This window comes from Lynx rufus, unplaced genomic scaffold (genome assembly GCF_022079265.1).
Source record: "Lynx rufus isolate CCGP_SWC_20201006 ecotype Redwood Valley unplaced genomic scaffold, mLynRuf1.p SCAF_2, whole genome shotgun sequence".
NCBI classification, from domain to species: domain Eukaryota; kingdom Metazoa; phylum Chordata; class Mammalia; order Carnivora; family Felidae; genus Lynx; species Lynx rufus.
Window position 1 is genome coordinate 98203573 of NW_025814834.1, and position 72089 is coordinate 98275661.

General features: G+C 36.8%; 1 protein-coding gene across 2 annotated transcripts; it reads right to left on the reverse strand.

The window, feature by feature from the left end:
* Positions 1-4376: 4376 nt before the first annotated feature.
* On the reverse strand, positions 4377-42232 carry SLC35F5 (solute carrier family 35 member F5). 2 transcript variants are annotated; one of them, XM_047084717.1, is made up of 16 exons: positions 41962-42232; positions 40998-41088; positions 40710-40851; positions 36444-36587; positions 33574-33636; positions 31420-31501; positions 30453-30643; positions 24942-25023; positions 24251-24338; positions 22459-22523; positions 20423-20527; positions 17108-17267; positions 12613-12703; positions 8406-8560; positions 7562-7655; positions 4377-5346 (listed from the first exon to the last, which is right to left on the reverse strand). In XM_047084717.1, the coding sequence occupies exons 1-15, from the start codon at positions 41999-42001 to the stop codon at positions 7580-7582; spliced, it is 1575 nt and encodes a 524-aa protein (XP_046940673.1). In that variant the 5' UTR covers positions 42002-42232; the 3' UTR covers positions 4377-5346; positions 7562-7579. The 2 variants fall into 2 exon arrangements, 1 of the variants encoding a protein (XP_046940673.1); XR_006962871.1 differs by lacking the exons at positions 4377-5346; positions 7562-7655; positions 17108-17267 and having other exon boundaries at positions 8470-8560.
* Between the last annotated feature and the right edge of the window lie 29857 nt (positions 42233-72089).

The following is a 72089-nucleotide window of genomic DNA, read 5'->3' on the forward strand; positions in this document are numbered from 1 at the left end:
TAAGCGTCCGACTTCAGCCAGGTCACGATCTCGCGGTCCGTGAGTTCGAGCCCCGCGTCAGGCTCTGGGCTGATGGCTCAGAGCCTGGAGCCTGTTTCCGATTCTGTGTCTCCCTCTCTCTCTGCCCCTCCCCCATTCATGCTCTGTCTCTCTCTGTCCCAAAAATAAATAAACGTTGAAAAAAAAAAAAAATTATTGAAGGGGCGCCTGGGTGGCGCAGTCGGTTAAGCGTCCGACTTCAGCCAGGTCACGATCTCGCGGTCTGTGAGTTCGAGCCCCGCGTCGGGCTCTGGGCTGATGGCTCAGAGCCTGGAGCCTGTTTCCGATTCTGTGTCTCCCTCTCTCTCTGCCCCTCCCCCATTCATGCTCTGTCTCTCTCTGTCCCAAAAATAAATAAATGTTGAAAAAAAATTTAAAAAAAAAAGTAAGACTCTTGAAACAAATCTGCCTGCCTTTCAAGGACCCGCTGAAATTAATAAGTACTCTTGCCTGACTGATCTTCTTTAATTACTTGCTCTCATTAAAACTAATTATAGAAAAGCCAAGTAAAGGGGTGCCTGGATGGCTCAGTTGGTTAAGTGTCCAACTCTTGATCTTGGTTCAGGTCAGGATCTCAGAATTTGTGAGATCGAGCCCCCATCGGGCTCTGTACTGACAGTGTGGAGCCTGCTTGGGATTCTCTCTCTTCCTCTGTCTCTCTCTCTCTCTCTCTCTGCCACTTCCCTGCTAGTGTACTCTCTCTCTCTCTCTCAAAATAAATAAACACTTAAAAAAAATAAGAGAGAGAGAGAGAGAAAAACCAAGAAATACTGAAGGCTTAGTATATAGGATCTAAGTTAAAGTTAATAAAAGTAACTCTTAAGAATGAAACAATATGTAAAATTAAAAACTAAAAAGTTCATGATATTCCTTGTTAAAAGTTTCACTTTAAAAGTTCCAATTTGGAAATATTTCTTTTCCAACTTTGAAATATCATGAAGGAAATGTCTTCATCTGAGTACGTCCCCACTGCAAATTCCCAACTCAAAAATAAATTCACATGCATCTTACTGAAAACTCAAAATGTTCTCATTAGATATTTTTAGCATTTCAGCAAATATGCCTAACCAGAGTACTAGTTTCCCCAAGTAACTTTTCCTTAAATATATGTCAATGATTTCATTGTTGAGATTCTAATGTATGTTGCACATGAAAAATTTTACCAGAAAACATTGTTTTCAATGCAATGACATTAAAGTGGTGCTTAGTTTTTAAAATATATAAACCACAATTTTTCTAGATAACCAAAAATCAGAATGAAAATAAGGTAATCTAAATAAGAGTTAGAGTTAAAATAAACATTTCAATTACCATGCAATCATTATGTCTGACAGCAAAACAGAAAAGCTTCATGTCAATGTAACAGTGAATTCCCAAGTCATTATTTGCTTCTAATTTATAATGAACTCATCTGTGTCCCCAGTTTATTAAGATTTAAAGGGAGATTACCTGTGTAAATACAGTACATGAACTACAAAACAAAATTTGTGTACACTGATAAAGCTGATAATATTAAAATAAGGAAATGGGGGGGGAGTCTAAAAATTGCAAGTCTATGCAAAAAGTATATCTCAATTTATCTAAATGAAACTTTTGGTACATGACATATTAAAATAGAACCCTAACTTCAAATTCTGTAAACTGAAAATCTCGTATTGGTCACATCACCATTACAAAATAGAAATTAAATCTGCAGATGTCACAAATACTAATTATTTCTGTGAATTCTTCCTAAAATATTATTCAGTAATAAAGAATATTTCAAAAGGAAAGTAGGGAGAAATGAAGAATTATAACAACTAGAATTGCTTAAAATAAAAATAACATTTCATTTATTTGCTAATATGATTCTGGAAAAAAATTATTTTCTAATTAATTCCTACTTTATTCTTCTTTCCAGATACTTTGTTTCTTCAACCAGCACACTGAAGATTAGTGCTCACATACCTTACCACACTGACATCCGAAAACCCTTAGCTTCCAGAGAAGTAATACCTTGCAACCGCAAATCAGCTCTGCATGAACGACCATAATGGGATATTAGCATTCTTCCTGCAACAAGGCAGTATTCCTTTGAGAACATTAACATTTAACCTTGTGAGTTCACTTCTATAGAAACAATAAACTTTATTCATCAGCTACCAGAGGAAAATCAGTTTAATGTAAGGAATTAACTAAGCCAGGCTGATAGAAGCCAATATATCAACTTCTTAAAAATTCAAAATTTATTTAAAGTATAGGTGTATCACCTACAGCTAATGGCTTCTATGAGCTCCAACAAGCATTCATCGAAGCACTTGTATGGCTGCTTCATTTTTCAGTTTTGTTTCAATTCAGAGTCTGATGTTCATCAAACATAAGGTCATAATTTGAAACATTTAAGAGTGGGATTTAAATTACATATAGGAAGAAAAGTCCAAGACTGAAAGAAGGAATCAGAAATCCCTATTTTGTCTTTTACTTTAATTTTTCTTATTTTAGAGAGCGTGTGAGCAGGGAAGGGGCAGAGGGGGGGAGAGAGAAAGAGAGAGAGAGAGAGAGAGAGAGAGAGGAGGGAGAGAGGGAATAAATCCCAAGGAGGTGCCACACTCAGTGCAGAGCTGGGGACGAGGGGCTCAATGCCACAAACCTTGAGATAACAACTTGAGCTGAAATCAAGAGTCAAACACTCAACCGACTGAGCCATCCAGGCGCCCCTGCTCCATGTGGTCTTTGGATTCAGAAAAACAGAACTGTGGACCAGTACTGCTCTAACAGAGGGAGAACAGGAGCAGTTACTAGAATGTAACCCTGCCAACATTTGCAGAGGCCTGCAATTAGGCTGTTGCAATCTGAGGGCCTTGGACCTACATGTCTGGGAAATCACAGAATGGAAGTAATCCACAACTTTATTTTTTGAGCAGATGAACCCTTGACTACAAAGGTGCAGAAAGGAAGTCCCCAACTGCTCACTCTTTGTGGCTGCAGTATTCAAACAAAAAAATCATTCAGACAACACTTGAGAGAAAAGGTAATAGGTAGATGAGTGAAGCAGCAATAATTTGTACTTTCAGTTAACTGATTTAATGATGCTTCCTTCTAAAGAGGTTGTTCTTAAATTAAGAATACAAAAAACAAAACAAACAACAAAACATAGTAGCCTAGTGGAAGAAGTCTAACCAGCATGCTAACTAAGGCTTATTGCTGAGTCCTTGAGCGACAACACATGATCTGTAAGACATGTGAACACAGAGCATAAGAAAACCCAAAAAATTCTAAGTTCAACCTCATTTCCTACCATTTTTACAGAGTAATTTAAATTTTGAATTCCGCCTTCACTGTTTCAACGATTTTACCCTGTAATTGTTGAAGGTATTGGTGACAAAACAGAAAAAAACAGAAAGTAAAGGTATCTAGATAATAAACCTCACTGAAGCTTGAGCGATTGAAATGTTACTTCATTAATTTCTTTTTAAGAAAAAATTCCTTAGCCTGGCTGGCTCGGTCGGTAAAGCATCCAACTCTTGATGTCAGGGTCATGAGTTCAAGCCCCATGTTGGGCATGGAGCCTACTTAAAAAAAAAGAGGCAGGGGCACCTGGGTGGCTCAGTTGGTTGAGTGTCCACCTTCGGCCATCTCAGGACACGATCTCGCAGTTCATGAGTTCGAGCCTACATCAGACTCGCTGCTTGTCAGCCTGTCAGCGCAAAGCCCACTTAGGATCCTCTGTCCCCCTCTCTCTACCCTCCCCCACTTGCACTCTCCCAAAACTAAATTTTTTTTTTCAAAAATTCATTATAGGTCCATATTCTTTACAATGCCTTTACCCTGGGTCACAGTAACAAAATCAATACTACTTTTAGCTTTACAAGAATTATTGGTGGCACTAAATAGGAGAACAACTGTTTGTTTTTTAAATTTAACGTCATAAACAATCTTTTAAACTAATATAAAAGATCTCAGGACAAGCAAAAAGATGGCTAAACTCTATTTTAGACTTATGGTAACACCAAAACAACTTTAAAAGTGTGAATAACACAAACTGAAGCCAAACACCGCAAAGAGATTTTTAAAAATCAGATCTGTTAGGAAATTTTGAAGAGAAATGAACTATTTTCACAAAACCTGAAAAGGAAATGGGTGATTCATCAAAAGTCTAGATGAATCCTGAGACACCTGTTCATTCACTGACGTCTGCAGTGAACAGGGGCAGTTGCAAAGTAAGTACATATAAAACTCAAATTTAAGAGTTGTAATTAGGAGTATTTTATATTTAACTTAAGCTTGGTAGAGGAAAAATTCAAATGGAATTTTTAAAGTATTTTTTTTTTTACCTTCTTAACAAACAAGGTAAAATATTTAACCATTAAACATTTATTTCGGAAAACTAGAATTATTTAAGAGACATCCAGTTCTAGAGTAATTTGGCACATATATGAAAAAAAATCAGAAACCAATTCATAGATCTGTAGCACGCAAATACATATATATAAACATTTTATTTCAATAATACTCTTCATCACTTCAATTTAAATCATTCCATTATGAAAATGTCTTAATTGAAGAGAGAATATTTCTTCAAAACTCTAAATTAAGCAGAGCTTTATCAATTAAATTTACAGCAATAACAGCCTTTAGAAATACATAATTCTTCATTTTACAATAATACTTCCCCTTTAAAAATTTGTCATAGTTTGTCACAGATTTAAAATACAAGGCACCTAATGCTATGAAAGGGTAATACAGCATATGTAGTGTGAGTGAACCAGATTTCTCTCAGAGATTGATTCTCTTTAAAGTCCCACTAAATTTGCATGGACACACTTGCATAAAATTAAACATTTTTCTGTGTTGTTAATTTGCAATATTCTACGAAACTTAAAAGTATAATCCATACCTATTATAGGCAGCTTATTTTATCATTTTATCTGTAAGAAACACTGATCTATATACTTAAATGATTTCTTGAAAACATTTTCATAATATAGCCCAGTGTTTAACAAATAATGTGAAAATAAAGTCTCCAGAACATCAGAATTTTATTCCTTGATTAGTTCAAATTATTTCATCAGCTGAATTCCTTGAGATGTGTAAGGCAGGTTGGTCTTTTAGCGGGACTGTGGACTGGAACTTCCTATAACTGTGGTGATATGTACACAGCTACATAGCAAAGTACTTCATTATGAAATGAAGAAAACAGGTATGAGGAAAATATATTTTAGAGTTCCAAAGAACTGAAACTGTTATTTTTCAGACTAGGCACTGAAACATTTTCTACAAAAACTTGCCAGGGATTGTCTCTTCGCTGCATACTGTTCCATTATCAAGCTAAAAATAAAAACAAACAAACACAAAATCATCATTAGATTATAACTGTCATAGCTTTAATTTTTACAGTTTATACTGTAAAAAGCAAATTATCTTAACATTGAAATATATAACAAACACAGTTTATTACACTTAACAACTGGATACTGGAACCGGAGGTGAGCACTAAAAGCGCATGGGAGTGAGTTCCACAGCAGTGTCTAAGGCCAACACTGCTTACAGATCATGTGGTGACAGTTTGACTCATGGCATACCCACCATTACCCCGATGCAACAAAGACTCCTGCCACACCTTTCCTTTACACTCTGCCGAGGTCCGTCTTCACTATCTCCTCTTATCCAGTTCTCACTCCCAAATTTACTGAGTCCTTGCTGGGGGGGTGGGGGGGGTGGGCATGAGTGTGACCATGGGAATAATGCACACACAGTAGGGAGAGAGTGCATACGTTACAGCACTACAAAGCTTTAAAAAATAACTATATGTACTTTTTAAAATTTAAAGATGGTAAGTAAACATATTTGGTTCTACTTTGCTGCCAAAACCTCAGTAAAAAGAAAATAAAGGGATTTTTGTCACATGGACAAAGGGAAGAGCAGAGACTAGAAAACAACAGCGAAGCAGGTATCTCTAAAAGGAGGAGTGAAGAAACAGCTAAAACAGAAAGACTGGCACGGTTTATAGAAAAAGCAGTTAGACATTCAAATGTCCTGCCTTACTTTTTACAGCTGGTCAAGTGCCCCTTCTCTATCCCCAGAGAAAATGTGAGGTGTATTCTCTAAAAGTGTAACAAAGGGTCTCTGAACTGTGAAAATGCCAAGCACAATCCACCACGACTCAGGTAAAAGTAACATTTACATCACCATGACCATGCAAACACTGCTTACAAATCTATCCATAATTATACAATAAGTACACTGGGATGAGGAGGTGGTGGAAAAGCAGGCAAGTGGGGTGGGGAGAGAGGAGGATGAAACTTGAATGTAATCTATCCTCATCTACCAAAGTGGGAACATCAACTGAAGATGCCTAAAACAGAGAAATCAAGAAACAGAAGTATAAGTGTGGTACTTGAAGACAGTGTGCGAGGTGGGGTGGGGGGAGGGGGGGAAGAGGGGGGTCAAAACAACTGACGAGTTTAACGTTGACTTCTTGGAGTGGGACGAGAGCAGAAGCAGGTGGGCAGGGCAGGCGGCAGCTGCTCTGTACGAGCAATCTCGTAGAACTAGAACTCGAACTCTCTCAACTATGTGCATGGGTGACCATCGTAACAGTAAAAGCTGGAATACAAAATGACCAAAGGAAAACACAAGACCAAGACACTTAGTCCTAGGTTAGAGGTGAATCTGCCACAAAGATGATGACACTTAACCTTCAAAGGCCAATTTGAGTGTAAGGAGTTGACAGGAGTTGTTAAATGTTCTAAGTGAGGAGGGGAAGCCCAGCTGAGTCAGGAAACATTTCAATATAAACTGCCTCAGGTTATCTTAGAAGAAAGGGACCTGAATCTGCAGAATTTCAGTAATTTACTGTGATTTCTCATTCTAAATAAGTACATAACTACTTTTATAGCTGCCAAAAATATATGTTAGATGTATTTCAAGCATTGATGCAGTGAAAGATAAAAACACCATGTACTCATCTGTCTTGTCAGAAATATAAAAGATAGTATTTTTTACAATTTTTTAAAAATGGGGAAATGTTCTTGAAACATTAATTGAAAAAGCATAGTCAGAGAATCAGGATATACACTATGCCAGTTGTGGAAAACACACACAGACATACAGAGAAAAGACTGGATATACACCAAATTAATATATTTTTTCTTACTTTTATACTAGAGGAAAAACATTTTTCTAAAGTGTATTATTAAATAAAATTATGATCCTTAGCGTGAATAAAAGTAATAGTTGAACTTGGGATCACTTAATTTGAGTCAGGCACTATTGCACACTTTAAATCTTACCAAGTATTTAATATTCCCAGTAATCTTATGAGAGAGGAGGGACTACCACAACCCCACTTCACAAATAAGAAAACTGAGGCACAGACAGGTGAAGAACCTTGTATAAGGTCACACAGCTAGTGCACAGAGAAGCTAGAATTGGAACCCAGGCAGTATGAGTCCAGAGCTTGACTCCCTTACCCTCTAGACAGTATTTGAGATTACAGGAATAAAGAACCTTATTCAGCACTAATACTAGCTAACATACAAACCTGGACTACAGACAACAGCTAACTAGCTCCGTCCTCCTGAGAAACACCGTGCATAGGAATGAGACTCTCGCACTGTTCACTGTCTTCTGGAACCCTTAAAAAAAATGTTTTTAAGGCAATAGTTAAGGAAAGCTTTTGAATGGAAAGGAGCCCTTAAAAATTATCTATTCTACTGGCTGAAGCTGTCAGGTCAACACTAACACTAAGGCAAGACTTCCCAACAACATGCCCCAAGTACTTTTTATAGTAGGATGTAAAAATCTTTCTCTCTTAAAAAAGAAAGATATTTGAAGCAGTGTTATCATATTTTATTTAAATTTTGTTCACACCAATGGAAGTTTTCTATATTTAAATTCATCACAGCAAAACAGTAAGCACTTTGGTTTTACCTATAAATCAAAACATTTTTTAAAGTAGTTGTAGGGGCGCCTGGATGGCGCAGTCGGTTAAGCGTCCGACTTCAGCCAGGTCACGATCTCGCGGTCCGTGAGTTCGAGCCCCGCGTCAGGCTCTGGGCTGATGGCTCAGAGCCTGGAGCCTGTTTCCGATTCTGTGTCTCCCTCTCTCTCTACCCCTCCCCCGTTCATGCTCTGTCTCTCTCTGTCCCAAAAAAAAATAAATAAACGTTGAAAAAAAAAAAATTTAAAGTAGTTGTGAAGAAACTATCTTACCACACAAAGGATCCAAACAACTTATTTTAATTTTATGTGACATAGTACATATAAAATTATAATCTTTCAATAATTCTTCCCAAAGTGTCTACAAATTAGTCCAGCACGATACGATTTCCAGTTTAATTAGCAAGGATTATATTTTCAAAAACTTATACTGGAACCAAATATACCTCTGAATACGATGTTTTCTGCATATAAAGGCAAAAATTCTTCTGATTCCCACCATCACAGGATCCCAATTATTATAATGGCAGAGGAGAGTTACAATAAAAAATGAAAAAAATACAGGGATCGCGCCTGCAAAAAATAACCAAGAAAACTGCACCTAAAAATAAAAGATAGAAAAATAAAAACAATCCACCATTATCATTAAGACAACTTTATTCTTTAAAATAAGTTTTCCATTTATGAAAATCTGCAGGAATAAGTCAAAACACCAAGAAGATAATACTTAGCATTGATAATATATTAAGTATATTATTAAATAAGAGGATTCAGAACTTCAGCATATGATTCCACTTGCTTAAATTACCAACAAAAACATGTCTTGCTTGGAAAATGGCCTAGGAAAGCCAGAAGGCATGCTTTTCCTGTATTAGGCATAGCACATCTGAGAGCAGAATTACAAACCATTTAGCTTTGTCTTCCACAACACATTGCCCATTTTTTTCCTGTACTGATTACTGACGATCCTCAAGTAGATCCTCCCTTCAGTTTTGAAGTCATCTTCAAAAACTCACGTTTTTATTTATTTTTACTTTTTTATTTTACAGATAGAGGGGGAGGGGGAGAGAGAGAGAGAGAGAGAGAGAGCGAGCGTGAGCGAGCATGAGCAGGGTAGAGTGGCACAGGGAGAAAGAGAATCCAGGTTCAGTGTGGAACCTGACATGGGGATCAATCCCATGACACTGGGATCATGACCTGAGCTGAAATCAAGAGTTAGACACTCAACCGAGCAGCCAGCCAGGTGCTCCAAAAACTCACATTTTAAAAAACTATGCTATAATATGTTGTGATACATTGTGCTATGTTACCATTCCTTCCCAAAGACAGCACCAAAAACCCTTAAGTGCAACTTGTGCAAACCTTTAATTAACAGTTTGCAACAGGGGCACCTGGGTGGCTCTGTCAGTTAAGCATCCGACTTCTGCTCAGGTCATGATCTCACAGTTCGTGGGTTCGAGCCCCACGTTGAGCTCTGTGCTAACAGCTCAGAGCCTGTAGCCTGTTTTGGATTCTATGTCTCCCTCTCTCTCTGTCCCTCTGCTGCTCACTCTCAGTCTCTCTCTCAAAATAAATAAACATTAAAAAAAATTTTTTTTTTAAATTTGCAACAAATTCTCCTGCTTACTCTTAAAATAATTTGATTATGTAGTAACAAATGAAAAAAATTCCAAAAGGAAATCATGGCTTAAGTACACTAAAGACAACAAACAAGAACACTTTTACTAAGAAACGTGAGCCAGAGAAGACAGCAGCAAGCAGGGCCTCAGGGGTGAAGAGCCCATCAGATATCATCAAGGTTGAGCCTCCAATCCATCATTTTATCAGGGTTGTCAAGAAAATTGAAGATAATGAGATGCCATAAAGTGAAGAAAAATCTTTCCCTTCATTAGTTTACCTCTACCATCTAGATTCAACTAAGAATCAAAACCAATTGTCAAAGAAGGCTGCACTGATTGAGACTCAGCTGCAACCCAGTAGTGTGATTTGCTTTCAACATACTGATGAAAATAGTTAACTCCTATCTTTAAAATAAGAAAAACTGTGCTTGTTCTCTGTTAAGTATTAAAAAAAAAAAAAACTGCAGTTTAGAATCATAAGCAAGACTCCCTCTGGTGGGAAACATATACTACTCCAGTTCACAGCACCATTAGTCAGAGCAAAGGGATTTTGTGAGAATATTTTTTAGAGGGACTCACAATGCATAATGCAAGAATAATCACTGACAACTTTTAATATGCATGTCCTGCTTGCAGATACACACACAGGCTGTGAGCGTAAGAATACCCAGGAAAGAGCAGTCAGTAAGAGAAACTAAAAAGCCTTCACAATGCTATCAAATTATTGGCAAAACATATTCTTGGAATATTTGCCAGAATATTAATAATCTAGAAAAGCCATGACGTATTTAAATGACCCAAGACCAGAAAAAGTATGAAAACTTATGACTAATGAAAGTTAAAGATATAGATATAGTAGATAAGAGTGATTTCATGAATATTCAGCTAAAACCCTATTTTACAATTGAGTAAAAGTAAACTTTGTAAAGGTGGGTAAAACCCTACTTGACCTTTAAAAGCAAAGTTCACCTGTAACAATGCAGTTATTTATGTGTTGCCACATAATAAAAAAGTTCTGATTTTATTTCCAACAAGCTATGAAGACAGCACTTTAAAATGAAGACACTGAGGGGTGCCCGGGTGACTCAAGTCAGTTGAGTATCCAACTTCAGCTCAGGTCATGATCTCGTGGTTTGTGAGTTCAGGCCCCATGTTGGGCTCTGTGCTGACAGCTCGGAGCCTGAAGCCTGCTTAGGATTCTGTGTTTCCCTCTCTCTCTGCTCCTCCCCTGCTTGCCCTCTCTCTCTCTCAAAAATAAATAACATTAAAAAATTAAAAATAAAATAAAATGAAGACAATGACAAAAAATTGTCTACATTACTGTCTAAACCTGACCATATCTGGATATAAATGTGAATACTAGCAGAGATGCTTCCTCTCATACAAAATATCAATTATAAATAGGTTTAAATAATTTATTTTAAGCACAATAAAAAATATTGATAAATGCTGAAATTTCAGAAACTATATATAAATATAGTTGCTTATTAGAATTAAAAAAAAAACATGAAAGTAGAGTTCTCCTGTTTCTATTACAGTTCTGGGACATCCTGCCACTTTTTCTAGAAAGTATCTTCCTACCCTTGATTCTCACTGGAGGCCCAGCCAACTCATTTAACTGGCTGTCCAATTCGAGATGTGAAGACAATCGAGAAAAGACTGGTTATGTTTTTCTAATCAATCAATCATTTATCTTCATTTTCCTTATGTTTTGCCCTCATCTTAAAATATCTGAATCCATAAATTACATACTCATTAAATAAAATTAGATCCCCTGTGACAGTGTTTTAAAAATCCTAAAATTAACCTTCAATTTTTATTTTTCAAATCAGCAAAAGCTGATATTTTCAAAATATCAGTACAGAAAAGCTCATTTACACAGTAGTCTACCAAAATCCTCTTATACAGCACTCCCCTAGTTTCACTAGAGCAATTTTGGTTGACATTCAAGATCCTGAGATGTGGAAGGACCTGGATATTATTTAAACCTATAAAGAATCTAATGATGTATAACTTTAGTGTTATGTATATGTTACAATATTCTCGCTCTTTGAAAATGCATGATATAGAAGATAACCTAAATTAAGGAGAAACTCTGTTAATAACCATGACAAATAAGCAAGAATTTACTGAGCCATGAAACAAAGTATCAGCACAGAACCGTTTTTTAAATAAAGAAAATACATATCACTGAGAGTATTTTGCCTTTATCCTAAGAACTGCACAAAGATCTAAAAAAAATATCTTTAAAACTTTGATTATAATTTCTACACATTATAAGCCTTAGGGCTTTCAAGTATTCCCTCTTCAAATTGTATTAAACCAAACTACACACACACATACACACACACACACACACACACAATTTTGTAACTTAATTCCTGGAGTTCAAAGTTTTACAAACACTAAACTGATAAATGACTACACTACATCTTTTAGTTGAATATATATGGCATGCCTTTCTCCCCCTTACCCCCAAAAGCACTAAAGAAACTCCTCCCTTCGGGCTGTTACAAGGTATTCTCTTTTCTGTGATGTTATCATTGCCAATGTTCATCATAAAAGTCCCTGCCTCCAGACCAGGACATCACAGAAGAGGAACAGAGCACTTGCCCCTCCTGAACCAGACAGAAATGAGCATTTGCTGAGAAACATTATTCCTGTTGCTCAGACTGATAATAGTATCACACTATTAAAGAAACTTTGGAATTTATCTTAGAAATCAAAACACCACTAATTATATAATAAGATATATCCCATTTTCTATTCTATACCACTGACTTACCAAAGAAAACATGCAATAATCAGCTCTAAAACTGGAGAACTACATATAAAGATACTGTTAGTTCTTCACTAAGAAATTAAGAAAAAAAAAATTGAAAAGCTAAAAATGCAAGAGATTATCCATTTCTTTGGTACTTTTTATATATCTCTATGTAGTAAAACACTTTGGGACATTTAATCATGTGCCCTAACTTTCACTGTCTCTGTTTTAAAACCACATCTAAAATATCTAATAAATAGTGTATCTTACCTTTTGCATACACATGTCAGCTATTATGGACAGAGGTATTGTAAGGCTTAGTGCAAGTGTGCCTATCAACGATGAGGTAAGAAAGCAGCCCCTAAAAAGGAAAAAGAAGAAAATACATGTTTCCATATTAGAAGAGTAAAACAACCAAAGGAAATATGGACATGAGAGATCAGGAGCAAAAACAAAAGCTTAGGACAGACTTAGACACAATAAAGCAACTAGAAAGATTCTTAAAGTTTACCTTCAAATACTAAAAATCCAAATACGTAAGAATAAAACTTTCAAAGTACTTTATGCCTTTTTCCAGATCTGCTTACAGATATTATTCAATTTGGATGCATAGCTTCTATTTCATTAACATTTTTAATAAAATTGCTGAAAGAGTTCTCATAGTTTTGTAATGACGATACTTAGCTAACAAAGGAAACAGCTTTATTAAACTGCAGGACAATACTTCACACCACAGACTTCTAAGAAAGTGATAAGCCAACACGTGAGTCTTTCGCCAAACCAAAAATATCTCACCCTCATGAAAACTAAAATAGTCTTCTGACCTGTGTTGTTCTTTTGGTTTGGCTCAGCATTGAAAAGGACTGGTTATTTTTTAATGGTACTTCTTTATTGCTTTCCATTTTTCTAGCAAATGTCCTAACCAAATTTAAGCTCTTCACTTTATTTTCCCCTTGAACTACCAATGTTGGTATCAAATTTTGAAATAGCAATCTGCACATGATTTTGTTTAGTTGAAAGAAAAAAAAATGAAAGAAAGCATTATACCAAATAGGTAAGCCATTTATACAGACTAATAATTTGTATGAAAAGAAAACAGGGCGCCTGGCGGGCTCAGTCAGTAGAACATGAGATTCTTGATCTCAGGGTCATGAGTTCGAGCCCCACATTGCAGGCAGAGGTTACTTTAAAAAAGAAAAAAAGAAAAAAAAAAGAAATTATAAGCCAAGATAAAACTGTAATGCATGTAATTGTGACTTACAGACCCATGGAAATTCTAGGTTAGTAAATTCTAGCTCAGTATATATTAGTATTAATAATGCTATCCTGCAATAAAAGAGGCTATCTTGATAAAGTGTCACTCAACATATTCACTAGAGGCTATACCATTAGTTCTTAATGCAGGAAAGAGAACTCAAGTACTAGTGGTTCCCACTACTTATGAGCTAGCTGCTCTGTGAAAAGACAGTTCAGGAGGTCAATTTTTCCTTTTTTAATGCAGCATATGTACTTAGAGACTTGTAACACAAAGTACTATCATAAAGAGTCTGAGATGAAGTATTAAAAAGGAAACTATTTGGGGTGCCTGGGTGGCTAAGTTGGTTAAACATCCGAATCTTGATTTCAGCTGATGTCATGATCTCACTGTCATGAGATCAAGCTTAGCGCAGAGCACGGAGCCTGCTTAGGATTCTGTCTCCCACTGCCCCTCCACCGCCTGTGCTTGCATGTGCATGCTCTCTCTCTCAAAATAAATACAGAAAAAGAAAACTATTTGACTTATACTGCCTTTTCCTAATTTAGCTGATGGCTGAATCCTTTTATCATCTATTATCATTTCAGGGGCACACTCTGGGAAACGCTGAGACAGAGAACTAGGTGCTACCATTCAACATCTAATACAAATGGTACAGTATATGCGCTTTACAGCACACCTCAATTTTTTAAAAATAAACAATGAGGGACAAGAACACATCTTTAATTTACAAAAAAAAGTTCACAACCATACTTTTAAATCTGTAGTTTACTACTCAGCCCTTGATTATGTACGCTGAAGTTTACTGTTCCATTTACAGTTAAACATACAATAACCCTGCTTCTCCCAAAGAAGGGAATCATTATACATGCAAATTATGACTTCTGAGAAATGTGTATTTTCTTATAATTTAAAAAAAGGTAAAATATAGAGAGATATGTTTCTTATACTCGTTTTGTTGCCAAGAACACCCAGAGTATAAGGGATACGTTTGTTTCTTCACCGACTGGTTTGCTGCTACTGAGTTGTTATCATTAGTACTCTAAACACTCGAGTATTAGAGTGTATCTGAAAAATAAACCTTCTTGAGATCCTGAAAAATCCATTCTAGGTAAGGATAAATATAGCTTTTATCATAACATATGACTTTGTATAATTTAACTATTCAACAATACTCATATACTCATATATCAATACTCACATATACACAGCTGGGAATATAAGTTGTGTTTCCTCTGTGGAGAATGACATTGCAATTCTCTATCAAAATCTAAAGTCCCTATAATTGACTCAGTCTTTTCCACTTACAGATATTTATCCTATAGAATGCTTACATATATACCCAAAGACATATAGGAGAATATTCAATGCTATTTTATTTACAAAGTAAAGGAATGGAAACTTAAAATGCCTCTCAATAAGGAACCAGTAACATACATTATATTCTACTTATTATGTTACATAATGGATTGAAACATAATGTATTAGAACTATACATAGGCTTTTAAAAATGAACTGAACCTAAGTGCTGACATGTGAAGATTTATAAGATAATCTGTGAAAAAAACCCAAAGTACAGAACACTATCTATAGTATGCTCCCATTTGTGTCTTAAAAATAAAACAATTTGTTGGAGTGGGGGGTGGTAATTAGGAGACTGACACACCTTTCTGCACGTACAGAAAAATTTGTAGAAGGCTTAGAAGTTAACAGTGGTTGTCTATGAAAGAAAGGAATGGAGATTTGGAGTGAAAAAGAGATAATAGGATTTCCTTTTCATTGTACACCCTTTTGTATACCTTTGCATGAATTACTCTTTTCATTCTAAAAAAGTTATATTAAAAAAATTTCAAAACGTGTTATTATTTATTTAAATGTAAAGTTTTTCCAAGGGAGCAACTAAAAAACTCACATAGAGAAATTACATGTCATGCTTGATCATCCTCCAGAACCTACATCAAATTCTGCTAAACATAATAAAACTCTATTGTATATGTTTATTAAAAATAAAGCTCTCAATAAAGAATGAGCATTTTAATACTTACAGGTGGCACAGTACGTTTACTATGAGTCTTAATGTAATAAGCATCATACCAAACCCTTTCTCTAGCCAACACCCAAAGAAAAATTTAATTATTGCTTTGAAATATATTCATTTGCTTTGAAATTTTCTAATTTAAACTAAACTTAAAGAACTAGAAAACATGAACTTGTATTAAAATATAGTTAAGTACACATAATTATTTAAATTGCAGTAAAAAATGGCTGAAGATCAACAATTCTTCACGACTCAACTGAGTTCAATCAAAACTCTACCAGAGTAAGTAATTCTACCTGTCCAGACCCAAGAGTAGAGAGAGGCAAGAAAAATGAGACAAAAGAAATACCAAAATCGATAGAAAAGAATAGGATGAAAGAGAGTATATGATATATAATATAGGAAATAAAATACATAACTCTCTTTGATGCGCACCTAAAATACATGCAATGAAAGATGGAAGAATGAATAAATGGATTCTGATATCAAAGAGTTTTAGATCAGCAAAGGAATTTAAACACATAAATTACTACAAATGAAAGTTAATCTTTCAGTACTACAAATGAAAGGGAGTGTGGGAGACTATCAAGAAAACAGAGAAATTTCCTTAATTGAGGAAGGGGGAAAGTACAGGCAAAGCATTAAGGAAATCCATGGAAAAGGCTACTTTTGTTGTAGTCTTTTGCAAGGGAAAACTAGTTAGTAGTCTTAACTAGCATATAATAAAAAATTCCTTTTAGGAGTTTAGGTACAATTTGCGTTTGTTTTTTTTTTTTTTTTTTTTTTTTTTTTTTTTCAGTTCCTATTAGATGGAAACAGGACTAAGTATCAAGCTCTATATCTGAAAGATTTCTTAAACACCACACATAATTTTGTCTTCAAACTATTTTAGGATCATTATGACATTATCAACATACTTGGTATTATAACATTTCAAAGCATGTTATCATTCCAAGTTAATCGAGGTTTAGGGTTACACATCTGGCTCACCTACACGAAAAGCCCTAAGAATAAAAAAATAAAAAGCATCTATGAACAACCAGACATTCCAAAGTCTCCTAAATAAGCAAAGCTCCCTAGATTCTCACTCAGAACTCATGTTATTCATATTTAGAATATAAACCTCGTAAGTTTAGATGTCCATTAGGTAATGGCACCTTTCATTTATATAACATTCTACCTTTAAAACACTTTTACAAATGTAGATCATTTATGTTCATCAGAAATTTATTCAACAAATATTTGTTGAGCTCATTCTACGTGCAAGGTAATACTCTACACAATGGGTGCACAGAAGTTAAAAGACAAAGTTCTTGCTCTAGTAGAGTTACTTTATTAAATTGTGAAGTGTGCGGGATGGGAAGGTGCACAAGAGGAACCATCAAAAGACAGAAGAAATATAAAATACTTAATCTATCCCAAAGTCCATAAACTGGTAACTAATAAATGATAGTGTAATAAATAGTACATACCACAACCACAGGAACTCTGAGAGAACCGTTCCAATAAGGCCATTAATGATAATGCACATTAATACTACTTTATTGGGAAACTCAAAGTCCTCAAATCCAGTATAATGAAGTAAAAAGAAACCTGGCCATAAGAGCAGCAGATTAAACAGACCTACAAAACCTAAATATGTATAAAAGAGACAAAAGTTAGTAATTGTGATTTATTTAAAATTTTCAAACTTATAACTCTATAATTAGAGAACATTAGATTTTGCACAAAGAGTTCTAACTGGTTTTCTTAACTGGAACTTGTGTTTCTTTGGTTCATATCTATGGACAACTCAACACCAGAAAAAACTACACTAGCAGCTGGTGATCACTGAATCTTCAAGGTTCAACTATTCACTGCACGGAGCAACTCCTATGGAATAAACTACTTAATTCAGAAAGAAAGGTTGCTAACCTTAGCTACTAATAATTTAGTGTCTTCAAACCTAAAGAAACAATTGGTATATGGTATGTATATGGATATTCAGCCTAAATTATGAGGAAGTTGATGGCTGCTCCCTGATTCAACTCATATTTATGTATAAAACACCTGTGGCATGCTCGGAATAATGAAGGAAGTTTCCAAAACAATACATTCTTGGTTCTTGCCTTCCAGGAGCCTATAAACTAGTTGGTGAGAGAACATACCTACATAAATAGCTACTCAACATATGAACTAAGGACAGACTGACTACTCATAAAGGAAGGCTGTAACATTTAGTGGTTGACTGTATGTGCTCTGCAGTCTAATTGCTCTGGGTTCCAATCCCAGCTCCACCATTCACTAGTAGTGTAAACTTTGTGCAAGATGCAGAACCTCTTTGAAGCCTCAGTTTTCCAATCCATGAGTGTAAAATCATATCTAAATAGGTTAGTGGGAGGATTAGATTAACACTTACAAAATACAGCATAGTACCAGCATAAAGTAAAAAGTTAGTAAAAGGTGAGCTATTATTGTTATTATAGAAATGCAAGTTTATATGAGTCCCTATGAATACAAAGACTGTAAAGAAAAAAATTACAATTTTATAGTAATTTTATTGCACTTTCTGTACAGTTAAACATTGCAGATCCACTATGAGATTCATTAGATAACTATAGAGCTTTCTTCAAAGTTAAGTTATAGTAAATATGTATTTCATATTTGTTGCTAAATAATAGGCTAGTATTTCGGATGCCTAGTTAAATCTTTACAGGACTGGAGCACCTAGTCTCTATCTGCTCCTAAAGATTCACAGTTACCTGCCTCCTCTGAAGAATGGTCTCGGAGAGCAAACAAGCCAAGTTTTCCCAAGAAGTGATCACCCCACACTGTCTGCATCCCACAACTAACCCATAGAGGATGCATAAGGCTCCTCTCATGGCTGAAATCCTACTGTCTGTGAGGACGCCTGTGAGGAGTACCTAGACATTACCGGCTCCTTTCCCTCTCCATCTCCTGCCCCGACATGCCATGAACTGGGCCAAACCTCAATTATACCGGGACCATAACAGTTCTTTCCCCTACTCTATCCTGCTTTTCTTACTCCCTTGTCAGGTTTCCCTGCAGAGCATCCCCTCAATACATCACCCACAAGAAATTCCTGTCTCATATCCTGTTTTTAGAATACCCAATTTAAGACATCTAGTGATAAAAATAAAAACAAACAAAACGACACACATACAGAAGGGACTCATGATCTGAAAAGCTTACACAACATTAAGAAGTTGTCATAATCAAAACACCGAAATTTGGCATTATCAAAAACCAAATCTACTTTGCCGTCCCTGGACTATCAAGTCAATGGAATCCCACATGTATTACCAACCTTTGAACCTAAAAACAAAGGTCCCAATTGCTTCCACCCTCCAGAATCTGGCCTGTATACCCTCCTGTTCTTCCCTAAAGTGGGCTCTCCAGCACAATCGCACAGATTCACTCACTGTTCCCTGTTATGCTCTGCTCACATCTCCATCCCTAAAGAACCCTGCACAACCCAATCCTAACTTCTTTCTGGTCCTGCCTATTATAAAGCCCAGATCAAATCAATATTGTGTTATAGATCATGTCATATATGATATATAAAAATCACATATGATTTTTTTGTCTGTATGTAATAAGAATAAATTAAACAATTTTTCCTGAAAATTGCCAATCTTAAAAAAAAACACACACTCAAAAAATATTAGCATTTCATTCCATTCCAGGTGGAATTTTCTATGACCCTAAAATAAGACATTATTAAAGTTACCTTCATATTTAAGGTATATTTATTGAATTCCATACTTAAACTTGAGTGATCACCTGGTCTGGTAGCTTTCCAAATGTTTTGTTTCTGTTAAACTTTAGGTGAAGATATTCAAACATTTCTTAGCAGAAAAATATTTTCTACAAATCAAATTACAATGCAAAAGCCCAAGAAAACAGAGCTGTTCCAGCTGAAGCAGCAAAGGGCTCTAAGAACCAGAACCCTACATGCAACTCCACCTCCTCCCACCCATCCCAGGATCCTCTGCAAATCAGTTTGAAAGCTACTCATCTGTCCAATCTCCTTATTTCTCAGATGAGTATGAAATAAATGAAATTATAACAACTATATTCCTGGTCTCCTAATTCCCCATAAGCTGTACTTTGAACTTTCATCACCAGGCTTTTTTTAATCTACTGATATTCAGATATCTTTTAGAAGATATCTACAGATATCTGACAGATAACACAACTATTTTACTCAGCTGATATCAGGCAAATGAGAACTTATAAGTTCTCATATTCAGTATTTTATTTACAAAAATTAAGAACTGATGCCAGAAACTACATTTTGGTAATTTGAAAAATCTATGTCATAAAAGAGCCTATATCTTAAAGAGCAGATGGAAAGCCTTGAAGTGTCCCATGAGTTTTAATGAAAAGTACATAGACTAGAATAGTCTTCTTTGCTTCTAAAAAGTCAAAAATGGTAAAATGTGTAATACAACAGGTATACTCTCACATGCTTATAATAGCATAATTCTTTCCTATCAATGAGGAAAATATCTGATTCACAGGCTGAAACATGAATGCAAAAAAGGCATTAGGAAGAATTTCTTTCTTTACTTCACACTGAGGAAACTGGCCTTCTGTCAGAGGTACACAGTTATGCAGGGCAAGGTATGAGAAAAACACTGAGACTGGACTTCATGAGCCTTAAAATCTGACAGTTTTAAAGAATCATATGGAGGAAAAGAGAAAGGCTTCCTTATTCCCTCTAGAACAAAACCCTAAGCTAATCATTCAGAGTAAATAGCCTCACAGGTTAAACATATTCTTACCAAAGAACATTGGAATATCCAACTTATCTTCTCTGTCTACTTTTCTCTTAATCATAACAATATAGACAGCATAGAGCATGGCTCCAACAAGAGACCAAATGGAACCTGTAAAAATCAACATAATGAGTTCACGCATTTTTCATTAATTCATTCAACACACACTTATTTAAAATCTAATACGGTGTCACATACTATTTCAAGAAGTACACAAATATGAAAAGATAAACTATAGCCCACCCCCTCCATGTCCTCCAGGAGTTCAGGAAGCAGTTTAAAGAGTGAACAAACGCATGTGCAAACATCCAATGATCTATACAAACACACATAATGTTAAAACCATGGAAGTTAACTATTTGTTTTTTTAATTTTGAAACGCTACTTCAGTTTGACACCTGACACTGTCTGGTGTAATAATGGTTAAGCCATTGCTTATACAGTCCTCCCCACTGTCATGTATCATCTTTAGTATATATTGTACTACCATTTTCAAGGCCCTGTTCAAGTCCCACCTCTGCCACAAAGCATCCTCCTCCTACTCCACTGAATTTCCATCCTCCTGGTCTTCTATTTTAGACAATTTAATATTTACATGGTTAAATGTAATATTATTTTATTCTCTAGTGTTTTTATTTTGTAAGTCTAGGTAATGATTAAAGTCAAGAACTTGAAAAGTACAAACATACTTTTTAATGTTTTCTAAAATATCTAATACATGGCGTATAGTACGGGCATAATAAATGCTGATTCTCTTTAATATTAACTCATTCTCAAAGACATTTAAGTAAGTTTTAAAAACAACTAAATTAATGTGCTGTCTGCCAAGTGACCACATTTAATACTTCAATTAATTATCCCAAATTCCAATGTTTTATTGAATCTATTTTTTAAAAATTTAACTTTTTTAAGAAAGCAAAAAAAGTCTATCAATAAAACCTCACGTATACACAACAAATACATATATCATTTTACATATACAAAGCTGCTGTGGGTGAGAAATGATATAGTTCAAGGCATAGCTATCAGTTCAAGGGTGAGAAAGACATAAGCAGTTCAAGGCATGAACTATGCCTGGGCAATAACCAGGGATAGTTTAGAAAGCAGTGTTCCATTCAATGAATTTCAATTATCTAAACAAAGTATCCAGAAGGAAGCCATAAAACTGGGTTCTACTATCTTTGTTTTTGTTCAGTCTAAACAATAGATCAAAACTGAGTGTTCACCATAGCACTAAATGTTTCAGGCAAGAATCATGAGTGAACCACAAAATTAGTGGGTGCAAGTATAACAGAAACATGGTATGTGCGTAGTCTCAAAGTATCTCCCTACAAGATGCTTACTAGTTGCAAAGAAAAAAGTTAGTAACTTGACACTGGAGCATCCTGGCAGGCACTACCTTAAAAATTAGTCACTACTAATGGGACAACACCATGTGCCTTCTAATATGATTTACTGATCAGGACACTTCCAATATCACTTCCATGGCATTCTAATAAAAAATACACAACATAAATTTAACCATAAGGAAGTATCAGACAAACCAAGAGTGAGGAACATACCACAAAACAACTGGACAGTATCCTTTCAAAGTGTTAAGGTTATAAAAGGGAAAAAAAAAAAAAAAAGACTGAGGTACAGTTCTAGATTAAAGGAAACTAAAGAGACATGACAACTAAGTGCAACAAGTGATGCTGGACCAGAAAAAGAACATTCATGGGAAACATGGTGAAATATGAAAAGGATATACAAATTAACTAAATTATAATCAATGTTAATTCCTGATTTTTGTAACTATACTGAAGCTATGAACACAGCGGAGAATCTGAGTGATGGCTATATGAGAATTCTATTAACTATTTTTTAATTTTTTTACATGATTTCCAAAAAAACGTTAAAAAAAAAAAAGGCCCCATTAGTGCCCACCCTCTGTGTGTGTGTGTGCACATGCACATACATGCACACAAGGACATAAACACTGATATGTACAAACTGTCTTGTATACTGTAACAGAAAGAATGCAGAGTCAAGTACTTACTTACCTATTGTATCTCTTCCAGCAGATTTTTCAGACCCTGACAAATTAACCAGCACAACACCTCCAATGCTGTGAGAATAAGAGCATTACTAATAAGCAAAATAATACATTCCTTAAAAGGGCTAGTAATGAAGATAAAAAATATTTACAAGTAATCAAGACTATGCTCAAAACTGAGCAAAACTTAAACTGTCAAAGAACTTAGTGATTTAATTAATAATATTTAACAATGATAACAGGACAGTGTAAATGCTATACTTGTATTCAAATCATTTAATTCTTGCAAAATGTACAAATTACTTTATAATAAAGGTATTACTGTTGTTACCATCACCATTTTACACATGAGAAAACTCACACACAAACATATGAAGTAACTTGACCAAAATCACACAGATGGGACTGAATCTATCGGTAGCCTGCTTCTAGGTAAGTATTCTTACCTCCTATGCTACCTACTGCTTTTGGTTAAGAAGTAACCAACTTTTCAGCCTCTTCCAAACTTGTTTTTGAAGATATGCCTACAGTATACCCATACAAACCTAGCAATAGCACAAATGCTGCCTATTGGTAAAACCTAAATTAACAATAAAACCATACTTAAATATTTGAACGATTAATTATAAATTGACAAAAAATTCAACCGAATTAAACTTCATTTACTTCCCCAATACAAATATATTGTATTCCCCTAACACAAGAATAGGTTTAGCTAAAACATTAGCTAATCATACATGCAATATAATAAACTTCTAGTGGGCATAACATCTAAATAATAAATTAGTTGGGTCAACCGGCCTACCCCTGAAAACTACCATGGTTATGGCTAAAAGAGAAAAACACACCGTAATAAGAGCTACCACGTATGTGACTACCAAGTACCTCAGTCCCTGTGATAATTGCTTTTTATATACACTGGCTCCAAACTTTCAAAGGAGGCTAATACGATCATCATGTTCTCACCTAGGAAACTATCTCAGAGAGCTTAAGGAAACTGACAGGAAAAAAGAACAAAGCTCTGACTCAAACCCAGCTCTGACAGCTAAGAAACACTACTCTCTTCATTAAATCATTCAACTTTCTTCTCTGATTTCCGATTTTTTCTCATAAAGACAACAGCTTTATCAAACCAATACATCTTCGTTGAGTACTGTCAGTAAGCAAAGCCCTACGCTACACTGCGGGCGGCACAAATAAGCAGCAAACAAGGCTCTGGCCTTTAAAGGTTTATAACCCATAGAAAAGACAAGACAAACATACACAAAGTTACATAAAAGATTTAAATACAGTTATTGACAATACTGATGTTACACACTAATTCAAAACTGCCAGATGGTTTATACAGAAAACAACTGAAAGATCATGTGAGGATGAAATAATCAGAGAAGACTGCACGTTTGATTACTAGGAGATATAAAACCCAAAACCAAAACAGAAAGAGGAACTTGTTTTAGGAGAAGGAAACAGGAACTTGGGAGGTGATGAGGATTAAGGTGCCACATTAAGTTAAATGTAAACATCAGTACAATACACAGTAGTATACTGTCTGTCCTCACTTGAATGGGAACCAAAGCTGCTTTGGGGTCCCTCCCTCCAGTTACTCTCCCCAGGACCATTTAGAAAACTAAAGAAGGATCTGATCCAAGGCTGCATAGCATGATATCCACATAAACCCTTCTTTCATCCTCATCTTGCTTTGCCATAGTATAATATAAACTATCCTATGTCACTAACAGAAAAATTTTAAACATTATATTTTTAAGCAGAATTAACTAGCTATTATGTTACATTCTTACCTTAAAATTACAGCTAGTAGTTTAGAAAGAGTAAATCTATCTCCACTGTTACTTGGAAACACTGCAGCAAGAATTAAGGTAAAAAGTCCTGCAGGGAAAAAAGATACATCAACTTTAATACTGTGGAAAGCAGCCTTTAAACTAAATCATGTTTATTTCAACAATACAGATTAAGTATAACCCTACTTATTTTAAACTAATAAGAGTTAAATTGAGCATTCAGAGTAACATTATGACCTCATCATAATCAAGCATGTGTGCTCAAGTTATTTTTACAGCTTCAAAAATACTTTTTCTCTCCCAGATTTGGAAGGTGATTCAATTTTTAAAATAAAACATCTTTCATTGGGTAAATTATGGTTCTGAAAAAAGCAATTACATTTAGCCAAAGGGTCCAGAAAAAGATCTTCAGAAAGAATATGTGAAAGGAATGACAACCACAATACAAAAAACAGCCCATCAAACTTTAATATGTTGTTATATAAAAAATGCCATAACATAGTCGAAGGAATGTAAACAGTACAAGGCCACAGCATAAAACTACAAACATTTATGTAGTTACAACACACTAATGTACATTATTAGAATGAATGTAATTTGTAATAAGATAAAAATGTGTGTATATGTACATACACATACAACAGAAAAAGGTTTCAAGTTATAATGTAAATTTTGAAGACAAATTTCTTACCAGAGGTTGAGGACAAGATATTAACTATAGCAACCTGTGTGTCCGAAAGTGCTTCTTGATATGACAAATTTGCCAGAAACCACTAAAGACAAAGAAAACAAAGTGAACCCAATTGAATGACATGCTTACATCTGTCAGAGTTTATAGGACCCTCCTTTTTTTTTCTCCCCCTAAATATTTTATCATAAGAGCTTTTAAAAGTTGCTTTCTATTGAAAAATCACAAGCTCAAAAAAGAGGGCATTTACAATTAGATCTAAGATCACTGCTATTCAATTTCCCGTACGAAATTAACAATAGCTCATTAAAATTAGTATTCAAGTTTTTTTTTAATGAGGGTAAAACTGAGTATCAACTTTAAAATTTGCTTTATCCAAACACTTCTAGCATTCTATTAAAGTTTATCTAAATCAAATTTGAATTTGGGGAAATTCTCCAATATTAAAATATGTACAGATAAATATAGCATGATGAGAAATCTACTCAACGAGATGATGCCTATGGGGATGGATCAAGGTAGCTACCAACTAGGTAGACTGATAGATAAAAAGACATTCATTTTGGAAATCTAAAAAAGTCCAATAAAAAATGTGAATTTGCTAGCTAATTATGATTATTTCTCTGATACTCAGTTTGGAGACACAATACAAAGAGTTCTCATAACTGGATATAATTTAAGGAAGTTTTCCAGTTTGAGGATTTTTTTTTCTTCTCTTAGGCTCATCCAGGCTAGGATATTCTTATATCCTCAATACTGTGCCTAATTTAAGGAATAAGAAGTAAGACTTCTTTTTGATGAAGCCTGATGTGTGTGTTGGGGGCAGGTGTTCCAAAATTCATTTATTTTTACTGCTATTAGATATCCTAATGCCTATTATCACAACTCATCCATTTTTCTGTTAATGGATATTTTTTGACTATTTCAAACAATGATACTATGAACATTCTAGTGCATGCCTCCGGGTACATATGTGCATGAGTGCATATATATACTAAGAAGCAGACTGCTGGATCAAAGTCAATTAACTCCTCTCTGTTTTTGGCATCACTGTTACTTAGACATTCATATTCCACTGAAGAATGAATGTCCTCTTAAGAAAGGTACACCTCTTGATCTCTCTCAGAACTTTTAGTTACGTGAGTACTATAATTATTAGCATACACATTTCAGCGAAGCAACAAAGGCATATCTTAGACCACTGCTAGAAGGCAGCAGATAGCTGAGTCTAGTAGATTCATGTAGTCTACACTGTACTCAAAGTGAAAGCCAAACTATAGCAAAGTGATTCTGACACCATCTGTAGTTCTCTGACTCCCTAGATAATTTCACTTGACTTTCTAAACGAGAAAATGAGGTAACAATTGCTAAGATGAACAGTATCAAACATATATGGCAATAAAAGCCACAATCTGCTTGTGGTTCAAGTGCTAGAAAAGTAAGATTCTACTCTTAATTATCTTTTGGAGATCTGTCTGCAAGAACCGATAAAACTTACAGGGTGATCATGAGCTTTCTGGACCCACTTTCCTTACCACTTTAACACATAAATACTCATTTTCCAAACAATCTCACTGTCTCTGCTAATACAAGATACAGAAATAAAAACAGATCACTTAGGTAGCAGCCATTCAAAACTCCTAAGAATTCATCATGAGTTATAAATAAACTCTTTCTAGAAAGACCTTCCCATTCTTCACCTCTCCCCATTCTCTGGCTTTCAAACCCAACGCACTCTTATCACAAAAGAAGATTCATCTCAATTACCCTCCAATAAAAATTAACCTTACAGTGTTTCACTTTATTATTCCAGAGTTGAGGACAACCACTTACTAATAAAATAATCTATCACAAATAAGTCATATATTTCATTATTTCATGAGTGATGTTATTTTAAAATTATCATAAAAGGTACTCTAGATAAGTACTATATGACCCAAATTATATCCTACAGAGAAAAATTAAAACACCATAAGTCCTCATGAGACAAAAGATATTCAAGGTGGACTGGCAAATACAGTAATCACTAACTCCTTCTGTCCTGCACTGTACATTAGCCACTAGCCACATGTAGCTACTGAGGAACTGAAAAGTAGCTAGCCTGAACTGAAATGTTTTGCAACTAAAACTGAAAAACTGAAGTTGAAAAGAAATAGAAACTTAAATAAAAATAGAAATTGAAATGAAATTGAAATGCTTAGAAGATTTTAGTACAGAAAAAGAATATAAACTATCTCAATCTTACACTGATAACATGTTAAAATATTTTATACATGGTGCATTAAATAAAAATATAGTATTAAAATTAACTTTACTTGTTTCTCTTAACTTGATTTCTCTTTTAAAAATTTTTAAAATATCATTTAAAAAATTTGGGGGGTGCCTGGGTGGCTCAGTCAGTTAAGCATCCAACTTCAGCTCACGTCATGATCTCAGGGTTTGTAGGTTCAAGCCCCACATTGGGCTCTGTGCTAACAGGTGACAGCCTGGAGCCTGCTTCGGATTCTGTGTCTCCCTCTCTCTCTGCCCCTCCCCAGCTCATGCTTTGTCTGTCTGTCTCTCTCTTTCTCTCTCTCAAAAATAAATAAACATTTTAATTTTTTTAATTTTTTCTAATTGTAGAAAATTCAAAAATACATAGGACAACCACATTTCAGGCTCATATTATATTTGTATTGAATAGCACTGCTCTAAACCTTATCAAAGCTTATCACTCTCTTAAATATGGTTTCCAAAAAGCTTTATTATTCTTTCTATAGAAATGTCTTTACTAAATACTAACATAGCTTTCTAGGCTTGTAACTTATTTAGGTTTTATTTTATTCTATTCTATTCTATTTTATTTTATTTTTTTTTTTTTTTTTAATTTTTTTTTTTCAACGTTTATTTATTTTTGGGACAGAGAGAGACAGAGCATGAACGGGGGAGGGGCAGAGAGAGAGGGAGACACAGAGTCGGAAACAGGCTCCAGGCTCTGAGCCATCAGCCCAGAGCCCGACGCGGGGCTCGAACTCACGGACCGCGAGATCGTGACCTGGCTGAAGTCGGACGCTTAACCGACTGCGCCACCCAGGCGCCCCTATTTTATTTTATTTTAAAGACTACCAAAAGTGGAAACCACCCAAATGCAGATCAACGGATAAATAAACAAAACATGGTATATCCATACAATGAAATAGTATTCATCCTTTAAAAGGAAGAATGTTCTGGGGTACCTGGGTGGCTCAGTCAGTTAAGCATCCAACTCTTGATTTCGGCTCAGGTGATGATTTCATGGTTCCTGAGTTCAAACTCTGCCTTGGGCTCCACACTGACAGTGTGGAGGCCTGCTTGGGATCCTCTCTCTGCCCTTCTCTCTCTGCCCTTCCCTCAGGCATGTGTGCATTCTCTCTCTCTCTCAAAACAAATAAACTTAAAAAAAAATTAAAAGGAAGAAAGTTCTGACACATGTTATGAGGATGAACCTTGAAGACTTTATGCTGAGTTAAGCCAGTCATAAAAGCAAAAACAGTATATGATTCCATTCATACAAGGTACTTAAGAGTGGTCAAATTCATAGTGACAGAAAGTAGAATGGTGGTTGTCAGAGGCTGGGGAAGATAATAAAGGGGACTTATTTAATGGATATAGAATTTCAGTTTTACACAATGAAAAATGTTCTGTTGATAGATGGTGGTGGTTGTACAACGATGTGAACGTACTTAATGCCACTAAAGCTACATACACTTAAAAATGGTTAAAATGAAAAAAAAAAAGGTTAAAATGGCAAATGTATAGCACATATATTTCATCACAATTTTTAAAAGGCTTTTTATATGCACATATCTATCTGTATATAAACCTGCTACATGGAATAGTACCTATGTAATGTATTTAATCTATGTAATACATTCTCTCAGAGTCATGAGTTGGAAAATTGCTTTATCCAAAGAAGGGAAATATAGTATTTCTTTTTAATAGGCAATAAGTTGTGTAATTCATAAGGTTTTCCTATTTGCCTTTCCTTTTACCAATTTGCCTAGGGATAAACTGTGTGCTCATCTGAAGTAGCTTTCTTCCTTTAAATTGAAGTTCCTGATATAATCATCCTATTCCACAACCAGCTCCCCCCCTAAACAGACACACACACATACACATATACACACACACACACACACACACACACTACCCATTTAATCTGGCTCTTATCTTTCCCTCTTTTTTTTTTTTTTAAAGTGTATATATTTATTCTGAGAGAGACCATGAGCAAGGGAGGGGCAGAGAGACAGAGAGAGAGAATCCCAAGCAGGCTCCATGATGTCAGCACAGAGCCCAGTGTGAGGCCCAGTCTCATGAAGTGTGAGATAGTGACCTGAGGCAAAATCAAGAGTTGGACATTTAACCAACTGAGCCACCCAGGTTTAACTTTTACTATATAGATGCTTTTATTATTCTCCACCTCAAGTCTCATTTGAAAATTAGGTAACATATAATTAATAAATCTTAGTCTTGCCTTACATTCTTTTAAAATAAGCAAACATTTGGAAATCCATATTAGCAGCATAATCCAAATGTATGAGCCTTACATTCTTTTAAAATAAGCAAACATTTGGAAATTCATATTAACAGCATAATCCAAATGTATGAGCTTTTCAGTATATATGTAATTATCATAACTCACAAAGATTTTCTGATTTGCACTGCTGAATATATTAATCAAAGTAACACTCAACTAGATGTTATCCAGGAAGAGGATAGAAAAAAGTGGGCTACGCAATGAGGCAAAACTGGGAAGTAAAAAAATCTTATAATCAGGCTAATGATATTGACATTAGCATGCATTATCTAGTGTTTAAAAAAGTTCAATATAAATTTAAATCTTATAGGCTCATACTAAAGAACCTTGGATTAGGCTGCTTCCAATGACATACACAGCAAAGAGCAATGAAATTCATTATTAAATTCTAAACTCCAGAGTTTTCACTAACTCAGACAAGTAATCCCAGCTTATTCAAAAAGAGTATTTGCTACACGATTGTTCTATCATGAAATCTTAAGCACATTTTTCAGTTTCTATATTAATAAAGAAGCTATCAACAATACTACAAAAAATTCTGTAGAAATGTTTACTATGAGTAGTTGCTAAAATATTTGACCACATTTACATGAATTTATTATACAACCACCAAACCACTTTTTTGACAAAATCAATGCATACAGTAAACTCTTCTCTGGGTATTTATTAGCCCTTGTATACATCATAGTATAAAATAACTATTAATTATTCTGACCCTGAAGCAATGTCAAATTCCAAATATATACAGAAGTAGCTATAATGTTATAGTAATTACCGAATTCTCTGAGGTATGGCAAGCAATTATTGACTCTGATACTCAAATTCCCCAATGATGCCAGATAGCTGAGTTTAAAGTCACAATTAAGCAAACTAACAGTATTACACTTAAATAGCATACTGTTGGTATGTACACTGTCTTAAAATTCAAGTTCTAAACATATAATAAAGAGAAGACCTACCACAAAGCAAAAAAAAAAGCTAATTTTTGCTACTTGAGTTGCAGTAAGTTTCCCTACAGTTTTGAGTAAGGATTCTTGTTCTTTCACAGTAGGATGTGACATGCGAGACAGCTTGGCTTCCAATGCATGGCTTGATGGAAGCTGTCGAATCTCCATGATATTACTGAACCTTACACGAGACTTTTTGGGAGCTTAAAAGGAAAAGTATAATACAAAATCATTAAATGTCTCCCCTCACATCCAACAAAACCCATAAATTTTAATTTACTGATAAATGTGTATTCTTTAATCCATATATGATCAGACTTGGACAGCAAAGAAAAGCAGTTATATTATTAACTGGAGCAGCTCTGCTCAAAGGGTTAACAGGAAAACGGTTTTCATCTATAAAAATGTTTTAAAGGCTTTAAAATGAGACCAAATATTCAAGCAAGGGTTCTGCAATTATGTACATATATTGCCTGGCCAGGATTATAGTATGGTTATTATTTTAGCATTTATTGTGTAACTTTACTTGGATTTTTCCTCATAGATACCCAATTTACGAGAATTATTTTCCTGGTCAAGCATGCGGAACACTCCTCTAGAGGTTCACTCTTCGCAAGAGAGTATTACGGATAAACACTGTCTTACACTGAAGCTGACATTCTTTGCACCATTCACAGATACAAGAAAGTCTTATAATTTGCTATTAGGGGTGTTTAGTGGCATGGCTGAAGAGGACACTGTCCATTTGAAAATATAAAACCATACAGATTTCTGATATTTTTAAATTATTTCTAGTTGAATTAATAAAACCTTCTAGACAAAACTTCTGGAAGACTACAGGCCAAGCCAACACCACATGGAAAAGAAGAAATGCCAGGTGATCCTAGTCAACCCACAAAATCACTAAGTTTGGGGATGGTTTAAATGAAACTAAAATTTCTTCCCATTTCTAAGTTATAAAATTCTAAATTTTGCTTACTTTTTTCAGTATCAATGTTTGTGTTCTCAGGTTTTTCACTTGGAATATCATGAAACTTCACAGGAACATACAAAGGTTCACTCTAGAATGTAACAAAAACAGAAACAAATATAAACAGCAAATATAATAGTTGATATATTGTCTAAAATTTAAGATGAGAGTATATAGTCATATATACCGCTCAAAACACAGCTGTTCACCACCATATTTACAGAGAATTTTCCAAAATATATTGGAACAGCATTGGTACATTATGATATTTAGCCTTTAAATGTTATAAAAACAGACCCCTTTCTCAAGCTAACAGATTATCTCCTATTCCTTTTCATGTATTCTTTTAACAAATACATGCTAAATTTCTACTATGTCAGAAACCATTATAGATCACGGGGCTATAAAAGTGAAAGAAGACAAAGTCTCTGTCATCAATGATCATGTAGGTTAAAGGGGAAGGCAGACAATAAAGAGATAATTAAGTATATAATGTGTAAATATCTGCCAAATTATTTCCTCTTATTACTTAAAATTCAACTGAAGGTTAAGATTCCTAAAACTATTATAGGTTTAATGGACACAGAAAAAAATGGCTACCATTTATCAGTTCCTGCAATGCACTAGACACCAAGTCCAGAGCAGTTAAACATATATTTCCCATTAGTCCTCATAACAACCTCATAAAATGGTATTTAAAAAAACTTGGTGCACCTGGGTGGCTCAGGTGGTTGAGCATCTGATTCTTGATTTCAGCTCAGGTCATAATCTCACAGTTGTGGGATCAAACCCAGAGTTGGGCTCCAGGCTGAGCCTGCTTAGGATTCTCTCTCTCTAGCTCTCTCTCTGCCTCTCCCCACCCCACTCACCCCTCTCACTCACAAAATAAATAAATAAACATTAAAAAAACACTTTTATAGAAGCCGAGATATAAAATAATCAAGTGGTAGACAACAGAACTGCCAGGTTTATCTAACCATGCGTTAAAGGTCTACATTTTTAAATGGTTCTGAATTCTTCTGTTTTTACAAATGTTCTTTAAATGATCTATATTTAAGGCACAATTCTTTAACTAGGCTGTTTCTTAAATTAACAGAAAATGTTTTAATTTCCCTTTAGCTCTTGGCATAGAACTCTGCCAATGAAAAATATTCAGTAAATGAAGAGGCAACAGGATCTTTAAAAAGACATAGTCTCTTCATTCACTAAATTTTTCATTACAGCATTTGGTCTAGAAAATTTTGACATATCCATCTCACAGATAACAGCAAAAATCAGTAGAAGAGTAGTTATAAGAATAGTCTGCCACCTCAACTCTTCCTTCTATGCTGATAGAGGCAACTGATATTAACCTTGCTGATTTTAAAGATCCCAGACAAAAGAAATGAGATTTTCTCTAAGCTTCATAAATTCTTTAGAGCATCTGGTAGCCTATCCTGCATACAACTACAGTTCTAAAAGGCAAACAATAATAAAGTCACCACACTAGTACTTTACAAACTGGTGTTAAACTTTAGAGTAACATTAAAATTTTTATAAGATAGAATGCTACATTTGGACCAATACATTTTACAGAAAGGCCTTAACAATGATCTACAAAAACCCAGATTTCTACATACTTTCTCTCCAACTAGATTATAAATGCTTAAAATAAGTGAATATGTTAATTACTTTACTGGTTCACTTATTATCTCTTTCCCCCTCCCCAAACACACACTCTCACACACTAGAACATAAGCTATATCTCTAGAGCCTAGAACAAGTGCTTAACAAATATTAACTGCTCTTAAAATTTGTATAAAAATTTGTGGAATAAATAATCTGCTTATATATTGTCAGTGTCCAGCAAATATATTTGTTTCTAAGTGATAATAATAATAATGAACACAAAGTGACAAAGTTAGTAAGAAACAAAGGACAAAGGACTGTCCCTTAGTATTTTCACTCCATAACCAATATACTCTTCCCCTCCCTCTTTAGAAGGTGGAATTGCTTACTTCTAGGTCCCAGGAAACAAAGTACTAAGTTACAATTCTTATGGAAGGCACCCAGTTTTAAGATATATCTATATCTTAATATAGTGGTGCTATAAAGCTATTTTAGTCCTTCCTGTCATGACTCAATTCCACCCATTCCACTTCTGATGAGAAAAAAAGCACTTACCAAAGAACTATTCATAGTTGTATCTGTTGTGCAAGCAGCAAAGTACCCTTCAGCATCTGCAAACTACAGATAATGGGACATAAAATACGATTAAACTCATGTTATAAAGTAAGGCTGCTGTCATTCACAGCTCAAAGGAACAGAATCAAGAATCCAGAGTAGACCTTTAAGAGTATAATTATTAATAAAAATAGCAGCTAATGCCAAGTATTCAATCATGCAAGGTAGGTATTATCAACTTCATTTTACTGATGAAGAAACTGAAGCTGAGAGATTTCATCTAAGTGACAGAGCCAGGATTAAAATTCAAGTCAGTCTAAATACAAAACTTACAACCTTTCACAATACTATTATAACATTTCAGATTGGCAGGAAAAGGACAGGTGGGTTAGTGAAAAAGACAAAACACATCTTAGTGTTACACTGATAACAGTATTAACACCAAGAACCCCCTAAATGGATCTCAGGGCCTGGGCTGCACTTGGGAGAACTCTGGGCTAGTGCTGCAGAAGCATGCTTTTATTCATACCCACAGCTACCCTATTATCTCTGCTTAAAGTCTGAAGAAGTTAAATAACTTGCTCAAGGTCAACAATAAGCAAATGACAGAACCAGATTCAAACACCAAAGCCCAGGCTCTTAAAAGAATTCTTATAAGTCAATAAGAAGGAGTCAATGTAGAAAAATAAACAAGATATAGACAACTCAAAAAGAATTCTATTACACAACAAATAAAAGAAAAAGCTACCAAAAGCAGGCAGATTAAACAAAGTATCACTGTTCACCTGTCAAATTAATAAATGTTGGGGTTTGGTAAGGATTCAATCACATGCATTGCTAACAGTGATATGAAATATAGACAGTAATTTAGCAGTAAGAAGCAAAAGCCTGAAAAATGGCATTAGTTTTTTATCCAGCAATTAGGCTTTGCAAAATTTATCCTAATAACTACAGATGTGTATAAAAAATATTCCTATTTATTTACATCAAAAGAGAAAGTGAAAACAACCTAATTATCAAGGAACAGTTAAATAAAATAGAAAAGATAATAACAAATGTTTATTTATTGGCCTGGAAAAGTGTTTATGATATATTGTTACATGGGAGGCAAAATCAGGTTAGACAATGATATTAAACTTATTTCTACTATAATTTTAAATATATGCACATAAATACACAGCTCTAGAAAGTATCGAATATATATAGTGGTGTTAGAATGGTGAGATTATGGACAGACTATTCTTGTTCTTCTTATTACCATAATTTGTCTTCAACAATAAACATTCATCACTACTATAAAAAAAACATTAAAAAATGTTCTAGGAATACTACATTATTGTTCATGATATACCACTAAGAACAGAAAGCCAGTTGTAAAACAGGACATAATGGTACAATTCCAATTTATAAAATATAAAATGAAAATACATGAAAAAGAATGGCAGGATATATGCCAAAATACTCTGGGGTTATTATGTGAATGTTGGAATTACTTACTTTCTTCTTTTTGTCCCTCTGTATTTTCTAAATTTTCAACAATGTGCATGTATTATATACACATAACATATTCCTACATGTAATACTATAATGTATACACATTTCTATAATGTACATTACCTTTGCAAAGTAAAAAATAGAACGTGTTCATTAGAAAAGACAATAAATAATACTAGTCTAATGCACAAAAAATAATACACACCAAAAAAATAAAAGAGAAAGAAAGTATTTGGAAAGAGTGGGGAATGGGAGTTAGTTATTATTTAATGGATAGAGTTTCTGTTCAGGATAATGAAGAAGTTCTGGAGATGGATAGTGGTGATGGCTGCATAGCAAAGAGAATATATTTAATGCCACCGAGCATTTAAAATGTTCATTACATGACACTATACATTTATTTTTATTTTTTTAATTTATTTTTGGGGGGGGGAGAGAGAGAGAGAGAGAGAGAGAATGAGGGGAGGGGCAGAGAGAGAGCAGGAACAGAGGATCTGAAGCAGACTCCGTGCTGACAGCAATGAGCCTGATGCAGGGCTCGAATCCACAAACTGTGAGATCATGACCTAAGCCAAAGTGGGACGTTCAACCAGCTGAGCCACCAAAGTGTCTCTATGCCACTATACATTTAAAAATGATTAAAATTGTAAATTTTATGCCATCTATATCTAACTACAATAAAAAAGGGGGGGAGAAAAGGGGCTAAAATGGTAAATCTGATGTCATGCATATTCTATCACAATTTTAAAAGAAAAGGAGAGAGATGGGAAAAAGAAGAGAATGTAAGAGGCAGTTTAATATTCTTCACTCTCAAAAATTCAGTGTCTACTTCTACAAGGAAGATACATCACTATATAAACTGCCATTTCTCTCAACTCTATGAATCAGCACATTATGTGCTGATTATCAATGAAAGAATGTAATTTGGTTAGCCAAACATCTGAAATATGGCCTAAATATGCTATTCTCATTTCAATAAATAAAACCTTGAATTCATTTCTACAATCAACTTTACCACTAATTAGATGCTATTCAACCCGTGTGCAAATGACCAAAGACTCCAGATATTCTTCTTACTCCTCACTTTCATCTCCACATTAATTGATTTGGGCCAGCTCAATAATTTTTAACAACTCAAAGGATGTTATGAGGTAACAGCAAGAAAGTGATTATGCACCTTTGATTTCTCATAAGATATTTTGATACCAGGTTGATTAGAAGAAGAATTTAAAATTTTGGACAAAAGTCAGTTTCTCTTATGTTATCTTCATTCATTTTAAAAACTTGAAATTTGACAGTCCTTTGAGACACTACTAACTTTACACTTTGAAAAAATAAATCCCCTCTCCAACAAGCACTTAAAATTTAAAACTTACAAAAGCAGCATGCTTTCCTCGAAATCCTCTTGTACACTGTTGTCTCCATGGCTTCCAAATAATAAAGCCCAGAAGGTATAGAACAAACATAGATGTTTTTGCAAAGGTGCTGAAGAACGGCTTGTTGTACTGAGTAAAAACATACTGTAGAGGAAAAATTTACAGAAACTATGAAATGACTTTAAACCTTATTACTTATCTCTAATAAAATAAGCCTATTACATGATTTTTAACTCTAGAAGTTCAAGCGAAACAGAAAATCAAAAAAGATTATGAAAATATTTTATACTCATTTCTAAATATTGTATTTGCTTATATACAAAAAATATTCCCAAACAAAACAGCAACAACTTCCAAAAAAAATGTTCTGTTCAACATGCATCAAAAACCTACTATGCAAGAAAGAGTACTTGTGCTAAAGGCTAAGGAAAAATAAGACAGCCTTTCTTTTCATATATTTATGAAAAGAACAGCATAATGTGTTAAGTACCACAATAGGGGTATACAGGTACCATGGAATTACCAAAGGGAGACAGACCATTTTGAGGATTATGGAAGTTTCCTAAGAAAAGCTATTCTTGAGCTGAGTGTGGGGGACTGAATAATAGCCCAGAGGAAACAGCATAAAGGAAGGTAATAAAGCAGAATAGTGTATGAATAAAATTGCATGAAGTTTAATAGTTAGGAAATTACATAAAACCTGTCACCTTCATTTAACTTAGAACTCATGATTTTCTTGTTTCCTAAAAAAATATTCCTAGTTATGTATACTGAAAGGCCTGGAAAAAATGACCCAGGAGGAGTAAGCACCTATAGAATCCTGATGGTAATCTGTATTATCTTGCACTAAAAGAAACCATGGGTTCTTAAAGAAATGACCAAATCCAAGTATGGAGCAGGAAAAGTACCAGATGAGCCTGGGGCATCTTGCACCAGAAAACAAATAGGATGTTAAAGATTAATAGGATCATACTGAAAGGACAGTAGAGCCAATTTGAAGGGGCCCCCACTGGTCAAAGATAGGACAGTTTAAGCATAAAACGGAGTAACTACAATTGTCTGAAACACAGTAAATATACAAAAATCCATGAATGTATAATGATACTCTATGGTTACTAATGGAAGTTGCTAAGCAACATTACTCTAAAATGAACAAAAGAAAAGAATCAAGATTTATTCAACCCTTCCTATATGAACCATGTTTCAGGATAACCACATAGTAGTTACAGAAAGCTCTCCGTAAAGAATTCCAGCTAATAAATGCAGAAGTAATGACCCTTAGAAAAATCATCATTTTACAACCCCTAAATGAAATAGTCCATCAAGAGAATAATCATATGGATAACTGACTACTACCTAAAGGTTGGTAAGAAATTTTATAGTGCCAAAGTTGGCATCACCCAAAGTAAGACTTGCAGCCATTTGTGACTCATTTGTTATCACGGGAAGTACCCAGTTCCACCAAGGTATTTTTCCCGAAAAACTGAACCTGAATCAAATCAAGACTTAACCTAAGTACCATTTTACAGGAAGTAAGAGAAAAGGAGGAGCAAGTTAAATGACACCCCAAGGAAACAATCAGCAAAATTTGGAATGTGTGTTATGAAGTGAATATGTATGTCTTCCCCAAGTTCATATGTTAAAATCCTAACCCCTAATGTGATGGTATTTGGAGGTGAGGCTTTTGGAGATAACTAAGGACAGAACCCTCATGGATGGAATTAGTGCCTTATAAAGACACCACAGAATGCTGCCCTTTCTGCCTTGAGAGGACACAGTGAGAACACTGCCACCTAAGATCCAGGAAGCATATCCTCACTAGACACTGCATCTGCCAGTGCCTTGATCTTGAGCTCTCCAGGCCACAGATGTGAGAAATAAATGTTTGTTGTCTGAGTCACCCAGGCTAATGGCAGTCTTGTTGTGATACCCAGAATGTGATATATCCTATAGGAAAAATGATCCAGCTTTTCCGACAAATTAATAGCATGATTTTTAAAAAAGGCAGGGGTAGGGGAGTACAGTTAAGGAACAAAAGTGAATTAAAAGCAATTTGAATATGGATCAGGTACCAGATGATTTTAAGAAATTATAATTTTGTTAGATATGTTAATGGCAGAGTGATCATATTTTTAAAAATTAGGACCTTTCAGTTTGAGGTGAATATGAAAAAATTTATAGGTGAAAGGATAAGTGGCTAGAATGTGCTTTAAAATAGTCCAGGAAAACATGTCTGGGAGGTTGATAAGAGAAGATTGGCAAAATTTGATAGTTGTTAGGTATATGAAGATCCATTATACCATTCTCTCTACTTTGTAGATGTTAGAAAATTTTTATAATACAAAGATTGATTTTCTTGTTGAAATACACAATATATCTCAAAAGTTTAATGAGCATATTTGGCTGAAAAATTAGACATATCATATATGCTCTTGGATAACAAAATTATAAAATATTCTCTTATCAACAGATTGGAATTGCTTAAATTATAATTTGATCAGGTCCTCTTCTGTCCTAAATTTTATTACCAGGTAAATAAAAATAAAACCATTTATTTAAAACTAAAATAAATTTTTAAAGATAGGCTTATTTCCCTGTCAACATTAAAGAGATTTCTTTGTGGTTAAACTACAGAATGTTAATCTAAAAAAAAAAAAAAAAAGTTATAGAAGAGTGAAAAATAAATGGCTGTTGTATTCCAGAGCCTACTTCCAAAACAGCTAAAAATTTATTTATTCATTGGCTACAATGTCAATATCAATTATTTACTTAGCTATGATGTGAGATGACCAGCAGTAGCAAACTGCTTTTTTTTCACATTTAAGTTCATTTTTTTTTTTAATTTTTTTTTTTAACGTTTATTTATTTTTGAGACAGAGAGAGACAGAGCATGAACAGGGGAGGGGCAGAGAGAGAGAGGGAGACACAGAATCAGAAGCAGGCTCCAGGCTCTGAGCCATCAGCCCAGAGCCTGACGCGGGGCTCGAACTCACGGACCGTGAGATCGTGACCTGAGCTGAAGTCGGATGCTCAACCGACTGAGCCACCCAGGCGCCCCTAAGTTCATTTTATAAATGCTAGTTTCCTTTTGTATATTAGCCTTAAGACTGCAACATGTAAGTTGAAAAGTAATTTCTGAAAGTGAAACTTCTTTATAAAAAGCATGTCTTTTTAGGGGCGCCTGGGTGGCGCAGTCGGTTAAGCGTCCGACTTCAGCCAGGTCACGATCTCGCGGTCCGTGAGTTCGAGCCCCGCGTCAGGCTCTGGGCAGATGGCTCGGAGCCTGGAGCCTGTTTCCGATTCTGTGTCTCCCTCTCTCTCTGCCCCTCCCCAATTCATGCTCTGTCTCTCTCTGTCCCAAAAATAAATAAAAACGTTGGAAAAAAAAAAAAAAAGCATGTCTTTTTATAGAGATTAACTAAACAAATAAAAATAACTACATATATAATTAGAAAGAAAAACTACTTTGTGCACTCAAAATAACACATTACTATCACGAGTACTCTGATAAAGGCAAAATAAAATTTAACTGAATGCGCGGTGTACCACGTATTTTACAATGTTTGAATCGGCAAATGTATAACTGTGCATGCACTCATGCATATGCACAATAATGAAAACTCTGATCACTTTCACTCATTTGTCCAAAAGCATTCTTACTATCCACTAAATGGTGACAAATGGTTTTGCATCCTAGATACTAGTTCCACTAGAAAATAGTATTTATAAACAACAGCAAAAACCCTGAATTTACAAGAAAACAGCAGATACATTATTCAAATATTAAGAAAACATGCACATAGTCTCATTTTTTTTTAAATAACTCTCTAGAAGACAGATGAAAACTCTACGATACAAAAAAGAGTATCTTTTGTTTCAACTTGAATTGACACGAATTCACTTATCAAAGAAAATATAAGTAATTCAACGTTCAAAATACTGCTTTTTTTAAAAAAAATATTTTTATGTTTATTTTATTTTTGAAGGAGAGAGAGACAGAGCATGAGCACGGCAGGGGCAGAGAAAGAGGGTGACCCCGAATCTGAAGCAGGCTCCAGGCTCCAAAATGTCAGCACGGGGCTGGAACTCCCAAACCGTGAGATCATGACCTGAGACGAAGCTGGATGCTTAAAGGACTGAGCCACCCAGGCGCCCCCAAAATACTGCTTGAAGTAAGCATGAGAGACAGAAATGATTAGAGAGATACTGCAGATTGACAGCAGCATTACTAGAATGCAACATCATTCCTACACAAGAATTACATACCGAAGTAAGTTCTGAGGATGCGACCCATATCACATCAACAAGTAGGAGAATAACAATCCCAAGAGCCATTCTCCTGCGCTGGGTGAAACCACTGCTCTGGGAATTCATCCGGTTCATGATAAATACACACACCATCTGCAGTCTGTTTTGTAGAAAATACAGATCCCATTAGAGAAGATTTCGAAAAATAACCATAGAAAATGAGAAATTCGCGTAAGAGAAACAAACATCACTTGTTAGCTAAGGCTCAGTTTGAAGGTCACACGGTAAATTAAAAGTTGGATTTACCTTACTTTGAAGGCCTTTCTGAGATCTTCAACAGCAATGCCTGAAAACTTGGCAGATCTGAGTCTAAAAGGAGGTAAAGAACTCAGCGCACCTAAAAACAACCATAAAATGATGATTACGAAAACATCAACGACTCAAAATAAGGTTCATCACATCTTTTTTAAGTCTTAAAATTCAAAATGAACAAATGAAAAGAAAAATACCTAAGTGTGTTAAATACAATTGACACTATTCTCTAGCCTCTAATGGTATTCACTGTATACTTCAAATTATATTCAGAAACGTACACAGTACAGAAAAAAAAAAAAGGCCAGTATTCAACAAACGGCAGTATTTAACAATAGTTAACTACTGGTAAATAGCTCCTCCAAGTTTTGTAAATACACAACTCCATTCGCCTCTCCCTACAGAGGAATCCACCACAGGGGGCAAGGTCTAGACTCGCGCCTGTTTCTGAGGGTCTCCTCGGTCCCCTGTCTCTTTGCAGGGTAGTTTGATTATTTGAGAGGAAGTGATTTGTTTTGAGTCTTGAGGGCACGTTTCCAAACGCCTCACGTGGTAGAAGGGGAGGATACTCCACGCTCCCGCACCCACCCCTGCCTGTCACCGCATCTACTTTCTTTAGATCGAAAGAGAAATTCACGAGACGAGTGAGGAAACAGCTGTTAAAGGGAATCCTCTTCCTTTGAGGGGAAAAAAAAAAACAAAAGTTAAGCCGGTGACGCCTCCTCAGGGAGTGAGAAAAAGCCCGGAGGCGGCGCTCGAGCAGCTCCCACTAGTGCCTGAGTCCTCACCAGGCTCACACGCCCCTGTCAGCCTTCCCCTCACGCCGCCCCTCGGAGACCAGCACCATTTCGGCCAGGGCGCTCCGACCGCCACCAGCAGCTGGGGGTGGGGCCGTTCGTGGACACTCGGTGCCAGTTTGGGCTCAGGTTGATTTCGCGGCCCTCCCCTGCCTGCCTACCTGGCCTTCCTGCCCCGCGATGGTGTCGTGGCGGCACCATGAGCGGCCTCGGCCCGGATCCGCCGCCGCCCAGCGCCACGGCCGCGGCCTCGGACTCACAGAGCTGTCGCGGCGCCTGACATTGCGCTGCGCTGGAGGCCCAGCACCTGAAGCCGCGGTGTCCCTCGGGGCGAGACTGCGGACGCCACCCAGCCCCACTCGGCCCAGAAGGGCGGGAGTGGGCGAGGGGAAGGGACCGCTCAGGCAGCGATGGCCGCGGAGGCCCTAAGCTGGACCCCGGCCACGCCCCCAGCCGGCCAGCCTGCCCCGCCGCCCCGCCCCCCCAGCCCGATGGCGGCGGCGCTGAGGTTACGTCACGGCGGCGCGACGGCCCACCGCGCGTGGGCGCGTCTCCAAGGTGACTTGGCTGCCTGGAGCGGAGTACTACAGGCTGCAAGGGCGCGGAGCTCGAAGACCATTCCGTGACGCTGGGGAGGAGCGGAGATAGAAGTAAAGCAGGGTGTGGTGGAAGAAGAGGGAAGCGGGCGTGGGTGGCTGGGGCAGAATGAAGGACGAGGGAGGTGGCCGAGGCTCCACATGGCCCCGCCCTAGAACCAAAGCTAGCAGCTCCGTTTCCTAGAGTTGGAGAGGACCTAAAAGCAAAGTGGCTTGGCAGAACTTTTGCTTTCTGGAACCTTTTGTGTGTAAAACTAGATCCCAGTTCTCGGAGGTAGAAGCTGTGTCCCTAGGGGAAAGCTACTTCACCTCCTTGGCTCTCAGTTTTCTCATATGAGAAAATGATGGCACCTGCCTCATCTGTTTATGTATATCTACACACTTGTGTGTATACACACACACACACACACACACACACATATACATATGCATGCCAGGATTACATTAGTTTACAAATGTGAAGGGCTTAGATCAATTTCATGGCTCATGGAACTACACAAATGTAAATAGTAAGCTGTATAGATTTTTTTCTTAACTATCTTTTGACTATCCCATAAAAAAATGCTTGATCAACGTCCTAATTTGTATTTAGAAAAGAAAAACAAGACTAAAGGGTTCTGTAATTTAACTGGAGTTATCCACCACCAGTGCGTTTTTAACATCTTCAAGTGCAATAGTAAGAAATAGGAAGAATTTAACTTTTTTGCCGTAGTGACAATATACTACATTTTTTAATTCTTTTAAATCTTTTGTTTCACTGAAATTACATATTCAGATGACTAATGAAACAATATCAATGGACATTTTTTGTGTTGCTCAACCAGTTTCTAATAAATGATCAGTATCAAGCACCTCTAATGAATTATTCAGAAACCTGTCATTGAGAGTTGGAAAAATCTTAACCATGTTCTTAAAATTACTACTTAGGGGAAATGTGGTTGCATATAGTAAGTAATATAATCAGCACCCTTTTTATTCTTTTCTTTAACATTCTTTAGGGTGACAAGCTCATTATATGCTACATTTATAATATACAGACTGAAAAAATAATAATATAAATACCTCTGAGTATCTAAGGATCATGAAAACTTCTAATTCTTAATCTGACCACAATTTGTTTACTAATCTTGAAGATGATTCTACTCTCAATTTGGCCTCAGTTTTCCATCTGTAAACATAGGGAGGCAGTTGGTTTTTTCTTAATTAAATAATGCAAATGATAGTACTTTGTAAATGTATGTAAATGCAGGTTACCATTATTACCACCTGTTTCCACAGCTTCTGCTAAAGGACAATGCTGTGATACTCTTGTGATAGTGAAGATACGGTTAATTCTAGACCAGCTGTCTTCAAGCAGTCTCCAACCCTAGGTTAATCGTCCATTAATGTATTTCCCCATTTCCCTCTGAAGGAGATTCCACTGTATTGCTCTGTGACAACAGATTCTAGTGTGATTGCTGTGATACCATCTTAATTTCAGGCATTGCTTTCTTTGGACCCCAAGTATATATCGTGGATAATATATACTCAAGGATAAGTCCTCAGTAACTTCAAAATCTCACACCAAATACCAACTGTCTACATTTTCATATATAAGTTCCACAAGAGCAAGGATTTTTGTCAATATCATTCTCCATATATCCTCACCATCTAGAACAATACCTAGGACAGAGTTGGCAGTAATATCTGTTGAATGAACTTGAACTTCCTGCAGTCTCTTGACCTTTATACCTAATTTTCCCAAGTCTCCATTTCTGTCAGTTGGTACCACCTTTATTCTAGTCTCACAGGACTAAACGGTTAACTTATTAATTTCCTTTTTTACTCTTCAAAGTTGATCACTCTTCACTGAGATCTCACAAAAGTAGACCCTTAAAATTCATCAGGTATTAAGCCTGACACCTTCAAAAAAACCCACCAGAAATGTAGAGTGTAATTTCTCCCACAAAATACATATGTCACAATATGAGTACGGAAACAAAGTTGTGTATGTACAGAGCAGCCACTAGCTAACTCTCCTGTGCACCAGCCTCAAAGACTACAATTCAATTCAAGCTCTAGTAAAATTATACATGACTAGGAGTTACTGATCAAATCCTGGCCATTTTGGGCCAGTTGTCGCAGAGATTGTGGTTGGCTTTCTGGACTGACTGCTGCAATGGTTGTGGGTCAGAGTTCTATTTTTATATATGCTCTGGTCTTTGTCCCTTTGTATTTTCAGTCTCACAAAAGTCTATGTATCTTTCTATTCTCTGAAGTAGCTACCAGCATGCTGGGCATATAGCTCAATAAATATTTGATTTTATTTGCTTCCAAGACATAGTTTAATGGATTGAGGTTTGCAATTAAACAAATTGTGGTATAGAAAAGACTGCTTTTGAATGTGTCCCTTACTGAATTTTATGGGGTAAATCATATGCTTCAGGGAAAGTCATAAACTTGGGAGGTTCTGAGGTATCTCAGGTACTGGGGTTTATTGAATACAACCAAGTCTTAGATTTTAAAGGGTTTAAAGGCAGGTTAGATGAGCAAAATATCAACACAAATTTGACTAAAAGTTCCAAATGTACATAGAATAGGCATGCCAAGTAAGTGCTTGATTGATGATCATTCATTGCCATGTCTTTGAGGGCATGGACTAGAGTTCTGAAGGCATGATCACTTCAAACATCTAAGTAGAGAAGGCTTTAGGAACAGGTAGAATCTGAGTGATGTGTAGTGTAGTGTAGTGTGTAGTGATGTGTAGGATTTAATGAGGGAGCAGGGAGAAGAATGATATTTTTTTTTTTCCTAAGAGAGTAAAAGTCTGAGTGTAAGGGAGGAAAAATTATTTTTCCTTTTATCCCCCTAGGTTCTCCTGCTAAGACGGTGTAAAATTAGACTGATAAAAGACAGACTGATCAAATAAAAATAGTTTATTAACATGTACAACACTCATCATTCAGGAGAAACCTCAATGAAGAGTAACTCAAAGGGGTGGTTAGAACTCGGGCTAGTATAGGCTCTTAACAAAACAATAATTTGTAGAGAAATAACAAAACAACAGAGAGAGTTTTATTAAACTTTCAAGAGCACTAAACCAATGGAAGGTAAATATACGAGAGAAACTAACGGAATAAAGTTTGTGTTGGTTCATCTTGACACTGACCTTCCACCTTCTTCATGGCCATGAAACTTCCTATTAATGACAGTCCTCATTTTTCACAAATTTCTCCTTTTAGTCAGATAAGGGAAGCCTTGGGAAGACTTCTTTCTACATCTATTGATTCTCTTTTGTCTCCAGCTCAAAATAATCCTTATGCCAAAGTAGCATATTTTGGGGTGGTATATTCTGGTCCCCTATGTGAGCAACAGTAAAAGGTGTGTCCAGAGGCAAGTTATAAAACTGATTGGGCAGAGCACAGCATGTATGTAGAGAAACAGTGGGAAATGAGACAGATCAGATGAGTTCTGATGTTGCAGCATGCTCTGGAAACTAGGTTAGAGAGTTTGGACTTTTATATATGATGGAAACTAAGAATTTCAAATAAGAGAGAAACACTTTTAGTAAATCAGAAATTACTGACTACCCACTTGACACTTACCAGTGTGGTAGTACTGTGGGACATTGCATACAACGAGGAGCCTGCCTTCAAGAAATTCATGTTATAGGCAAAACTGACTATGTAATTAGGGCAAGTATTTGCTAAGCTAGGAAATACTGAATCTAAATGTGCCTCTCTAGTATCCCTTTAGCACTCTGTGCTAGCCACCAGATTGATGCTCATTTTGAAAAGGGTCTTACTTGAATATTACTTCCTTTTGTATCTTCCCGTTGAAAACATAATTGGCAAGGTACTAGACAAGAAACTAAAGGCCATCTAATTAATCGCAAGGAACTTAAAATGACATTGTCCATGCCCACCCTGTGCCTTCAACTGGCTGACCAGGCCCCGGCCAGCTGAGTGGCCCATGCCAGCAGGCTAGAGCATGGTAATGAGTTCTCTGAGAGCCATATCCACTTCCCAACGTGATCTTGACCTCAGCTTCTAACTTATTCTCGTATCCCCCATCTTTGGCTTGTGCTCTGTTCCTGATACTTGATACCTGATAGCACTCATCCAGCACAGCGTTGGATCTTTCCTCTCTTATTATTTGCACCAACAGCTGAGCTCCCATCTGCTGCTAGGCATTAAGTAAACAACTCAGACTGAGCTTCATAGTCCCTGGAACCCTTCCTCAGCCCATGCAACCTATGAAGCCCATGTGGCCTTTGTACAGCCTGCGTTGCCTCAACTCCCAACTGAAAAGACTTGAAAGAAAAAACAGATTGAGGCTAAGACATGTGTAGCAGGTTGTTAGATGTGACTATTCTTGTCTTCCCCTGCTTTGAGCAGAGGCCTCAAAACACAGAATAAACAATAGGTAGCAAAGAGAGTCATTTTTTAAGGTGAGGTCTCAAACAGTCTGTGGGAGACTTATAAAGGGGGTGTCCAACTCCAGTTGTACCATTAGCACACCATTTGTATCCAAGCTGTATATGCAGACTAAGAATCCATGAAAGGATTCAAAGTATGGGAAAATATTCGCTTGAAGAGAGTTGTCATGTAATCTGAATATCCCCATAGGGAATTGGGAGGTGTGCTTCTCTTCAAGTCAACCAAGGGGGCAGGCACATCAAGAGAGCATTCAAACGTCATGGCACATGGTATCTCAAGAGTAAGGAACACAAAGACTAGTGTCCAAATCTGAGAGTGACAGGATGCAGCTGCAGCCTGCAGAAGGCTTGCAGCTCTGACCGCAAGATGAGCAAAGGGAATTCTGATGGGAACGGCCTGTACTTTCAGATGAGGCAAAAGAAGGTGAGTTCCTCCTGGGCCAGAAGGGAACCCCATAGGAAGGAGCAATTTGGATAACTCTCTACACTAGGGCTGCCTAGAGGAATGGGGTATTCCTAACAGAAAACTACTTGGGGGGGAAATTCTAAGTGGTCAAGTAGATGAGACAGCGTATGCAAAGGCAACTATAGAAACCACATTTTCCACCAGAGGCATTCCAGGAGAATGAAGATCCGCATTTGGAATATACCATAGCAGTGATGTTCTGGTAAAGGTTTAACAACTAGATCTTCAGGAAAAGGATCCAGATTTGTAGCATTTCTGATTTACAAGGTATAATTCCATGGCTCCAGACTCCCACCACAGCCAACTTCAGGCTACCCACATGACATCTGCATGGCATTGGGAAAAGATGCAAGGTAGAACACCATTATAAAGTACTTCCACCTTGCAGATGCAGTAGACATGAGTAAACTCAGGAACATAGATTGCAGTCAAATGCAGTTAAGTAGGAGGTGATAAGAATTTATTATATTTTATTTTAAAACAATTGTAAGTTTATGTATAATTTAATTTTTAATGATGGCTAGGTTTAACAACCACCTAATATCCCTGATAATTGAACAATTAGCTCTTGCAAGTTGGTACAGGCAAATGAGTGTACCACTGTGCCATTCCCAGAAGTCACAAATGTCATACTGCCACCAAACCAGTCAAGACCTTTTCTGTTCCTTACCTGGCTTCATTCCTCTACCCAACCCCCTACCTGCAGAGGCATCAGACACAGCCTATGGAGTGGGGGAGAGGAAGTAGAGAAAGATGGGAAATAAACCAACCACACTTCCCTCCCAACCACATGCTTTCAGGCCTGAAATATATCCCTGAGTCGGCAGAGGGATGAAACTTAAATTGTATACGAGCTCAAATTACAAGATTATTAGACAAAAATGGGCTCTTTAATACCCAAAAATGTCCAGAAAAGCTAAACAACATGCCTATTATTTCATCCTGAGCAGCAAAAAACAGAGAAAGCATATTTATTAGGTTAAAAAAAGCGAGAAAGAATACTCTTATTACCTGTTTGCATCCTGCAAAGTCTAGCTCATTCAATAAATATACTAATTATATATTGCTTTATAACAAACTTTCAGTTTCTGTGGGTCAGGAATTTGGGAGTGGCTTGGCTTAGTGGTTCTGGCTCAAGGTTTCTTCATGAGGCTGCAATCAAGATGGCGGCTGGGCTGCCATCACCTGAAGGCTGGAACAGGGCTGAAGGCTCTGCTTTTAAGATGGGAAACTCCCATGGCTAAGGACAGGAGGCCTCAGTTCCTCCCTTAGTGAACCTCTCTACAGACTACTTAAGTGTCTTCATGACATGGTGGCTTGCTGGCTTCCTCCAGAGCAAGCAGTATGAGGGACAGCAAGGAAGAAACCACAGTCTTCTATGACCTAGCTCCTAGAGCAACTCCATCACTTTCACCATATATTACTCATTAGAAACAGGTCACCAAGTCCAGCCCATATACTGGAGAGGTGGAAAGGATAGAGGGTGTGAGAATTAGGCTCCACCTTTGATAGAGGGAAGTATCAAATTTGTGGACATATTTTAAAACCACAACCAGTAAACATCTGAATAAACAACCACATGTATTTGCTATAGTCAAGTTAACCCAAACCATTATGTACCCATTATTGAAGGTTTAACCATGAATCCTTTTATCTATATGTAATAGGAGCTCTAGCTGGAGTCTAAGAGGCATTCGGAATTATCTGGGACTCACTGGCAGGCACATGAAGACCAAGGTTTTTCTTGAAAATGGCTCATCCTAAGAAAGAAAGAAGCCAGGAGCAAGTCTGTGGCCCTGTAAGAAAGTCTTGGTCCTCAGAGAAAAGGAGCAATGTTAAGTAAAATCTTATATTATTCTCATTTCTAGCATATCAGCCTCACTGAACACTAGCAGAAAGAAGTAACAGAGAAAGGGCTCTTCCTTTCAAAATTCTGTAAGAAATTGAAAAACAAGCGGCATTCTAAAAGAATAGAACACAACACACAAAATGAGAACCACACAACCTTAATGCCATCAAAGTCATTGTTGAGGGTGCATAGCAGTGCAACAATGATGCTGAGAGGTAGAAGCCCTCTGTGGTGCCCCAAATGTAGTGGTTTCACCCAGTAAGAGAAAGCTCACTTACAGGTGCACGCATGTTCATAGCAGCACTATTCACTGTGGCCCAAAGGGAGGCGACCTTAGTCCATTTAGGCTGCTATAACGAAATACCACAAACTGGGTAACTCATAAATAACAGAAATTTATTTCTCACAGTTCTGGAGGCTGGGAAGTTCAAAATGAAGGCACTGGCATGGCTGCATTTAGGTGAGGGCCCTTTTCCTAGTTCATAGACAGGACTGTGTCTCACTGCCCTCACATGGTCACTGATCTCACTGATCTCTCTCTGGAGCTGCTTTTGTAAGGCATGAATCCCATTCATTATGGTTTCATCCTCATGAATTAAGCACCATCCAAAAGAGAGAGAAGGCTCTTGTGTGAGCACATGTTTGGAGCATCTAGACTCCAGAAATCACTAGAGGGGTATAGGAGATCTTTCAGGGCATGAGGCCCAGCATTATGTATGTGTACGGATAAGAGTGCAAGCCAGTGAAACGAGAGATCTAGCTGATACTGTGAACTTGTACCCACTTGAAAGCCTGGGTGAATTCAGGTTATAAACCAAAGGTACTAAAAATAGTGTCCTGCTACAAGTTGTCCATGCTGGGTAGTTCATGTAGTAGGAGTTCAATTTGTCCAGGCCCCATTTGACTTTTGAGAGTCATCTGTCACATGGAGGTAGGCTTATGTTTTGCAATCGTGAAAGAGTTCCTCTCCCCTTTGAGATTAATTAATTCACAAAAAGATTCAACTTACTAAGTCTAAAAAGGGAGACTTTTATACTTAGTGACCTAAAATGACTGAGCCCATTCCTTAAAAGCAGCTGTTCTCCATCACCACTTTCATTCTCCTGGTTTGTACCCAAGAATGTGTGGGGGGCACAGAAAATGACCACATCACTAAGTTACCCCTAACCAAGTGAGAGGGTGTTTCCTAGAAAGTGATTCTATTGAAGGGGAGTTGCTTCTGTGGCCAGAGTTACATCCCTGAGAAATCCTAAGATGGCTCTGGGACCTTTGCTTCAGACAAGACTTCAAGTACCTGGTTTTGCTTCTGGAGCTCACAAAAAATACATGTTAGTAAGTGAAGTTTATTCATAATGTTATAATTTTTAAATATTTAAGTGTGCCATTTTATGCATAGGACATCCTTTAGAAAGTGTTGCAATACATGTTTGTACTAATGTATATGTGTATATATATTATATATTATATATACATATATACATATACATATACATATAATATATAGTATATATGTATAATATATAATATATATATCACTTACACTAAATATTTTATACCGTAAGTTTATGATGTTATAATTCCTAGTAACTCTGAAGAATAAAATGTAGAACTATAACTCAAAACATAATTCTGCCAAGGTATTGTTTTCTATCATAGGCCCTCATAGGGCAATTGATCAAAAAGTATTTATTGATGTTCTCTTGAATGACCATTGCTAGACAATATGGGGCAAATATCCATCGGCTCTACAAATATTTATTGAGTGCCAACTGTGTTCCATCCTCTATTCAAGATACTGGACCATCTAAGAATGACCTTAACCTCAAGGTACCTAGAGATATAGCAATAAACAAAACAAATAGGGCCCTTATATTATGAAGTTTATTTTCTAGAAGGGAGAGGTACATAGATAAGCAAATATGGATGGTGATAAATGCTCAGAAGGAAGTAAACATGGAGACATGTTAGTAAGTAGGAAAGGCTCATTTCCAATAGATCTGTCAGGGAAGACCCTAAGCAGATGACTTTGGTTCTAAAGACTGAGACTGAGCCAGTAATGGAGAACTGCAGTCTGTGGGGAGAGCAACTCCATGGAGGAATCAGCAGGTGGGTTTAAGAAAGACTAGGTGTAATCAAGCATCCGATCTTGGTTTCAGCTCACGTCCTGATATCATGGTTCATGGGTTCGAGGCTCCATGGTTCATGGAGCCTGCTTGGAATTCTCTCTCTCCTTCCTGTCTCTGCCCCTACCCTGCTCATTCTCTCTCTCAACATAAATAAATAAACTTTAAAAAATCAAAACATTAAACAAAAAATAAAGAAGACCAGGTGTTCAACACGAACATGAGATGGGAGTGGCAAGTGGCAGCCCATGTGCAGAGTCCTGAGGCTCATAGTAAAAAGTTAAGATTCCCTTCTTAGTGTGATGGGAAGCCATGGATCAGTTTTAAGCAAGGAAGCGACAACATTCTGGGTGATGTTAAAAAAAGAAATTGCTCTGGCTGCCATAGGAAGCACACATAGGGAGTGGGTTAAGAGGAAGTGGAGAGATCAGAAGGTCACTGTGGGAGTCCTGAGACAATGGTGCCTCAGGCTTGATGAGAAGGCATGAAAATGTAGACAACTGGACAACCTTAAGATAGGTTTTAGAAACAGAACTTGCCTATGAATTGGATGTGGTATCGCCACCAAGAGTATTAAATATCTTCCCAACAGCACAATGTGCATATCTTCAGTGCCTCAGAGAGTCCCTGGAGCATATGCGCATATCTGCTGAGTGGGTAAAACTGGCTGAGCAGGTAGAAGGGTCGGAACTGAGCAAGAAATACAGATTTGTTGTCAAATCCTATCCTGTGCGATCTATGACAGCTGCTAGAAAATATCAAAGATAAAACCAGTGGTCAAGTGGGCAACTCCAAAGCATGAAATGGGATTAACAGGTGGCAAAGCAGAGTGCTGCTCCAAGCCAGGAAAAGGAGGGGAACCAACTAATGTAATGATAGGGTGTGGCAACCAGAACACTGTGTTGCAGGAGGTGGGGGGGAGTATAAATCCTGCTGAAAATCTCCTCAATTTGCCTCCTAGAAGATGCATTTAAATCTTCTATCTCTCTCTCTTTTTTTAAGTAGTGAGCTATCATTTATGTGGATATTGTTAGGCCAGATGTTAAAAGCTGAATCTTGCAAAATCTAAAATACCTGAAGTGTTGCTTCACCTTCCAAAAATCCTCTGTGTTGTGCTTTCAAGGGTTTTAAACTGCAGTTCAATTAAGATATAAAATAGGTACTTTGAAAATCAGGGAGGTGCAGGTGGTGAAAAAAACCAGGCAGCCGAAGCTGTCAGAAAAGCCTCATCTTAGAATGACCTTCACTTCAGCTTCTCCCCCTGCCAGGAGTTTGCATCATTATCGTCTCCTTGGAGCAGCTGTTATCACTGAAACCGTATGATTTTTGAGGTCATTAAATATGAGAAGGACAGATGAAATAGGAAAATTTGAAAAATGTAGTTTGAGTCCACTAAACTTAGCATTAATGTCTTAGCAAATGTTAAGACATTTCTTTTTTCCCCATAGACTTGTTTTTTAAAGCAGTTTTAGGTTCACTGCAAAACTGAGCAGAAAGTATATAGAGTTCCTGTGTACCCCCTGCCCCCTACCCACCCAGCCTCCCCCTCTACTAGCATCCTGCACAGATTAAGGTAGTATTTTAAATGCGGTGATTTAACATACACCCCATCTCTCCGTGCCTTTCCAGTCTGATGAAAATAAACAAAAGGTTCTTTTGCACACTGTGCATCTGTTACAGCTAAAAAGGAGTCTCTTGTAGTTTAGATGATTGACCCTTCAATTTTCCCGACAGACCAAGTTGATCATTCCCCCAAGGGCATTAAAACCCGCCCCTCTGTATATTCCACCCAGGAATTTTCAGTGAGAGATGTCAGCTGTCTTTGTCCCACCACCTTCCCTGCCCCCCCCCTTAAACTGTCAATGATCTTTTCCTTTAATAAATGAAATGAATAGATCTGAACATACAGATGGTCCCCAGCTAAATATGGTTGGACTTAATGATTTTTCGTATGTCAATTTTTAATTTTTCTTATGTTGATGTGAAAGTGATATGCATTCACTTGGAACTGTACTTTGAAACTTGAAATTGGATCTTTTCCCAGGCTAGTGATACACGATAGGATCCTCTCTTGTGATCTGGGCAGCGGGCTGCAGCTCCCAGCCGACCTTACAGTCACGAGGGCAAACAAGCAATACACTTACAACCGCCGTGTATCCATGTAGCCATTCGGATTTTCACTTTCAGCACAATAGTCAATCAGTTCCATGAGACAGTCATCACTTCATTATAAAATAGGCTTTGTGTTTGATGATACTGTCCTCCTGTGGGCTAAGTAAGTGTTCTAAGCACATTTAAGATAGGCAAGGCTAAGCTATGATATTTGGTAGGCTAGGTGTATTAAATGCATTTTCGACTTAGAATAGTCTCAATTTATGATGGACTTATCAGCCCGTAACTCTATCATCAGTTGAGGAAGATCAGTAATTGCGTACTGGGTTGTATTTATTCATCTGCATTTGATGGGTCAACGAGGACTTTGATTATTAATTGAAATGTATTTTCATCATAAAGATTACATGGAGCCAAGCCAGCCCTTCCTTGTTCAATCCCTGAGAAAGTCTGTAGTGGAGACAATGGAGTACAAACATAATAGGGATACTGAGCAAATTAGCACAAATATAGCACTTTAATTCACTAGCTTGCTCTTTACCACGTACTTATTCTGTAGCAAACATGGTGCTTATCACACAATAATAAGTTAATCAGAAATGGCCCCATCCCTGAGGAGTTCCATCTAATGTGGTTCTCAGTGGGCTGATTTTAACCCTGCAAAGGACATTTGGCAACCTCTGGAGATATGTTATGGTTATCACAATGGGGTAGGTGCTACTGGTATCTAGTGAGTAGAGGCAAATAATGGTACTAAACACCTTTAAAACTTAGGATATCCCCTTAACAATGAATGGCGGTAGTGCCAACAATGGTCCTATCCCAAAATGTCAATAGCGCTGAGGCTGAGATACCTTGGTGTAATGAATGGAAATATGTTACTCACAGATTTACTGAACAGTAAACTAAATTTTCCCTGGAGGATTGCCCCTACTGGGAATGCATATGTAGAATGATGTGTTTTGAGGTCAATATAGACGTCTCAAACCTGCAAACCAAAATAGATCCAACGAACATCAGAAGAATGCACAGGATGAGCAGTTTGTTTGGCTTACCGTGATGTTTTCAGATTGTGTTACAATGACTCTCAACCTAAGGACCAGGGTAGAATTACATGAATTAAAACCTTTGGTGCAGGTTACACCCCTACTTTAGTATCCAGTAAAGAAATGCCCAGCCCACCTGAGAGAGTTGGGCTCTCTAAATTGGAGGCTAACCCTGACCCTATGGTGCTTCTGCCTCTCTCTCTCTCTCCCCCTCTCTCTCCCTCTCCCTCTCTTTCCCTCTCTGTCTCTCCTTCTTCCTTTTCCTCCTTCCTTTTTCTCTTTCCTCCCTTATTCTCTAAATTCCTTGAGCTCTTACATATACCTTATTTCACACTTGAAGCTTTGAAGCTATAGTCTTGTCATGTCATGAATGGAAGTATTGTCTTCTCAAGAAATAACATAATGGGAAATTTCTTCTCTACTTTTTTGTCCTCCCCTAGCCTTGTCCTCCCCTCCCCTTAAATGGTTAATGGCTTAGTGACTTAAATAAGGGAGGGAAAGACTTATAACATAAGTTATGACTATAGAGACAGGAAAAGAAGAACATCAAATATGTCACAAGGTGACAACTAAATACAGTGCAATGAATCAGAAGAAAAAAAGCTATAAAGGCCATTACTAGGACATCAAGTACAATTTGAATATGGACTGTGCATTAGATGGTAATGGGTATCAAAGTTAAATTTACTGGACCTGGTCATTGTCTGTGGTTATATAAGAGAATATCAGGAAATACATCAGGAAAAGATAAAGGGTTATGGTATCTGTAACTTACACTAAGTGGTTCCACAACACAAATAGCAGTAATAATAATACATGTGTATGTGTAGTTATATGAATATATACATCTAAAGAGATGGTGGTAAGGCAAATATAGCAGAATGCCAGCAATTAGTCTAGAGGAAGAGTATATGAGAGTTCATTGTACAATTCTTGGCAATGTTCTGGAACTTTAAAGTTTTCAAAATAAAGAATTTTAAAATTACATATGTGCAAAATAAAATAAGGAAACTTAACTTACTCTTGGCAGTTGCTTGAATGCATACAGCTGAGAAGAGTGAAAGACAGTTTGCTCAAATGGAAACTACACCTCCGCCATCTGCTATAAGCATGGTTTACTTATGTGGCTACAGCAAGGTTCACGTGTGAGATGGAGTTAAGCCAATTCAGGAAGTGTTGTGCTTTTCTTATTAGCCAACATATGCCAATGCTAGATTTGGATGAAAGCCTGTAAAACTTGGATGGAGAGATACTCTAGCTCCCTGTTCCAGCTGAAGGGGCAGCTTATTCCTACACAATCAAGAAAAAAATTTACTTTCTTGAGTGTCTAAAATAGTAGATCAATGGAGGAACACGGTCAACGTAAAAGTTAGAGGCCTTAGGGGGAAATGCCTAATCCTTTCTCTTCCATCCCTTATTTCAAACTCTGAAAATGTTCTGAGCTTCAGTCCAGTGCTAACTACTAGCTAATTTTCTTTCTGCCACGGCACTCATAAATTCTCTTTTTTCAAGGGTTTCTATACCCCATTGCCTGAAATTCTCTGATGATCTAGAATGATTCCCGGCCACTACATGCACTTATCATCTTACCTCACTCTGGACCATCATTGATTGTTGGATTTACTGGATCGTTCAGCAAATAATAAGTGCCAAACCTTCTCCTCCCCCAGCCTTTCACCATCTTAGTAAATGGGCGTACCATTCACCCTGGGGTAGGGGAGTGTTAGCCTTTATTCACCTTTTTTCTCACACCCAAGTACATCAACAAGTTCTGCCAGCTCCACCTTCAAAAGTCTGAGCACTTTTCACAACCTCTCCCCCCACACCCTAGTCCAAACCGCTGTCACTTCTCACCTCGATTACCAACAGTGCATCCTACAGACCTGCATCCATGGTATATAGGGTATACAGTCTTTTTCTCCAGACTGTATTTAGAATGATCATCTAAAAATATAAATCAAGTCATATCATTCCCATTCTCAAAACCATCCACAGTTCTTATCACACTGAATAATCCAGTATTCCTACAGAACCTACAAGGCCCTAGATACACTGGCCCCTACCTCCCTTTCCTGCCATGTATCCCCCTGCTCACAGGATTCCATCCACACTGCCTTCTTGCAGTACCTCTGCCATCCTTAGCCCTTCCTGCATTAGAGCCTTTGTATCTGCCATTCTTTCTCCTGGAACACTATTCCTGAAGTGTTCCATGTCATCTCCTCAGAGAGGTTTCTCCCCAATCCACCCAATCTAAAATTACTGCCTTCCCATCACTGCACCCACTCCCACCCCCGTCACTCTTCATCATCCTGCCTCGCTGTATACTTTTCTTCATAGCACTTACCACTATTCGTTTGTTTTCCACCAGATTATCAGCTCCATGAGTACAGGAAGGTTTTCAGTCTTGTTCACGACTGTATCCCCAGCATCTAGATCAGTGTCTAAAATATAAAAGGAGCTAAATTAATATTTACTGATGGAATGAGTGCATGATAAATGCTCTCTGACAAATATTCCTAAATAAGGTCCCTGCTCCAGAGCAGCTAGCTTACGCTTAATGTTGTTGTCTTCAACTTTTCTGAACTCTTGCTTTACTGCTCCCTTGTCCTCCTGGGAGCTCTTAAAAGCCAAGAATACGAGAGTGTAGAGAATGAGATTAACAGTTTGGAGGAGTTCAATTCACTTTTCAAGTGTGGCATAACACATGGGTGTAGTGTAGGCGTGAGCATGTGGGATCACCTGAGATGACAGGAAAGGCAAGTATGACAAAAAACACCTCCTCTGTGGACTAGTACACAGCCTGAAATTCTACTGTTAGGAAATAAATTATTAAGTCATCTATATTAAGGTATTGATTCTTCTTCAATTATTCAAACCATTAATAAGTTCTTAATGAATGGTACTCTTCTTCATTCTCAGTGCCTAGCCCATGATTTGCACATGTTTGTATTCAATAAATATTTGTTACATAAATGAGTAGACTCTTCTCTTTGAGTTTACTACCTTATTTTCCTTACCATTCACTTAAGTCTCTACTCTGCAAACTCTATTACCACTTCAAACTCTGATAGTTTTTTCCTACTTTAATCATACACTTGGATTTTTTTCTGAAATAAATATGCTAGCTATTGGTTAACAGAAAAGACCTTGGCAGCTGAAACGAAGGGCAAATGCTTTTCTGAAATCTGAGCTCTTCAGCTTAGCGTTCAAATTGCCAGGAGATTGATTCTGGCCCATGTATTCCAACGTATCTACTCAGCTTTCCAGCCTGTGCCCTCTGCTGCAAAGTGGCCAGCCACCCCACTGTCCTCCAGGCCATTTTTACTCTCATCTTTATAAACTGCTCATGTTCTCCACTCCCTTTCTCCTTCAACCCATGGAAATGACACTCATTTTTCAGTATTTGGATCAAGGAACAATCCTCCATAAATCCATCTCGGACCATGCAAAGCTAATTAATCTCTGTCCTCTGAAATCCCATAGCAATAAGTATTAGTGTCACTTGTTTGAACATATAATTACATATTATCTGGGATCAAAATCTAATTCTTCCTGTATCTTGTCTCTCCAGCCTGACTGTATAAGCAGGGAATATATTTCACCTTTCTCATGTATTTCTTCTGTATTTTACAGAGCCCAGTTGGTTGCTTTTTTTTTTTTAATGTTTATTTATTTTTGACAGAGAGAGAGACAGAGCATGAGCGGGGGAGGGGGCAGAGAGAGAGGGAGACACAGAATCCAAAGCAGGCTCCAGGCTCTGAGCTGTCAGCATAGAGCCTGACGCGGGGCTCGAACTCACAGACCGCGAGATCATTACCTGAGCCGAAGTCGGATGCTCAACCAACTTAGCCACCCAGATGCCCCAGTTGGTTGCTTTTATACAATGGTAGAGCTCAGTTAGTACTTGTTAGTATTTGATGAATTAAATACGTTTGACTACAGGAGAGATGTATGTGCCATCTAAAAGGTTTGGGTAAAGCCAAAGATGAATACTAGGTTTTAGCAATGACAGCAAGATGTCACATTCTGGGCCCTGGATTCAGTACTGAAGGGAGGATGAAGCTGACATAAGACACAATGGTGATTGTCCCCCCTTATTCTCTCTGAAGTTAGCCCTCACCAGACATGGCTTGACTCTCCTGAAACACGGTGAAAACAATCTCACTACCACATTTAAAATTTTGAATTTTTAAAGCATATTTTACATACAAATTTGTCCTGGTCACAAAATGACTTAATCTTCCAACTGAAAATAAACTCTCTTCAAATATATGAAAAATTAAGTTGACCCTCCATCCCTGGATCTGTCTATATATTATAAAATTAAGTGCTGAATGCCTGATGTGAAGTCTGAAGCATCCTGTCATACCAGAAACAATGAAGCTATCAAAGACTACTTGGTCATATAAGAAAGGTTCAGGTGTAACTTCATAAAGTTCTCACTAGGAAAAGATGGAATCATTTAAGCAAAATCAGATTAGTAATTGCAATAGATTTTGAAGTAACAAATATGTTTGAAATCCATAAGTTAATTTTTTAAAAATCTTATAAGATTTATTTGTTAACTTTTGAACATGCTAAGTATCAACCAACTATTTTGAAAAACTAGTAAGTTTCTTTTTATAGAAATATTCTGGGGGCGCTTGGGTGACTCAGCCAGCTAAGCATCTGACTCCTGATTTTGGCTCAGGTCATGATCTCACAGTCTGTGGATTTGAGCCCTGAGTTGGGCTCTGTGCTGACAGCAGGGAGCCTGCTTGGGATTCTCTGCTGCTCTCTCTGCCCCTCCCCCTGTGAGCATGTGTGCCCTCTCTCTTTCAAAATAAGTAAATAAACATTTTTGGGGGGGCGCCTGGGTGGCTCAGTCAGTTAAGCGTCCAACCTCAGCTCTGGTCATGATCTCACGGTTCATGAGTTTGAGCCCTGTGTTGGGCTCTGTGCTGACAGCTCAGAGCCTGGAGCCTGCTTCGGATTCTGTGCCTCCCTCACTCTCTGCCCGTCTCCCACTCATGCTCTGTCTCTCTCTGTCTCACAAAAATGAATAAATGTTAAATAAAAATTTTAAAAATCTTTTAAAGGAAATATTCTAGCTAATTAATAAGGAAAGAATAATATTTGATACATTTGGCCCAATTCTTCACTCTCTCCAGGATCCACATCCTTTTTCATGCAACTTTGCAATGCTCCTTGTTGAACCACAGTTGTCAAGGTAGTTCATTAGGGCAACAGCCAAACTGACAGGAACAATTCAGCCACATTTACTTACGGCAACAACGCAGGTAAGAGGCAAAAGAGAAAGGCACAAGCTCCCCGTGTTCAGGTTTTCCCTAGGGAACTACATGGGCCCAGGGGCAAGTAGAAGCCCTAAAGATGGGGAGAATAGCTCACTCCAACAAGCCTGGACCCAAGGCTCCTGCCTTTTTGTGGACCCAGGGACTGAGAGGAAGGAGAGAGGGAAGGGCTCAGAGAACAAAAGTACTAGTCCAAGTGGAGAAAAACGCCTCAATAAAGGTCCTGATGAGTCTTGGAACCTATACCTGGGAAGGGCCTCACCTGAGATTCCTGCAAAGTGAAGTCTGAATGGAGGCACCTGGGCTAAGAAAGCAGCCATGTGTGAGAGCATGGCTTCCCGGGGGAGGGGCCCGAGTCCCTCTCTGCACCTCCAGACTGTGCCTTGTACCAAGTGTGGTGTGGGGAGGGCCAACTTCCCCCTATGAGGCTTTCCTGGCAAAGCCTTGTAATTGCCCATAGGTCTGAGAGGTTGCACACAGAGTTGTGGCCTGGGGCCTGACTCTTCACCTATCACTACAGGCAGAACTATGTTGCTACCTCCTAACTTTGGCTTTGGCCACATGACTTGCTTTGGAAACAAGATGAAGTGAAAGTCATGGTGCAGAGATACTTTGATCCTTTCTTATGTAGTGATGGCCAATAAAATCTCCATTTCACAATCCCACATTGACTAATGGATGGATCTAGGCACCGATTGTCAATGGCTGCTAACATCACAAAACAAGAGATAACCTGATGTAATGTGCCTCCTGACACAAGTATATAATGCGACCTGTGACACAGCCTTGCCAGAAATCCAACCTGAAATTAAGTCTCTATATCTAAACCACAGGTGATAGAACTCATTAAATAACACTAAGCCCCTCATTGTAGGACACGCTGAGGACAAATAATCCAATTTCTTAAACAAATGATTTGAGAGGGAAAACAAAAAGGAAATGGAAACCAATAGATTGAGAAATTTAGAGATATAAAAATCAGTTGCCATGTGTGGACTTCATTTAGATCTTGGTTAAAACAAAATATTTAAGGAGTGCCCAGGTGGTTGAGTCAGTTAAGCGTCCAACTCTTGATCTTGGCTCAGGTCATGATCTCATGGTTTGTGAGTTCAAGCCTTGTGTCAGGCTCTGCACATGGAGCCAACTTAAAAAAAAAAAAAAGTTAAAAAAATATGCAACAAAAAGATGATTTATGCTTTGAATACTGGATACTTGATACTTTAGGGCATTGTTAATTATTTTAGGGGTGATAATGGTAATGTAATTGTTCCACTATACCAATTGCAGCATAATAAACCCCAAATTTAGTGGCTCAAAACAACAAACATTTTATTAAATCTTAAAATTCTGTGGGTTAGGAATTTGAGCAAGTCTCAGCTGTGGGATTCTTCTACTCCATCTGAAGTCACTAGGTAGCATTTGATTAGCCCATGGTCAAGTTGAGAAGGTTCAAGATGATTTTATTTGTTTGTTTATTTGTTTCTTTGAGGATGAAACAAACATCCCTTGAAGAGACAGAATGGAAACCGGGGCTCAACTGAGACTTTTGATCAGGGCACCTATATGTGTTCAGTGTAGTTTCATGGTTGTCAGACTTGACATGGCTGCTCAGGGCTCTCAGAGAATGTGTCCCAAGGGATCTAGATGGAAATTTGAAGGCTTATTAAGACTTCACCTTGGAAATAACCAGAAAGATACTTCTGCCACATTCTATGGTCAAGCAGATCTCTATGGTCAACCCACATTCAAGGTGAAGGGAATTAGGCTTCATCTCTCAATGGAAGGTATGGTAAAAAAAACGTGGAATCATCTATAATCTACCACAGGATAAGGGTAAAGATGAAACAGGGTAGCCATGAATTTATCACTTGTGGAACTGGATGATAAGTGTGTGAGGGTTCCCTGTATTATTATATTATTTCTATTTTCCATTATTCTGTTTGAAAATTATCCTTAATAAGAAAGTTATAAATATAGGGTAGAGTTTTCTTTTACCTGGAAGCTATGTAATATGAAAGAAAATACCACTATAAATACCTCTGGTAGTGTGTATTTGGTGTAACTTCAATGATATTACACATTCAGAGGGTCTAAATAAATTATTATTATGGATAGGAACTCAAGGATTTGGAATTTGAAGAACAATTCATTTCCTCAGATTACTAGTATGCAATAGTATATATGGTGTGAATTTACAGGCGTCTTCTATTTGAAATATTATCAGTAACTTTTGTGGTCTGTAAAGAGCTTTATTTTTTAAATTATTTTTTTAATGTTTATTTATTTTTGAGAGAGAAAAAGAGACAGAGCACAAGCGAGGAAGGGTCAGAAAGAGAGGGAGACAGAATCCAAAGCAGGCTCCAGCCTCCAAGCTGCCAGCACAGAGCCCGATGCAGGGCTCGAACTCACAAACTGTGAGATCATGACCTGAGCTGAAGTTGGACACTTAACCCACTGAGCCACCCAGGCACCCCTGTAAAGAGCTTTTAATACCTAGTACAGCACAAGCTTTAACTGGGTTCTTTCATGTGGTTTTAAAAATTTACATTTAAATAGTTACAGTGGTAAAATCCAGGGAAACAATCAACTATTTTTCAGTTAAAAATTAACATGGTTTAATAACCGCATTTTTCCTTTAGACGTAATATAACTGAATTCTTTTCCTTCCTTTCAGATCTGTCATAAAGTCTTTATGCAAGCACAGCTTAAGTGAACTAAATGAAAACAAGAATTGCAGGACATCTGAATGTGTAAAATGTATAAAGTATCTTCATTCTCCCTAAACTCCATGTAACCACTTGTTTTCATATTCACTAAGTCTATTTTTGAACAATCTGCAGCTCTTAGTAATATTATTCTTGTTGATTTATCTTTATGTATAAAAATATGGAGGACAGGCCACTAACATTTACATTACTAACTATATGGCCAAGTGTCTATAACCACCAAGTTGGTTTTGTGCCTTATGGAGGATCTCAAAACTACACAATACCTGTACAACAGGATTTGATGTCAAGGCTTACTGCTATTGCTACACTACAGTGAAAGGGAGTCCTGAACAGCAGATAGGGGAATTCCAGACTTATTTGACAAATATGCAGTGATTCACAGGAAGAATAACTTGAGGAGAATGTAGATAACTTTGACATTGGTGCCTTGTTTGTATTTGCCAACTTCTCTCCCCATCCCAATGCTACCACAGCCCTTCATGGAAGATTCTTCTCACAATGTTTCCACGTGATGCTGAAGTAGAAAAACTAGAGAATAAATTAGAACTCAAAGACATGTGACCCTGGGGAAGACATTTATTATTTCTGTGCCCCATTTTCATATCTATATAATAAAGATTATAATCTCTGTCCCACCTACACATGGGACTGGTAGGATCATCAATTTATATAATGTTCTTTGAAACAACTTTGAAAGCTTATAACTCTCTATAAGCATATTACTAGAAGTAGTGTTCAACATACATAAAAATATTTTTCTTAGAGGATAGCTAGAGCTATTCTGCTCAAAAAGGACTCTTCATTTTCAATCCCTTTAGTATTCTCCACCATTTTTCTTTAGAAAATCAGAAGCCATAATTAAAAACAGGAAAAATATTTTTAATCACATGAACATGGAAGTGACTACTCATTGCCTACTCAGTAGGTGCTCTCTCTTCCCCCACTCCATTAGAACTAAGATGGTATTCGCTGTGCCCAGCTAAGACACAGTACTTCCTGTCCCATATTACAGCTCATTATAATCTTTGACTATGTCTAAAATTGTGATAGCTTACTTAGAAATTTGACTGTAAACACCAAAACAATCAGATAAGAGGGTAGAATCACCACATTTTCCTCTCTCTTCACTGTGTCTCTCTGCTAGGCTTATTTTTCTGCCTAGATGGTAAACATTTTCCAAAGTTCTCTGAGCAAAGCCATCAAATATGGAAAAACTTGAAGGGCTTTTTATTCACATTAAAGTGTTAATGGCTTAAAGTAGTTAATATATTCAATGGTTGAATTTAATATAATTCCCCAATCAAAAGTAAGGCTAGGAAAATTCAATCTCCATGAACCACGATAAAAACCTGTAATGTCTAAAACCAATAAATCAGAAACAGCTCTATGAACTGTAACAAACAAAGGGAACAACTAAAAGATTACAAGCGCAGGATAAAGAGTGCTGGGATGGGGGTTGGGGGAGAATCCTACCATTTTTCTTAAGGGACAGATCATTTCTATGCTTTTCTAAACCTTTACGACTTTTGCTTCTTCTGGTACCATTCCAAAAAAAGTCATGTGTCTATATTAAATTGATTTTTAAAAAATGTTTCTGGGTAGTTATTGATCCATAGTAATATCACCAGATATTTCCAGTGGTTTCATTTTATGTCACATATACCCAAGCCTTACTATTCATTAATAAAATTCAGAGCTGTCAACCAAGGAAAGAAAATGAGAAAACCTTTTTTTTTTTTTTTTAACATCTCAGCACATACTTTTGGATAGGGTTTTTTATTTTAACCTCATTTATCCCTTAAAATACACTAAATATTTTAGTATATTCTATCTCACCTCGTTTCCATTTGTCTTTGTTTATCTTCCTTATTCTGACTACTATCTATATTTACTGAGCCTTTTGGTCCATGGCTGCTCAGTGTATTTGTTGAAGATTTGAAAGCAATGATTTGACTGTTGCTCCATTGTTCATATTATAATTTTGGTGCCACATTTTCCAACTGTGCTCAACTTGGCTTTATCTCTTGTTTGGGCAGTATCCCTCCTGAATGTTTTCTTATCAGAGACTCCTTTGATTTCAAGGAAGAAAATCTTTCATTGTCTATTTCACATCTTCTGTAGAGCACTTGTTGCTCAAAGATGGTAAATGTAACAAAACATTCAATGAACAAATGGTCTTTAATGCATATATATTGCTGCTTGCCACAAAATAACTCAAAACTACACTGTAAACTTATGTAGCTTCTTCCCTTTAACAAACTTAAAGGTTGGAAGGAAGGCTAAGTTGTCTTTTCTCTGTCTACCACAGTTCAACTTGGGTGGACAAAATGGCATAATCAGTGAAGCAAGAGAATTGTTCAGGAAAAAAAATCAATGTTTTGTCTCTTGGAATTGTACTTCACTCTTCCTAAATCTTCCTATGTTACCAGATGTACTGAAGCTAGTATCTAGGGAGAGAAGGCATAGTGTTGCAAGTTCTATGAAAATTTTACTGGCTCTCCCAAAAGGACATTTCTGAGATTATATAATGATCATCTTGGCAGACCACTTAACTTTCATTTAATGTGAAAGGAGAAAAAAATATAAAGCGATTCATATGTTTACAGTTGACCTTAAATATATCATTGTTAAGCCATGGGTTGTCTTCTAGAAGAGGACAAAAGGGAACACATCAGTGAAATCTAAGGCCAGCCTGCATAGACATTCAATGAACCTGCAAATTTATTGCCTGAGTGTTATACTAAGCACCATAGCAGATAAGTGAATTGAATGTTATTAAATGAAGTCATGCTTTGTGTATGATTAATTACTTGACTTGGCATTTACCATCTTTTCATTACCACATAAGCCTATTGTATTGAAAAACTAACAGTATAATATTGAATGGAAGACCTTCTTAAAATTGGTATAAAAAAGCCCTATCATATATTTATAAATATGCAGGTGGAAAACCTTTAGAGAGCTGAAATTGCCCTAATAAAATTTTTTTAAAAATTCAACCTCAGGGGCACCTGGGTGGCTCAGTTGGTTGACTCTTGATTTTAATTCAGGTCATGTTGTCTCTGTTCATGAGATAGAGCACCATGTCAGGCTCTGCACAAACAGCGGAGAACCTGCTTGGGATTCTCTCTTTCCCTCTCTCCCTGCCTCTCTCTCTCTCTCTCTCAAAATAAATAAATAAAGTTTTAAAAATTCAACCTCAGTGTATACATGGTTATGTCATTGCTAATAATTCGTAAACTTGTAATTGACCTTTTCTGTCAATATAGTGATCATTAGGATTTTTATTCCATAAACCTGCTCTATTGTCCTACCTAGGTTTATCCTTTTGGGCCCCTGTGGCAGCAATCTCTGACCATATTTCCCATATTCTCTTGCAGTTAGGTTGACCATGTGACTAAGTTCTAACTAATGGACTATGAAGTTGTACATCCATCATGCTTTATCCCCACCAGATGGATACAACAATGATAAGGCACTAAATAATTCCTAGTTACAAGATGGAAGAGCCTGAATCCCTAAATCATGCCACAGAGGAAAGCCATCCCCACCAGGAACCACTCATTGGACAGCCACATGAGCAAAAAGAAATTTCTATTATGTTAAGCATTGAAATTTTAGATTTTATGTACTTTACCAGCTAGTTACTCCCATACAGTCACCTAAGCTAAATAGTATTCTACCTTACTAGAAGAAATACACACAACTGTATACACAAACACAAACAAATAAACACAAATATACATACATACTTTTCTTTTTTTATATTGTTAATTCTTTTTTAGATTGTTTTTTTATACTCTTTTTTTATATTGCTTTTTCTTTTTTTATATTGCTATATTGCTTTTTTTATATTGCTAACAATTTCACAACTGTTCTGGAATGTAATTTGGAAGTATTTATCAAAACCTTTAATTATGTACTCCCTATTCATATCTAATAATGTGATTACCTTTGACCTATTTCTAGGAATTTATCCTGAGTAAACAATCACCACTGATGTGTGCAAAGATTTAGCACCAATGATGTTCAGGGTAGCATTTTTTTTAAATTAGCAAGAAATGGTAGGCAACAAAAATATTCACACTAGTGAATGATTTAAATAAATTGAGGTATTTTAGAAAATGAATATTTGAGATAATTAAAATAGTGTTAATAACACAAATGAAAACAGCAGGTGGCAATATAACATATATAGCTTGCTCTCAATGATTTTTAAAAAAATGTGTATCTGTGTGTGTATGTGTGTGTGTGTATGTATCAGAAAAAAAATCCCCAAAGGGACTGAAAGGAAATATATTACAATACTACTGGTATTTATAGACAGGTAGTGGAATTAAAGGTGATTTTAAAATTTTGCTTTTATTTCTGTATTTTCAAAATTTTCTTAAATGAACATAGGTGTGTGTGTGTGTGTGTGTGTGTGTGTGTGTGTGTGTGTGTGTATTTAATTAATTAACCTCCATAGTATCCAGGCAGTGATTCGGGCCTAACATCCACACAAGCTATTCCCATCCTAACGCCTGTTTCACAACACTGCAAAACCCATGCATGTCCAAGAGACCAAAGTTCATCATGGCAAATGTGTATTTTGTTTTTTTAACATCCCCCTACATCCTGCTTCTTTGTCTTTTTGTTCTCTATATTTTTTCTTACTTTATAATAAGCCTTAACCACCAAAATTCTAAAATTATTCTGGCTTATTTAAGGTTTAAACTCTTTGAACCCTAGCTTCTTCCAAATTAGACATGTTGTCTTGAGAAAGTCACTACACCTTTTGGAACTTTGTCTTTTCCCTTATTCAGTGAAAGAATTGGCAGTGTCCTCTTCTATGCCAACATGTGGTGATTTTGTGGTAATGAATTACCATACCAGACTGATCTTAAAATTCATTTAAGGTTCTTCTTCCTGCGTCTCTGTTTCCTGAACTGAAAAATACCTAGTCCTCAGACAAGGACTCCATGAAAGAGTCAAATTTGCACCTAGGGGTTTATTTTTCCTTTTTTTTTTCTTTTTTCTCTTCCTCCCTCCCTCCTTTCCTTTGTCCTTATTTTTCTTTTTATAGTTATTAATATTGTCTTTGTTAATGTTATTTCTAGTCTTATTCTCCTCTTGTCTTTCTGACTCTTTATTAATGAGAAAAACTACAACCATCCCAATGTATTGATTATACTCCCATAACTGAACTTCACCAGGAGGCTCTGTCAAGAAAAAACCTGGGAATAAAGAGTGTGCTTTTGGTAAACTTTAGGAAAGTTTATCATTCAGAATGCCTTTGAGCCAACCGTAGAGTCCCTCCAGGCCACATCTGTATGATGGGGACTGGAGACTAGGACCCTGAACCCTGTTGCCCTGGGGAGCTGTCCTCTGGGTTTCCCCCTTCTGGTAGAGTTCAGTATCACTGAAGTTCTTGTCCTCTCTGATTTTTTTTTATATTAAATATAATTTATTGTCAAATTGGTTTCCATATAACACCCAGTGTTCATCCCAACAGGTGCCCTCCTCAATGCCCATCACCCACTTTCCCCTCTCCCCCACCCCCCATCAACCCTCAGTTTGTTCTTGGTATTTAAGAGTCTCCTATGGTTTGCCTCGCTCCCTCTCTGTAACTTTTTTTTCTCCCCTACTGCTCCCCCACACAAGGTCTTCTGTTAAGTGTCTTCTCTGATTTTTATTCTCTGGTCCTCACCTTTTTTCAGTCATTCTAGAGTTCATAGAAAATGCAGTCTGTGTGACCCCACTGGGAGGAGAATGGTGGGATTTAGAGCTTTGGGATCCTGGTGGCAGCAGGTTTGTTTTATTTCCTCACAGTCAAATAACTTGTGTCTCTGGGTGTAATTTAGTTTTGGAGAGGTCCTCTGAGCTCTTTTTGACAACACTATCCCTTTCAATGAGGAGAAAGAAAAAAAACCACATTTCATCATGTATGTCAAGGTCATATTAGAAGGCTATATACTCAATACAACTACCTTCTATCAAGCACCTATCAGATGTTAAAAATCTTACACACGTTTCTTCACTTACAGAAATTAAGTGAAGAATAGACATAATCCACATTTTATAAAAGAAAAGAAGAGTGGTTGAAATTTCACCAAAGGTAATGGTGAATATGCTTCAGTTTCCTAAAATGTATTATAATCGCACCTACCTCATAAGTTTCAAAGACTGCATGAGATAAGGTTTGTAAGGAAGTTTGCACATGGCAAACACTTGATAATTGTTAGCTGCTTTTTCAATTATTTTCAATTATCACAAGTAAGTGGCTAACTCTGAAGCCTGTTTTCTTTTTTTCCCCTTCTTTCTGGGATTTGAATTTTAAGAAATTCCTTACCCATTATGGTGCTTACATGGGAGTGGGGGAAGACACACAATATATAAGTGAAAGTGAAAATGGTGATAGACGCTGTGGAAAAATACAAATCAGGGAAATAAATCAGGCTTTTTAGAGAGAGAGTCACAACTTTAAACAAGATAGTCAAGTTACATTAACACATAAGCATCAATTAATAATACCAAATATTAGACAGTGAAGCATTTTATATTGTATCTTGTGGGTTCTCTATTTTATTCTAAAGAAACTTTGCAGAAAATCTATTGGAAAAAATTTTTATGGAAAAGATTTCCGTAAGAGGAGTCCCTGGATGGCTCAGTCAGTTAAGCTTCCAACTCTTGATTTCAGCTCAGTCATGATCTCACAGTTTGTGGGATCAAGCCCCACAATGGGCTCTGTGCTGACAGCATGGGAACTGCTTAGAATTCTCTCTCTCCCTCTCTCTCTGCCCCTCCCCAGCTTGCACGCTCACACTCTCTCTCTCTCAAAATAAATAAGTAAATAAATATTTTTTTAAAAAAGACCTCCATAAGAATTTAAGGTATGTTCCTAAGGCACAGCATTAGTAACATTAAAAAAAAAGGACAAATTTAGTACCACCACAAACACTAAAGAATGTTCAGAATGTATTACAAAAATAATAAACAATATTGAATGGTATTATGTAAAAAAGAGTATTGATTTCTAAAAACTCTGTCTTCCATAAAAGCAATAAGAAAAAATGGAAAACTTGTCAGAATCATGTTCAGAACTCTGAAAATTAACAAAAGGCTTGTAAAATCCCACAGTCACACAAGAAAAATGGTTGAATCTTGGTAAGAATATTAAGCTTTGTGGGGTTTTAACATGCCCTAGTCTCATCTCCTGTTCTCACCTCTAAAGTAGTCTTAAAAATTAATAGCTTAGGGGCGCCTGGGTGGCTCAGTCAGTTAAGTGTCCGAGTTCGGCTCAGGTCATGATCTGCTTCGGATTGTGTCTCTCTCTTTCTCTGCCTCTGGAGCCTACTTCGGATTCTGTGTCTCCCTCCCTCTCTGCCCTCTGCGCATGCTCTGTCTGTCTCTCTCTCAAAAATAAAAAAAATAAAATAAAAAACATTAAAAAATTAAAAATAAATTAATAGCTTATATTTGAGGTAAAAACCAGCAGCCAGGCAGCTACTAGAGGATTGGAGCTCCTTCAAAGACTTACTCTCAAAGAATTGTCATTATTTGGCTAGTCTAGTGGTTCCCAAGAAGACCTCACCTGCAATGTATTTGTATCTAACCTGACTCTGAGCTTGTCTAATGCAAAGATCACAATCTCAGAAACAACTATAGGCTACTGTATAATTTTGTGGATGCCAAAGGTAGTAGACAAGAACTGAAGCAAATCAAAGACTACCAAAAAGCTTAAAAGAAAACCTGGGAATGAGATATCCATATACCAGAGATGTGTGCATGCTCAAAAAAGAACTGAGAAGGCCCTTAAACTCACCCCTAGGTAACCTTGAGTTTCTATATAAACAAGAAATGAAGGCTAAATGTAAATGATTTAATTTAAATGTAAATGATTTAAACTATCTTATTTAAATGCAAAGATTAGCAGAATAAAAAACAACCCACATGATTTGACTGTATGCTGTCTACAGAGACATACTTTAGATTAAAGGAGTCTAATAAAGTAAAAGTATGGATATAGATGTATATGCATACATAAGCATAACCATAAAAGAGTTGGAATGGCTATACCAATGGCAAACAAATATTTTGTTCATTCTGAGATAAAAATAGTTACAGAAAAAGAACATTTTATATTGAAAAAAGGGTCAATCAATAAGAAATTATAACACTTGTGACCATATATGGACCTAAAAACATATATGAAGACCCAACATATATGAAGCAAAAATGATAGAATCAAAAGGACAAATAGACAATTCAAAGTTGGATCTTTCAACAACTTACTATCTATAATGGGTAAAATGACAGAAGATCAACAAAGAAATGAACAGCACTAGACTTAACCAAGGAGACTTAGCAGGAATCAATGGAACACTCCACACAATAACTGTGGAATACATATTCTACTTAAACGCACATAGAACATTTTCCAGGATAGGCCATACGTGTATACCATTAAGTAAGTATCTATAAATTTTAAAAGATTGAAACTATACAAAATATATTCTCCAACACAATGGAGTAAAATTAGAAACTGATAACAAGGAAATTTGGAAACTTCACAGAAACATGAATACTAAAAAGCACATTCAAGGGGCGTCTGGGTGGCGCAGTCGGTTAAGCGTCCGACTTCAGCCAGGTCACGATCTCACGGTCCGTGAGTTCGAGCCCCGCGTCGGGCTCTGGGCTGATGGCTCAGAGCCTGGAGCCTGTTTCCGATTCTGTGTCTCCCTCTCTCTCTGCCCCTCCCCCGTTCATGCTCTGTCTCTCTCTGTCCCAAAAATAAATAAACGTTGAAAAAAAAAATTTAAAAAAAAAAAATAAAAATAAAAAGCACATTCAAATAACCAATGATCAAAAAAAAAAAAACTGACAAGGGAAATTAGAAAATACTTTGATATCAATGACAATGAAAAGAGAACATACTAAAACAAATGGGGTATAGCAAAAGCAATGCTCAGAATGAAATGTATAGCTATTAATGCTTACATTAAAAGAGAAGAAAAATGTCAAATAAAACTTAACCCTCCACCTTAAGAAACTGGGGGCAGGGGGAATCAAACTAAAGCTAAAGCAATCAGAAGTTAGGAAATAATACTGTCCCAAAAATAAATAAACGTTGAAAAAAAAATTTTTAAAAATAAAAAATAAATAAAAAAGGGGCGCCTGGGTGGTGCAGTCGGTTAAGCGTCCGACTTCAGCCAGGTCACGATCTCGTGGTCCGTGAGTTCGAGCCCCGCGTCGGGCTCTGGGCTGATGGCTCAGAGCCTGGAGCCTGTTTCCGATTCTGTGTCTCCCTCTCTCTCTGTCCCTCCCCCGTTCATGCTCTGTCTCTCTCTGTCCCAAAAATAAATAAACGTTGAAAAAAAAAATTAAAAAAAAAAAAGAAGTTAGGAAATAATAAAATTGCAGTATAAAAATATTAAATAAAAAAGCAGAAAAACAATAGAGAATATCAACAACAACAAAAATTAGTTATTTGAAAAAATCAAGAAAATGGGTAAAACTTTATCTAGACAGACTAAGAAGGAAAGATAGAAGACTTAAATTACTAAAATTCCTAGAAAAACACACACTACTGAAACTAATTCAAGAAAAAATTCAATGTTGAAACAGACCTAAAACAAGTTTAAAAACATTGAGTAAGTAATCAAAAATCTACTGAACAAA

Coding starts and splice junctions, on each gene's coding strand:
- SLC35F5 (XM_047084717.1), bottom strand. CDS start 42,001: ATGGTGCCGCCACGACACCATCGCGGGGCAGGAAGGCCAG. Junction 33,637..36,443: donor GAGGAAAGCATGCTGCTTTT/GTAAGTTTTAAA, acceptor CATTATCTGTAG/TTTGCAGATGCTGAAGGGTA. Junction 30,644..31,419: donor AAACATTGATACTGAAAAAA/GTAAGCAAAATT, acceptor TTTCCTTTTAAG/CTCCCAAAAAGTCTCGTGTA.